The 72,089-nt window shown below is 35.9% G+C and overlaps 6 protein-coding genes across 8 annotated transcripts in view; 5 read left to right on the forward strand and 1 right to left on the reverse strand.

Moving 5' to 3' along the window:
* Window positions 1-10,361, forward strand: part of LOC110115450 — a 27,377-nt gene extending 17,016 nt beyond the window's left edge. For both annotated transcript variants that reach the window (XM_020848680.2, XM_020848681.2), the window contains 13 exons: window positions 692-1,048; window positions 1,148-1,319; window positions 1,983-2,174; window positions 2,260-2,469; window positions 2,538-2,630; window positions 2,734-2,933; window positions 3,521-4,075; window positions 4,210-4,290; window positions 4,690-4,775; window positions 7,502-8,161; window positions 8,240-8,347; window positions 9,719-9,872; window positions 9,959-10,361. In XM_020848680.2, the coding sequence (XP_020704339.1) occupies window positions 692-1,048; window positions 1,148-1,319; window positions 1,983-2,174; window positions 2,260-2,469; window positions 2,538-2,630; window positions 2,734-2,933; window positions 3,521-4,075; window positions 4,210-4,290; window positions 4,690-4,775; window positions 7,502-8,161; window positions 8,240-8,347; window positions 9,719-9,872; window positions 9,959-10,034 (2,944 nt within the window). In that variant the 3' untranslated portion in view covers window positions 10,035-10,361. The remainder of the gene's footprint in view (window positions 1-691; window positions 1,049-1,147; window positions 1,320-1,982; window positions 2,175-2,259; window positions 2,470-2,537; window positions 2,631-2,733; window positions 2,934-3,520; window positions 4,076-4,209; window positions 4,291-4,689; window positions 4,776-7,501; window positions 8,162-8,239; window positions 8,348-9,718; window positions 9,873-9,958) is intronic.
* Window positions 10,362-16,385: 6,024 nt separating this feature from the next.
* LOC114581028 (ribosome-associated molecular chaperone SSB1-like) lies at window positions 16,386-16,895 on the forward strand. The gene has a single exon (XM_028700318.1). The coding sequence runs from the start codon at window positions 16,386-16,388 to the stop codon at window positions 16,893-16,895; it is 510 nt and encodes a 169-aa protein (XP_028556151.1).
* A 6,191-nt stretch (window positions 16,896-23,086) lies between these two features.
* Window positions 23,087-23,689, forward strand: LOC114581029. Its single transcript, XM_028700319.1, has one exon. The coding sequence runs from the start codon at window positions 23,087-23,089 to the stop codon at window positions 23,687-23,689; it is 603 nt and encodes a 200-aa protein (XP_028556152.1).
* Window positions 23,690-34,040: 10,351 nt separating this feature from the next.
* LOC110115461 (autophagy-related protein 8i) lies at window positions 34,041-42,158 on the forward strand. The gene is made up of 5 exons (XM_020848704.2): window positions 34,041-34,228; window positions 34,342-34,397; window positions 39,474-39,526; window positions 41,702-41,820; window positions 41,918-42,158. Exons 1-5 carry the CDS (start codon window positions 34,189-34,191, stop codon window positions 42,004-42,006), a joined length of 357 nt encoding a protein of 118 aa, XP_020704363.1. The 5' UTR covers window positions 34,041-34,188; the 3' UTR covers window positions 42,007-42,158.
* A 1,696-nt stretch (window positions 42,159-43,854) lies between these two features.
* On the forward strand, window positions 43,855-59,164 carry LOC110115499 (membrane magnesium transporter). Of its 2 annotated transcripts, XR_002305348.2 has the most exons (5): window positions 43,855-44,074; window positions 44,167-44,216; window positions 44,337-44,437; window positions 58,833-59,016; window positions 59,056-59,164. XR_002305348.2 is itself a non-coding variant. In XM_020848753.2 (4 exons), exons 1-4 carry the CDS (start codon window positions 44,002-44,004, stop codon window positions 58,924-58,926), a joined length of 318 nt encoding a protein of 105 aa, XP_020704412.2. In that variant the 5' UTR covers window positions 43,855-44,001; the 3' UTR covers window positions 58,927-59,145. The 2 variants fall into 2 exon arrangements, 1 of the variants encoding a protein (XP_020704412.2); XM_020848753.2 differs by having other exon boundaries at window positions 58,833-59,145.
* Window positions 59,165-67,029: 7,865 nt separating this feature from the next.
* On the reverse strand, window positions 67,030-71,613 carry LOC110115426 (subtilisin-like protease SBT1.2). The gene is made up of 5 exons (XM_020848643.2): window positions 71,363-71,613; window positions 70,259-71,073; window positions 69,491-70,107; window positions 69,029-69,394; window positions 67,030-67,167 (listed from the first exon to the last, which is right to left on the reverse strand). Exons 1-5 carry the CDS (start codon window positions 71,611-71,613, stop codon window positions 67,030-67,032), a joined length of 2,187 nt encoding a protein of 728 aa, XP_020704302.2.
* Between the last annotated feature and the right edge of the window lie 476 nt (window positions 71,614-72,089).

Consider the following 72,089-nt stretch of genomic DNA (forward strand, 5'->3'; position numbering starts at 1 on the left):
AGCTATCCTATTTTTATGCACTTAAACTTCCAATATTTAGCGGGATTCTTCTTTTCACAGGCCAGGTACCTTTATTGGAACTTTTCTAGGCTATGGCCATGCAATAATTAATAGATTTTCTAATGAACAAGAAACATACAAGCAACAAAAAATCAAGGATTTATATGTATAAAGGTGTCCAATTGAGTTTTGATTAATTCATAGGTTCTTCACAGGCAAAGTTTTCAATCTTCATATTTTGTAGAAATGTAGACCCTTGTTTGGAAGATGGTGGCTGGTCAGCGAGCATGCAGTAGACAGCAAACGCTTGTTGTCATAACTCTGATTTCCATTCAATTGGAGGTTGAGGTTGATTGGAAATTGTACATGATGGTGCAAAATTTGGAAGCGGTCTGGAGCAATTGTTAGGGGCTGTCCTGGGAGTGGACAATTTTGTTCATTATTTTTTTAGCGTGCTCAATCCTTCTTATTGTTGATGACTTCTTGGTATTTTTAATTTTTAATTTTTCTCTTTCAGATGTAAATACCTGCCATATATAAATTCATTATGATAATATATATTTTTTGTTTATATAAACAGTATGCATCATTCCATTTTCAATTATGAAGTAGTTGATTTTTTTCTGATATATTTTATTGGTCCTTGTGGTCTCTCATTAGCATATACATATATTTCTTCTTTATGCTGCAGCAAAAGTGAATATGTACGTTGCTTGTGTTTTGCTCAAGAAAATGTCCTCTATGTTGCCACTAATAATGGTATTTTATATCATGTTGAGATTTGTAATCCCGGTGCTGTAAGATGGATTCAACTTGCACAAGTCAGTAAAGAATCACCAGTTATTTGCATGGATTTAATATCTATCAGATCATATAAAACTTCGTTTATGGAGTATGCCATTGCTATTGGTGATGGCATGGGAAAAGCTACTGTCATGAAGCTGATTGGTGGGAAATCAACTTCTATGGTGGTTTTCTCTCTTACTTGGACTGCTGAAAAGAAAAGGCAACTGTTAGGAATCTATTGGTGCAAATCTCTAGGTTGTAGGCAAGTACTAGGTTATTCAGTTTTTGTATATTTATTTTTTCTTGTTAGAGTGCAAACTTTCAAAAGGATGATCATTTGTGCTTTTCATCAATTATGCAGACACCTTTTTACAGTTGACCCTAGAGGAGTGTTAAAACTTTGGAAAATAAACATTCCTTTAGACTCTGACACTGATGAAAACAATTTGAAACCCAAGGTCTCTTTTGTTGCGGAGTTCACATCACATTTTGGGGCGCGTATCATGTGTATGGATGCATCAACTAGAGAGCAGGTGATTCCTATGAAGTGCATTTGCAATGTGATAGTATTCAATTTGTACATTTTTTGTGGGTGATATACTGAAACACCTAAACAGACTAACATTAAAGGATGCTGAGAGCACACACATTTGATCCAATCCTTTATATTCATAGGCACATCTGTTATCGTTTATTTTTCCAGTTATCTTTATTCTTTTGTATCTGACAAGTACAACTACGATCTGTTATTATTTAATTTGTAGCTAGCTTTTTTATTTTGTTAATGCTACAGTAACTTTCACTTCCAATAAAGAACAATTTGTCTAAGTTACATGCTTAAGAGCGAGCTTATGAGGTTTTGATGTAATGGGGCTAGTACTATAAAAGAAGATTAATATTCTTGAATTGTTATTGAATATTGGCATTTTGGTATATTCTTATAAATATGAAGCATGCAATTATATTCTCTCGACTGAGATTTACCTTTTAATTAGAGTGTTGAAATTATGTTTTCAGCCAAAATTTGTGAGTACCTTATAGCCTTTTCACCTAACGTTGTAGACTAATGAGAGCTATGAGAATATTTACTTAAACTAAATTGCTTGGCTGGTAATGACAACATGCCAACACTTACGGCAATATAGTTTTAGAATGTACAATTGATTACTTATCTAACATAATATTTACCTTTGTAGGTTTTAGTATGTGGTGATCAACGTGGAAATCTTACTTTATATCCCTTGTCAGAAGACATAATGAACGCTGATTCTATTGAAATTGTGGAAAAGGTTTCCATAATAAATCAGTTTAAAGGAGCACATGGAATTTCTACTGTAACCAGCATCATGATTACTATGTTGGGTTTTAATCAATTGGAAATACGCACAGTAAGATGTAGAACCTGAAAATTTTATCTGACATAAAAAAGGGCAGATTGAACTCGAGCCAATATATATATTTTTTGTTTTCTAGACAGGAGGTGATGGTTGCATTTGCTATTTCAAATATGATAAGAACTGCCAAATACTGGAATTTGTTGGAATGAAGCAGGTGAAAGAGTTAAGTACAATTCAATCTGTCCACACAAGTTCCATCTCTGTTATAGAGTCTCAAATGGGTAAATATGCAATAGGCTTTACATCTGCGGACTTCATCATGTGGAACCTAGCAAATGAAACAAAGGTATTGCAAATGCTTATTTGTTTTTAAAAATTCGAACTTCAGACTAATGATTTTTTTGCTTTAAACAGATGTTAGAAATTCCTTGTGGTGGATGGCGGCGCCCATATTCTTATCATCTGGGAGCTGTTCCTGAGTATCAGTTCTGCTTTGCATTTGTTAAGGTCCGTAGAATTTATTCCAAAATTGTTATCAATCAAAAACTAATCATAACATCATGAAATTTTTTATTATATCTTGGATGGGTTCATGCATGAATGTTTCCAGGATCATAACATCCATATACATAGGCAGTGGGTGCCCGTCTATGAAAGACAGCAACACACACAAGTTTTGCACCTGCAATACCATGGAAGAGAGATTCATGCTGTGTGTTTCATATCATTTATGTTGCAATCAAATCCAGAAAAACATTTTGATTCGTTGATTGCAACAGGTTGTGAAGATGGAACAGTGAGAATAACAAGGTTAGAAAGAGCAGTGAGAATAAGCATGGAAGTTATTTTTTTAGTTATTGCATTAGCTTTTCGTTATTTTTAATTCAGTTGATTACCCTTAGCAGCTTCCTTGGAAGTTGTTGCTAGGATTTTTAAATTGAATGCTGCCTACATCAAATTTAATATGTATAATGGTTGTTTATCATTTGTGCTGCCATTTTTAGTTTCTACATTTGAAGAAAAAAAGAAAGTGGGTGTCAGCTAGTTTAGTTGGTAAAGATCTTGAAAGTTGTTCCTGAGATTTTGAGATTGAATGCTGCCTACATCAAATTTATGCTTTGGCATTGAAAATTCTAAAAGCAAGAAAAACTTTCATTGCAGAATTTTTCAAATGGTACCTATCTTGAGATTGAATGCCGCCTACATCAAATTTTTGCTTTGGCATTGAAAATTCTTAAGTTTTTCATTGCAGAAATTTTCAAATGATACTTGTTTGAGCTAGTTTTTCTGTGTATGTGAGTTTGCAATTCTCTTTTGTTAAGTCAATGGTGAATACCTTTTTTTTATTGCTTGAGATATCCCAAGGCTGTTGAGAATCTGATCACTGAACTCATCAGGTGCACACCTTTGAGCTTAGAAAGTTGGCGTGAGTCAAAGCTACTTGGCGAGCATATTGGTGGATCAGCAGTGAGATCTATATGCTTCACATCAAAGATATATTCAATTGGGGCTGGTCAAACATTCTGTTCTTTGAATGATGTTTTAGATTGCAGCAAAATTGAGCCTCTCCTACTTATTTCAGTCGGTGCCAAACAAGTTTTAACCTCATGGATTTTGCGTTATCAGACAGCAGATCTTACTGAGGAGCATCTTGATACGAGAGTATCAGAAACTGCTTACTGTTCTTCCAATGGTAAACATTCTCCTATTTCTTTTCAGTGGCTTGCCACTCATACCCCATCTAACAATGCCTGCGCACGGAGAAGATTGAAAAAATTGCCAGAAACCACTGAACATAGAAATGCCTCTCCAATTGTCTCTGATGCGAAACCAGAAGCATCTATAGTTGAAAACATAGAACAAAATTCCATTTCTGCATCTTTAGATATAAACGAAAATGATTGGAGATACCTTGCAGTCACTGCATTTTTGGTGAAACATGTTGATAGCAGGTATTAAATCTTTTCTCGTTGATATTGGATTTGAGGATTTGATGCACTGTCTTGTTTCCTGGCTTTTCAGCTTTGTGATACAAATAAAAGGGCAAATTAAAAAGAATATCATAATCCTTTTATTTGTGAATCAGGTTTACAACTTGTTTCATTGTTGTTGCTTGTTCGGATGCAACATTATCACTGAGGGCTCTTCTTTTGCCTTACCGCCTTTGGTAAGTAGCATGCAAAACGAACAATAATTTATTTTTGAAGTAGACTATTCTATTTGAGGAAAAATTATTACGGGTGGGTCCGGATTTGTCCGGAGACAGATAAAAATGCGTCACGTCGCCCCAAAATTATACCGAGCGCGGAACTGGACGATTCTCCCGTCCGGTGTCCGCACAGAATAATCGCTCCTATTTGAGGGCTCTTCTTTTGCCTTACCGCAGTTTGTTAAGTAGCATGCAAAACGAACAACTAGTTATTTTTGAAGTAGACTACTCTATTAGTCTAATGCGTGTTTTCATTAAGACCTGATAATCCACACAGACGCTGGTGTTCCCAACTCTACACCGCCTATTTTTAAACAATGATTTTGATATTGTTATTTGTAAACATCCATTTGACAGGTTTGATGTTGCTTTATTGATGCCACAACCATCTCCCGTTCTTGCGCTGAAACATGTTGCTGTTCCTCTTTGTATCAGTGCTTATGGTATGTCTCTCTACATTTGAATTTGCCTAAATTTGTGTATTAACTCAATTGTTAATCTGTTCTATCTGTTCGATAAATATTAGTAAGCTGACATGGTATAAGTATGAATAATGGTATTATTATTAGTAGAGTATTCTAAACTATATCTATTTTTGTTCTACTCTACAGTTTGGCTACTAATATTTTAAAAATGATGAAAAATTATCATCCTTTATATTTTGATGGTGATTTGATCATTTTTCATGGAAAATATCTGGTATGTGATTATAAAATGTATCGTGTTAAATATTGCAAAAAATTAAATGATAACATGCTCATTAAAATAATACAACTATTATATCTTTTCAAAATAACATGTCATGTGACTTGCAAATTGTTGACATTCACATACATGCCAAATCAGTGGGAACGAAGATGACGAAAGTGATGATCTACGAGTGCAACTTTTGGAGAGCACGACGCGTCACCTAAGTTCTCATATGCCTTCCAATCGCCGTACAGATCGTGCCAATGCAATCAGAGCATCGAATTTATCTATGGGAGGGCCCCCTCGCGGTTGAATTGAACGAAGGTGGTCGAAATAAAAAATCGACAAACATTACATTGCACTACATTGTCTAAACGGCGTCCGTCCGCAAAACGGACTTCATCTTTGCGTTCAGAACGTCGACAATACCCAAAAATGACTGTAATATTGCACGAGTGCTTGCACAAGCCAAAATGTGAATTTTACATATATATCACTAGGATTCATTCTCAAACTATCTCTTGCCAATAAGGACGTGACACGTGTCCTCGAACCGGTGGTCCTATCGTCAAATGGTACCACAGGTAAACGATTATGATCGGGGCCCTCTGATCGGGTGGTTTTGCCCCCAAATGATTCCACTAAATTACGCTCACTACTAGAGCATGTATGTTCCCCAATGTCTCTAAATCATTGAATAATGAATCAATAGAATATAATTGATAAGGCAAAAAGTCATTTGTTTGCTAAGGTGGATTCAAATCTGTTCCTTTAGGAAAACATTCATCCCAAATCTACAAGGTAACCTTGGACGAAGCAACCCATGGCTGTCGACAAGGATCACTCGGCATGTTGGGTTGACTGCCTCCTCTAACTAAGTAGATTAGGGACCATGATGGCCCGGGTTGACGGAACAATGTGATCTTGATCGAGTTCATCATCGTTCCCTCCATCTGCTTTAAGTGTACGGTGATAAAATTTCAATTTTCAATATCAAATTCTGCTGCCACTATACGCTGGGTACTAAGTGCCTATTTCAATGACTAACCTTAATCGAAAGTTCTCTCATTATCGAGAGGAGTAATTAACTATAGGGGCTTACGCCTATAGAAAATCTGAACTCATATCATAAAGTCCGAAAAAAATGAGGGCTAAATCTTTGGGTAATGTCTTATCTAAAACCCAATAAGTCTTCTGAAAATTTACCCCGGAAAAACTCATTAAAACTCTCCTCGCCTACATAAAAACGAAAGGGATCGTGGAAAGACCGGGGTGCAAATTTTTGGAGCCCACACAAACTACTGTGGAACATTAATTTATTAGTTTAATGACTACATTATCATTTAATTTATCACTTGCATTTAACGTGACTTATTTTATCACCATTCAGTTCATATTTTTTCAAAGTTATGAAAACTGGACCGGACAACGAATCGGAAGAGGGAGGTTCACGGTTTGACCGGTTGAATCGGGGTCGAACTGGATGACGTAATAAATAATAATATTATTAAAAATTAATAAAATAAGAATCATATTAATATAAGTATATGAGCATTTAATAATATTTATAAATTTTAAAATATATAAGACAAAGGCACAGATATATATATATATATATACACACACACAATTCATCCCAAGAGCAGCATATTTGACTCTTTTGTGATGCTCAATTTACAAATGAGTGCTAGTTTATTATGAACGAAGTGAACATAATGAAAGAGAGCCCAAGTAGAAACGAGTCCTGGCTGGCCTGAATATAGGTTATTCTTTCAGATTAGCATACCTACTAGAAACTTCGAAGTATCTGGACGAACTAGGATGTCTAAATATTAAATATATTTAAATATTCCTATAAAAGTAAGATAGGAAATTTTAATTTCTGTTTAGGTGAAACGGTTCCGTCATTGTTCATATTCTATTGCTTATGGTGCTGAGGATTTTTTGTATGTTATGACTTTGAGGTGGTTGGTGCCTCTTATCAATCATTTGGAGGAGATCAAGCTTACAATACCTTATGTGACGGAAGAATAATTCTAGGTTGCTTGGAATCAAATGCCCTAGTTGGGTCCTAATTTATAGGTTAATCTAGGCCCGGCCTTTAACAAAAAATGAAATTATAAATAAGGGAGATCATTTAAATTTATGGTACCCTTGCTTAAAGAAATGACGGGGAGAGATATTACTAATGGAAGTTCAGCCTAATTAAATATCCTCAAGTGAATTCCATAATTCTTGCATATCTTTCATAATCTTTGGATTCTATCTCATGTTCTCCTAGTAGATTGAAGTATAAGAAAGTTAGCTCGAGGATAATATAAGATTCTGTACTATGACCTTTTTTATTCCACTTATTTGTGATCTCTTCATCTGAGTTGTTGATGTTTCTAGAAACATATTAGTTGATTCAGCTCGCCTCCCAATTTTATTATTTATCCCATCAGCTTTATTTTACTAACTATAATTTTCATCTTTGTAGGTATTATTTCAACTCGTGTAATGCATATTATTATTAGTGGATCTACAGATGGTAGCATCTCTTTCTGGGATCTTACTGAAGTAGTGGAGAATTTTATGCAGCTTGTTTTAGATTATCAGCCTCAATTGCTTATTGATTGCCAAAGAAGGCCTAGAACAGGGAGAGGAAGTCAAGGTGGACGATTTTGGAGATACTTGATTAATCAACCTAGTGAGAAGAAAATGAGAGATTCTATGAGCGAAAATGAACTTAGAAATGGCTCATATTCCATAAGTTCTGAACCTATTGCTCCTGAATCCTCATGTGGGCAAGAAAGCTACCTTGTGAGTGATCAAATAGGTGGTCACCATACCAGAAGTTCCGATTCCTCCTTTTCCCCTGTTTCTCATTCCATGACCTCTTTCACAAGACGAGAACTTCTGCCTTTACTTGTTCTCAGTTCTGTTCACCAGTCGGGTGTCAATTGCCTTCATGTGTCAGAAGTGAAGGATTCTAATGACAAATTAGGACGAGTTTATTGTGTTGTAAGTGGTGGGGATGACCAAGCAGTGCACTACCTTTCCTTTAAGGTTGATGGGCCAATGGCAAACTCAGCTTCAAGCTGTGGTAAAACTAGTGATGCAAAACATATGCAGAATATTAATCTTTCTCAACCATCAGGTATTTTTATGTATTTGATGTTTTGATCATTATGCAGAACTTCGTATTTCACTGAAGAGAAAAGATAATCTCTTGTAGGATCAAGCTTCGTAGAAAGGTGTTCTTATAGCCTTATGAAGAATGATCATCACATTAGAATACTTCAAAGGCAAAGTGTCAACTCGGCTCACAGCTCATCAGTGAAAGGTATCCAAGACCTACCTCATTTGATTAATTTTGAAGTTGGGATTGCTATTTTCTAATAGCACGTTACTAATGTAATGAGTAAGACAAATAGTGCCAACTGTAACTTGTGGAGATTTTTGATGAGAAGAGTATGCTTTGTACTATTTCTGCATGTCATGGAATCTGGCATTGATAAACTCTTCATCAAATTTCCTATTATAAAAAAGAAAATCCTATTGTGATTGATGGAGGTAACTTAGTTTTATATAATATTATCATATCTAAATTATTGCTTATGCTAACTATTTATAATAGGAATGTATGCTATTATTATTATTATTATTATTATTAGTGTTATTTCTCATTCTAAACGGCAGCCTTCCGATGACCCGGTTAGGAGAATAGATGTATTAGATTTGACTTATGTTAAGAAAGGTGGAGGTAGACTTAAGAAGACTTGGATAGAAAATATTAGAAATGACCTTTCTTTTTTAGATTTAAATGAAAATTTGACTCTTGACAATGCACAATGGAGAAAAAGATTCATGTATCAGACTCCATATAGTGAGATAAAGGCTTGATGTTGATGTTGATGTTGTCCTCTTCTCTCGCTTAAATATAGACACATGTAAGTTTGCAGTTCACGAAAATTTAATATAAATGTAGTTCTTGTCAATTCTCTTTTCTAACATGGTATATGTGCCAAAATCTAGAATCCTCCTGTTATTCTCTAAACAATTTCTATCAATGTTGCATTTCTCAGTGTTTTGATTTCTATTAGCCTACGCTTGAATTTCTTTATGAATGTGTCCCCTTTACTATTTATTTCCTTCTACCTTTATGATATTATCAGGTCTATTGTTTAGAGTGATGATTAATTAGATGGGGATATTATTAGTAGAATTTAAGTTGGATGGTTGAAGTTGAGGAATGCATTGGATTTGTTGTGTGATTAAAAAGTTACCCTCAAACTTAAGGGAAAATTTTATAAGATGGTGGTGAGACCTGCAATGCTTTATGGTGCAGAATGTTGGCCATTAAAAGATAAGCATAATTGATGAGGACATTCGACCATTGAAAGTTTATCAGAGAAGGGGTCGAAGATCTGCAACCATGATTGAACCACTTTATTTTTGAACTTTTAGTTGTATTGATTTATTTATGTATCTTTTATGTTTTTACTCTCACTTGAGGGAGTAGGCTTATGTGAACCCGGGGTGTACTTTTGTCATTAGACAATATTTGTAGAAGATATTGATTTTTTAAATACACAATTCATATTGAAGACCATATTCCTATCCATTTATCTTATTTCATACAGAATCTTGCTTAGTAAGGACCTGCCTTTTATTTGTCTTCCATGTTATTCCAACTCAATTGTTCTCAATGTAGGTATTTGGACAAATGGCATTTGGGTTATTTCTACGGGTCTGGATCAAAGGATTCGATGCTGGCAGATTGGACTCTGCGGAAAGCTCATTGAACGTGCTCATTTAATCATCAGTGTACCTGAGCCAGAATCTCTTGATGTAATTACCTCTGACAGGTCGGCAATTTCCCTAATATCATTATCGCTTTTATATTTTCTTCATATTATAAATGATTCTAATGTGCCATTGTCTTCTTGATCAGAAAAAGGTACCAAATTGCTGTAGCTGGAAGGGGCATTCAGATTATTGATTTCTTCCCACCATGTGATGAAGACTGAAATCCTTGTTCTGCATTCTGCAGTGCATAAATGAGTTTCTGTTTGAGTAGGAAATCCGCCATGTAGTTTTTGGTTTGGTTCCTACTCCCCACTTTCAATTATTTGAGAAATATATGTAATTTAAAACTATCTGATAGGTGCCTTGGTAGTATCAATTGAGCAAAATAATGGCTATGCATAGTTTGGAATCATAATCCAATTGAAACGAATTGGATCTCTGATTTTTTTTTTCAATCCTGTTCTAGGAGAGGGCTGTAATGGTAAGAAACTATAACAGTATAAGATCTAATGTTTTATTAGATAGTTAAAAATATGTTAATGTGCAAATGTGAAGTGTTTGGCCTTTTCTCAATGTTTTAAGTTTTTGGATTATAATTAATTGGCCAAAATTTTATTCTTTTTTTTTTCTTCATTATCTAGCAAGTGATATCAAAGAACATTGCTTGTGAAATTGAGGGTTTTATGTGGTCTGAGATCATCTCCAACCGAATTGTATATCATTGTATGCTGTTTGCAAATCATTGCATTCAAACTCCAAACCTCAAGCAAAAAATGGGCAGGTGAACAATGCGATGCCAATATTGGTGTCGGATTGTTCATCTACGTCAAAAAAAAAAAAAAAAAAAAAAAAAAAAAAAAAAAAAAAAAAAAAAAAAAAAAAAAAAAACCTTTGCATTCCGCTTAGCTTCGTAGGAAGCATGCGAAACAAGAGAGAGATGATTATCTTTGCAAAGAAGCGCATGAAAAAAGAAAAATGGAGTTCCTTTGGAGATGAACTATTGCATTTTGAAGTTTTATGATATTTTAGAGTGGAAAATGCCCTAATAGATCTTTGGCATCTTCTTTTAGTTTAGCAATGTTTTTATGTAAAAGACTCTTATCATAGCTCATTTTGATTTAGAGCAGAGAGAATGAGAATATCCTTTGATATAAGTACAACATTTCCCATTTTTTTTTCTTACAAGTCTTCTTAAAATGTTAACTAAATTCCCACTTCAATGCTATATAGAAGAGAAAATTCTTGAAATACCTCACAATAGAGAGCACAAGAGAAGGATAAAGACAGAGAGACAAAGCCAGGGAGATTGATTTTGAGAGATAAAAAGAAGTGGTGGAGAGATGAAGGGTCATAAGTTCTCTAGTTTGTGAGTGGGTGGGTATAAGGGATGGATTCAACTTGCCATATTATGCTTGAATGGTTAATATATCAGGCCAGAGACTTCTAACTCAATATAATTTGTGGATTGAGTGAAGGTTTTTCCATCTCTTTTTTTTTTTTTTTCTTTTTTTAAGGTTCTTCCATCTCTTTGTTTTGAAGAAATTCCAGCAATATGGATTAAAAAAGTTCCAGGTGCATGAAAAAGAAGACTTTATGATCCTAAGGTTTCATTTGGGATGACTTTTTTACTTAAAGCTCATGAACGAGCTAATATCATATAACTGTAATCAAAGAATATCAACTCTATATTCAATATTAAAAGGGATATGAGAAATATCTTCTAAACATTTTGATGATTCTATTATGATTAGGGAAATAATCCAAAATGATTGAATAGTTTGCCAGGCTTTGATGTCACCATTGATTATCATAATGAGTCCTCTAATATGATGGTTAGTTTGGTTGTGATGACATTAATATGTTATGGTTATGATATTTCTTGATAACGTGCATTCGAGCTTTTGGTATTGCTTAATGTATTGAACATGGCCTAAATTCTTATGTTTAGTCTAAGGCTTCGTTTGGGATAATTTTCTTACTGCTTCTTAAAGCAGTTTTTCAGTACAAAAATTTAAATTTAAAATTTTAGTGCTAAAATTAAAAAGTGGTAAGAAAGCCGTCCCAAATGAAGCCTAAGTCGATTTGAAATTAGTCACAGTCACCTTCCAATATATGCCTTATAAAAAACAATCGTCCCTCCTCATAGAATCAATTAGGGTGACACTTGTCAAGTTGTCATCACCCATAGTGAGCATGCTTAACATTATAGCTTTTTTTAATCAAATTCTAAATATTTCACTGAAAGTTACCTCAGTACCTAAGAGTTCAATATCATTTTAATTAGGGGAAGTTTATAGTGCTTGAAATATTATGTAAACTATTGGGGATGTTTGGGTCAATCCTAACCATCTTGATAGAGGAAGCATGGGACACCATCAGATTCAGTATTCAGTTTAACCTATAGTTTATATAAAAATAACATGTGAATGAAAAGTCTTCTGTGGAGAATGAAAAGTGACACACAACAGTCGTATTTGTGGAAGGAAGTGTAATAGTTGTAATGAACATGGCGATGTATCCAAGAATGAAGTATGAAGAATATGTGATGAATTTATAATGGATGCAACGAATTCCCTATAAACATTAATAAAAAAAAGGGGTGACACATGTAGCCTATCGCCTACGAGCAATAAAGTTCCATGCAAGAAATGCAGCAGTTCATTGATCAACATGCATAAGGAACTTGATGATAGATCAACAATGAATGCAACTCATCCCACGAGCAATGTTAATCTACAGATAGACAACTACATTCACTTGTGGACAATAATACTGACAATTATCTTATGAATACACTCAAAGTGATTGAATAAAAAGCATTTAGTGAATAAAGCAACTGCTTTGCATCACTGTCTTGTGAATAACAAAGAGGAAGTTGATAATAATCAGCACAACAATCATGCAAGAAGATGCGACAACCTCTACTTCATCTACATAAGAGCACTAATAAAGGGATATATATGGTAGAAGATACTAAAACTTATCCACGAGTGGCACTAGAAGATCTACATTCAGCGTAGTTTGCTCACGCATAATGGAAGAAAGCTTGTGATGTATAAAGAGAACCTATCTCCATGCAATAATAGTGAATGCATAACTGATATTGGTGGATTCTCTACAAGCATGAGGTAGAAGAGCGTGGCAAGCACATATGCTCGCTAGCACGGACAGAAGATTCGCCATATGTATAAAGACATAACTTATGGATGATGATCAGTAGCACACAATAGATAATGCAAGCACCCACATGCAAATGCAAGGATTTTGTTATGCACACAATAGTTGATCTATAAGTTAAAGATCTGCAATACATACGAACCATCTACGAATACAGATGTATATGCAACATATCACTCATGGGTAGATACATAAAGACTTCATTAAATACAATATCATGTAGTCAACCTCAATCTACATTGATGCAACCACCTTGACACTGGGATTGGTAGCATCGTGACATTCTGGCGGAGGATTGGAGTGTGTGTTGTGGCATTGAGAGATGCCTCTATAATGCCAAGTGTTTGATGGAGAGATTCTAGGAGAAGCTGAAAGGTTCTCTTGGAGTGCAGTGGTGCTAGATAGTTGAGCGCTACCACATTATATCAAATTAGTGATTTTTATATAATTAAAAGATTTAAATTCATTTATGTAAACCCTCACCTAGCCAACTTGTCGGATAAGAGAAGAGGAGAAAAGTGGGAAAACATAAGAGAGAGAAAGAAGAAAAGAAAATTTGGTGGCTAAAGTTTGAATTTTGTATGTCAGGCCAGTTAAGGATTTCATAGAGCACGAGGTAGACTTTTAAACTCATATCTATGATTTTAATTCCAATTATAAAAAGTACGACTATAAATTTATTTTTCTTGGGCTTTATGAATTTTTTAGGGCCTGAAGTTATAAAGTTAAAATGCAGATAGAGTTTGATTATATAAAATCTATGTTTTAATATGTTGTTTTGTCCTTTATTTTGAGCATTTTGACTATATAAAATCAAAATTTCACAAGTTAGTTTTTCCTAATAAATTTTCTAAGTATATGAATTGATATTTTTCAAGTAAATATGGCAGTTATATAACAATCTTAAAATATTCAGCTAAATAATTCCCTAAAGTTATAAATTTAAAGATTAATCTATAGTGAGTATATTGTTATACATATAATTTAGCTTTTACTGATAATTCTGGCAATTCATACATTATTTAAATACGACATTGAGATCATAAATTAGCTACTCTTGAATTCATGATTCCATGGCATAATATTAAACTTGTTTTGATATGTGAAAAAGTGCACTCTTTGATATATAACAAAGGCCCCATATGTTATGTTCTGGTCCTATTTGTATAATGTGGATGTGAGAGGGATTATGTACCCACTTATTGAAGGGATTCTGGACCCACTTATTGAAAGTAAGTATCGGAGGTTATATGAAAATATTTTGTTATAATTCTTGCTACACTTGAAATATGAGCATACATCAAAACATGTTTATTATATTCATTGTATTACATAGTTTGGTATTTTTAATGAATTAAGCACAAATGATGTTTATAACCAAATATTAAAAATTTTAATTTCTTCAAAACTCAAACGAAATGAACAAGTCATGTAAAAGTGCAAATCAAATGATCTTCGATAACATGTGCTCTGTGAAATATTGAAAACCTCTATGAAAATGGTAATTTAAGTATAAGTAAGGATTATGAAAGCATGTATGTATTGAACTCTAGAATTTTTTTTTTTTTTTGTGAATTTATCATTTATTTCTTTAGTTATTACAATTTCATTAAACTATTATTTAATATTTTGAACTAGATAATGATATCTATGATGGATAAGGAAAGAAGTATATATGTTGGGTTGATTATGCTCATTTTGTTCATTTTAAAATTTTAGCAAAACGCAACGACTCAATGTAGCAGATTTAGTGTTAGAGAAAAATATTCTAAGTCTGAGAATCTAAGGTATTATTTTGTAATTCAGTTTTAAATATTCTGACATATAGATGATTAAAAGCCATCTAGATTATTGCATTTATGTTTTGATGAAATGAATAATGTAGCTTTGCTTTTGTATTTTAGATTTTGTAGTAGCTATAGTTGTCTGGTTGTGTTTGATTAATGGATGAGTTAATTATTTATAGGTTTAAGTAATTGAATCCTTCCATTAGATTTTAGAGTGTCAGAAGATTCATCGGTATTAGTTCTTGGGTGGAACTCTAGGATTTTTTTTTTCACTTCAAGGCTCTCTTGAATCTTTAGCCGCAAGTCCAAACCCCATCCAAAAGTCTCCCCCCATATAGAGAACAGAGGTTTATTTAAAATTTTTGAATTTGTCGTGCGCCTTGAATATGGAGAATATCCGAAGAAAATTTGTAGTACTACATCAGACTGCTCATATTGATTTCATCAATCATAGAGCTTTTTTTTAGAATTTAAGTGACTTGATGATGTTGGAATTAAGTGATCTTGGGCTTGTTGGATCGACTCGTTGAGCTGCTTGATTCAACTATAAGCATGCTATATTTGAATATCATTTGGTGACCTAATTAATATTTTGAAGCTTTCAAATATACTTTAAGTCATTGATTTGAGTACATTTAAGCTTAGATTTGACCGATTTTGATGTTGTCTTTTTTTTTTTTTTTGATGTCATTATATTTACCTCGTCGAGATGTTCAGTTTGACCATGAGTTTGTTAAAATTGGAGTTTATGTTCCCTAATTTAATTTTTAAAATTTCTAATTCAAATATGTCTGGAGACTCATGCCGGATCAAGATGATTTTTAGTGGCTTATCAATAATATTTTTTTATAGAGTTAGATAAATAAATATCAAAGCTAAATATTAGATATATAAAGAGATAAAATATTAGTGGCAATAATATAAATCTCTCTTTTATCTAATAAACTTAGTAAAGACACCAAAGAGTTATTTTAAAAATGGAGCTTGATTATAAAGTAATTAAAAAAACAAGCATGATTATTGAAAATTTAAAAAAAAAAAAAACAAAAATGTAAAATGATTTTAAGAAAATGCTAATCTTTTTGACGTATTAAGAAAACGCCAAATAGATCATCATTTTCTTAAGAAAATCTTAAAAAATTATTAAAAAAATATTAAATAAGTTAAATTCTTAAATAGATCTTATTCATCTTTGTAAGATTAGATTAAGTGGCGAAATCCTGGTTATTAGAAGAAGTGATCAAGTTTGAATCTTTAGACAAAATTTGAATTTTTTTTTATAAAATTTGCTTATATGGAAATTAATATATATATAATATTAGAAAAAAAATATTATTAATTTTATAATAAGGACAACGAATCCAAAACATTGTCGTATTAATCCCCGCCAGCAGCAACCCCAGCCAGTATCAATCACAACTCTCCGCCGCCGCCGCCGCCGCAGGAGTTCGCATTGACCATTTTATCCAAAGGTCGGTTCTTGCCGCATCCTTTTACAGATCTCTCAATACGCCCGGACGCAGAACCGTCCTCGTATTCGAACTCGGAGGTCAATTCCTTGAAATCTCTCTGCTCAGCGCTGAAGATCAAGATCAGGATCTAAATATAATGGCCGCTGTTTCCGACTTGGGCTGCCCACTCTTCAACTACATGGTTTCAGTGCTTCATTCGAGTTTCGGCAACGACTTAGACGCCGTCTTTCTCCATAACATCCGAACGGAATGCGAGCGCGCCAAGGACGCCCTATGTTTGGGCTCGGCTATGGGGGAGTTTAAGATTGAGCGACTAGGCATGGAGATGAGACAATTGGTCGATCGGGGATGGGTAGTGGAGATAAATCTCAAGCTACTTCGCACCGGAATCATGAGGTGCTTGAGGGACGCCGGACTCGAGAAAGAAGAAGTGGATGAGGTCGTGCTCGCCGGTGCTTCCTGTAACATACCGGCGGTCCGAAGAGTTCTTCTAGAGTTCTTTCAAGAGCAGAAGTTCAGATGTAGCATCGACCCTGCAAACCTTATGTCCTTCAGTTCCCAGCGATACATAAATAATTTCTCCAGTGTATTTGATAACCCTGTGGCAATTCTTGAGGGTTTAAATTTGGGGCTGTACGCTCTTTGAGGTTTCTTCTCCATTATTCTTTCAACTTCTTGTGAATAATGCAGCAGTCTACAATAATAACAAGAACTTGCTACGGAATTTCTTTGATGACGGGCTATCTCCTTCTAGTGGTCCAATATTTTAGTTTCACTTACATGATTTTGGATTTGAAGCCTAACGAATATTAATGTGCATGAATTTTCAATTAAATTTGCTCAAAAGTCCTTCAACAAAATCTTTGAAAGGCAGAATTTGAATTTCCAATACATTTACATTTAAGTTTTGTTGGTTAAATTTGCGCACATTTTTCATGAAAGATGTGTATTTTTAGGAATTTCTTTGATGACGGGCTATCTCCTTCTAGTGGTCCAATATTTTAGTTTCACTTACATGATTTTGGATTTGAAGCCTAACGAATATTAATGTGCATGAATTTTCAATTAAATTTGCTCAAAAGTCCCTCAACAAAATCTTTGAAAGGCAGAATTTGAATTTCCAATACATTTACATTAAGTTTTGTTGGTTAAATTTGCGCACATTTTTCATGAAAGATGGTGTATTTTTATCTTTTGTAGATTTGTTTTTGTATTTATTTTAATTTTTAAATTTTGAGAGTTACAGAATGATTAATGAACTAATTATTAAAAGAGAAGAAGATTTTTTTTTTCAAGATTATAAATTTAAAAATCAAAGTCTTCTAGTTTTCGCAGAAAAATTTCAATTGAATTAGATCTTGTGATTTTTTCTTTTTTTTGACATTTTAAAATAAAAATGTTTTGTCTTAGGATTATTTTCAACTTATTTACGTTATGTCAAATTAAAGATTAATGTTAGGATGAGAAACTCTTTACATATTGTCATGATTATTTTAGCAAAAGAAAAATTAATCTAAGGGATTGGAGGGCTGGGTAGACAAATGTTAATAAATAAGAAGAGCGGTTGAGGGTTTGAGGGGAGAGATGTTGCACCCAGACAATGGACCTAAAAGGAAAATAACAATAACTAAAAGGAATATGTGAGCTAAAAGTTTAAGAATAATTCTAAAAGCAAACAAAAATGTTATTTCAATAATACGTATTATTATTATTAAAATCATCTGAGCATCTAAACTCAAAATACAAGCTAAATATGTACAATAGTTTAAATGAAATCAAATTATAATATTAAATTAATTAAATAATTCTAATCATAATTGGACCAGAAGCATGAACCTATAAATTCCTTTATAAAAATTACAACTAGTAATCTAAAATCACAAAGTAATAGCATGAGCGTACAAGAATGAACTCTGCAGGTGAAATTCCACTGAGTAAAATATAACATGCATCAATGCACTTAGTAAAATATAAATATCAATGAATGAGGCATAAATATAAGCAAATAAAGATATATTAGTTAAAAATAAGCATTATATTACAATAGTTATAACCAATATATAACAGATGAGATTATTTATTTATTTATTTAGAAATCAATTAGTAATCCTTTTTGTACCATAAAATTTATAGGAATCATCTATGTCAACTAATAATATCTATGTTCAAATGTGAAAACATTCACTTACCAGTCAGTATGCTTATTTATACATCCACCAATTATATCAAAATTTACACATTTATAGTTGCTTGACTACAATACCTCACTAAGAAAGCCATGCACCAATCTTAAGAAAAAATCCAATAACTATTAATAGTATCATCACTTTATTGACTTGTCAATCCACTTAGCCAATGTTAAAAAAGAGTTTATCATCTACATTATATGCATCATACACATAAGTATGTATTATACATTTTTTTATTTGCAATAATAGCTCTTAAGGAAGGTTATGACATGTAATATAGCTACATATTAGTAAAATTGATTAAAAAAAAAAGATATTAATAAAATTGATGACTCATATGGGCAATAATTATTCTCAACAAATCAAAAGAATGCATATTAAACTTATATGAATTTGTGCAGCAAAATAACATGATAGGCTATTTAGCAATCATATCAAAATGATCACTTGAATTATTGTCATTAAATAAACATGTTTTATCATATATTATTGACAACAAAAACATAGAAGCAAGTAGCAAGGAAAACACCCATAAAAAGGAAGCATATGTTTATTTCTTACCCTATAAAAAAGTCACCTATTAGGTCGAGACCATAATTAGTTGAACTAACATTTTGATCATGATTCCAATCTTTATTGCTTAAACATACATTGTTCCAAAATCCTAGATTCAAAAGAATCTAAATCACTCATATATTTAATATATCACACAATAAATATTATCAACCAAAGTAATTAAGTTAATCATATCCAACAAATTAAATATTTTCATAGGATTTGTCTTTAATGCTTTAGGTATTCATCATACTAAAAATACCCCCAAAAATAAAGTAACCCATCATTTTTAAGCCTTTGGTTTTAATAAACCACAATATTCCTCAACTTATATAAAACATGTTATTATTTTTAATAATAACAATGCAATTATAATCTCTCTATAAACTCCTTATTAATTTCATAATTAATAATCACTTTCATGACTTAATCATATACTCAATATGCATTCATTATATATTAATACATCAATCATGAATTTATATGTTTTCTAAGAAAAAGAAAACTCAATTTATGAATAAATCAATGTGGGAGCCACCTGATTAGCCATCCATATAATGTTGGTTTAATGATAGACATTGGATAATCTTATCATACATCTATGGTTTAAAGTGGCTCAAGACTACATGATTTAATCTGAGCTATTGATCAAAATGAAAGGCTCTGATTACGTTTTCAACCTCCTTCACGTCTTTATTGCCATGAAACTTTTCTAGCATGATCCGAGAGATTCCACCAGTGAAATCCCACCAAATTTTGCAAAGACAATCCAGATGAAGGAAACCTATAATCCAATGATGGAGATTTGTTGGCATGATGGTTTCACACTTGACCAGACTACTTAGCTAGGGAATTCAAGTTTTGGTTTATACCACAAGAAAACTCCAACTGGTAAGATTTTGCATCAAGAAGCTTGAGATGATGTCTAGGAACACTTTTTCTTTAAGCGTCATGGCCGTAGGAGCATCAAAGTATGGTTCGAGTGGAGGGTAAATAATGTTTGTTAGAGTTTGCTCGAACTTACTCTCAAAAGGATTAGGAAGATGGGGGAAGGAACAAAAATGCTTGGAAAGCTCTAGAGATGAATATTGATACCTAAATTCAAATGAGACAGATTTAATTGAGATACCCTATTCAAGTCATGGTCGCATCTTTAGATGGTCAATATTGATCAAATGAGCCAATAGATGCTTGCCAAATAGAAGGGGACATCCTAGGTAAGGTTTCTGAGTTTGAAGGAGGTAAACTCAGGCTATGGGGAAGACTTTGTCTTGAGATCATAATGTGAACTCAATTGGGCATGATAAGGCCCAATTGATCAAAGTGGCTCGAGTTGACCCATGCATGGATAGTTCAAGTCAATTTGGGTGCAACCAAGGTTATGCTAGGTGCTGGGTTTGATATGGAAGATACATTGGGTCAAGGGACACCTAATGCAATAGGCAATAGGAATTGATCTAACCAATGCTAAAAATTGGCTAAAGTCAAAGTGATTTTGACCACTTTGAACTAGCCTAAGCCTTGACCCAAGTCAAACCAAGGGTTGAGATGACTAGGGTAGATGCATTGGACCTATAATGGCCCAATGCAAGTTTTAGCTTTGCTTGATGGAGCCTTGGTTGGGAGTGGGCTCAATTGAAGTTGGTTATGACTACTTTGGGTTAGCCAAATTCCTAGACTAGGTTAACCAAGGGCTGGGCCAGCTAGGGTAGGCGTGTTTGGTCATGGGGAACCCAATGCAAGTGGTTACTTGGTCAGAGGTGACCTGGATTGAGTTTTGGCTCCTAAAGAACCTTCTTTGGACACTTGGGTGAAGCCTTATGGCTAACCCAAATGGGCCAAAGGCTTGGGACTTGAAGGAGACTCTCTTAGGGACCTGGTAGATAACCCTAAGGGTTTGGGTTAATGCAAGTTTTAGCTTTGCTTGATGGAGCCTTGGTTGGGAGTGGGCTCAGTTAAAGTTGGTTATGACTACTTTGGGTTAGCCAAATTCCTAGACTAGGTTAACCAAGGGCTGGGCCAGCTAGGGTAGGTGTGTTTGGTCATGGGGAACCCAATGCAAGTGGTTGCTTGGTCAGAGGTGACCTGGATTGAGTTTTGGCTTCTAAAGAACCTTCTTTGGACACTTGGGTGAATCATTTTGGCTAACCCAAATGGGCCAAAGGCTTGGGCCTTGAAGGAGACTCTCTTAGTGTAATATCAGTTTTTGCTCCAGGTTCGTCCGGACGAAGTCGGATCGTCCGGGACGATCGGTACAGGTTGTGCTGAGAAAATCATGTTTGGCTGTTTGGTTCGTCTGGACGAAATCAGGATCGTCTGGACGAAAATAAGTCAGTGAATCCTTCGCCGGGGACGATATGCAATTTTCGTCTGGACGAAATAACTCTCTTCATGGATCGTCCGGTACGAAGCTTGATCGTCCAGGACGATCAGTCTGGATATATATAGAAATGAGATATTTTGAAGAGAGAGAAAAAGTTGAGGAGAGAGAAAAACGAAGGAAAAAGTGGAAAAGTGGATTTTCGGACGACGCGGAGCCGTTTTCGCCCGAAGTGGCTGTTGAGGAAATTGCTGTGCTCGAGGTAAGGCACATTCCGCCTTTCTCAATTTTCAGAACCGTCGTGTTTGGCGGTATATTCTGTCCGGATTTCGTTTTCGTTAATGATTTTTGTCCGTATCTGTTGATTGGCTCAGTTTTTACCGCGTAACTTTCTGTATATTGTTGACGTGCCTAGTGTGCATATTTTGGTTATTTTTTAAAGATTTTTGTCCGGGTATTTTTGATTTGACTGTGTTTTTAGTCGACCAGATTTTTCTGTGAAATTGGAATTTATCTGTGCAGTAGAATAAATGTTCTAAAATGTTGATATCTATATTCTGTGCGAATTTGGTGAATTTTGATTTTCAGGAAAATTGTGTAAATTCTGTATACTGCCGTTGTGCTGCCCGATTTTTGAGTAATTTCTGTTTTGTCCGGAAATCTTCTGAATTCATATGCTATCTGTATATGCTATATAAAGGGAGTTATAAGGGGCCTGGATCCTATGAGATTCAGTTAGTGTCTGGGAATTCTGAAATGAGCTCAATATGAAATCTGATATCTGTTCTGTTCCGGATCCGAGGAAACAATCTGTTTAGGTGCTATATGCACTATATATGTATTCTGGTGCTATAAGCACATCTGATCTGATCTGTTTTGGTGCCGTGAGCACAAAGGGAGGCATAAGTGGCCTGGATCCTATGAGATTCAGTCAGTGTCAGGGAATTTAGCTATTAATTAAATATCTGATATCTGCTACATGATTCTGATATGATTTGTTCTGTTCCGATATGATCTGTACGATTCTGATTCTGTTGATCTGATATGTCTGATCTGTTATGTTTCTGATTTGATACAACTTCCATTTCCGTACAGTTTTGTTGATTTGATATCTGTCCGAATCTGTTTCGATTCTGTACGGATTTGTCTGCTGTGTTGGTTTTGAGATTCTGAGGATTTTGATTGGAGGTTTGTTGCTTTACTGAGCTGTTGAGCTCACCCTTGCTTTCTGGTGGTTTTCAGGTTCGGGGAAAGGCAAGGAAGTCCAGGATTAGTTCAGAGTCTGATCAGTATAGGTACTTTTGTACTTTTGATTTTGTACAGTCATGGCTTTTCTGTTCTGTCTTTCTTTCTGTCGAAAGCCATGTACTGTTCTGTAGATGATTGTTTTGAGGAAATGAAATCGGATAGATGTTTTGTTCCGCTGCATTTGATGATACATAGTAGCTCTGTGTTTGTTAGTCTGTGTGAATTAATTATTTGGAAGATTCAGTTCCGAACCAAATTCCAAAGCTAGATCCTGGTTAGTGCAGCTCCGTCGCGATCCAGCACGGGCGGGATCCGTCTCGTCTCGGGTCGGGTCGTGACAAGCTTTTTTGGTATCAGAGCAATGGTTTTGGAATTTGAGAATTTTGTGAAACAGAGCTATAGGAAGTGATCAGTAAGTCTGTCTGGGGGGTAATTTTGATTTGTTTGGCTTTTTATTTTTGTTGTTTTTGTGATAGTTTTTCCGGATTTTCTGGATTTTTCTGTATGGATCAGCCAGACCCAGACATGACAGATGGTCAGAGTGCCGATCAGGCAGCACCAGTGGGGAGTACAGCCCCAGTGGTCGGTGCTGATACGCTTTCTCAGTTTGCTTCGCTGGTTGCTCAGATGATGAGCGAGACTCAGAGTAGAGCTTCTACTGTCAGATCTGATGACCTGGATAGACATTTGCAGTTGTTTTTGAGGTTGAAACCTCCGAGGTTTGAGGGCGCTGTTGAGCCCAGAGCTGCTGAAGAGTGGCTGAGGAGAGTGGAGAAGACCTTTGACGGGATGCAGTGTCCGTCAGACAGGAAGGTACCGTTAGCAGTTTTTCTGTTAGACGGAGAGGCTGAGCACTGGTGGGACGGCCAGCAGGCAGCCAGATTTCAGGGCAGACTGAACTCTTTGATTACTTGGGAAGAGTTCACTGAGGTATTCCGAGATTGGTTTGTTCCCCCTTCTGCACGACAGCAGATGCAGGAGAACTTTCTGAGGCTTGTTCAGGGGAGCAAGACGGTGATGCAGTACGAGGCTGAGTTTACTGCATTAGCCAGGTACGCTCCGCAGCTGGTTAGCACTTCTGCTGAGAGATGTTACAGATTTCTGAGGGGATTGCGAATCTCTATATAAACTCCTTATTAATTTCATAATTAATATTCACTTTCATGACTTAATCATATGCTCAATATGCATTAATTATATATTAATAAATCAATTATGAATTTATATGTTTTATAAGAAAAAGAAAACTCAATTTATGAATAAATCAATGTGGGAGCCACCTGATTAGCCATCCATATAATGTTGGTTTAATGATAGCCATTGGATAATCTTATCATACATCTATGGTTTAAAGTGGCTCAAGACTATAGGATTTAATCTGAGCTATTGATAGAAATAAAAGGCTCTGATTACGTTTTCAACCTCCTTCACGTCTTCATACACGTGAAACTTTTCCAGCATGATCCGAGAGATTTCACTAGTGAAACCCCACCAAATCTTGCAAAGTCCATCAAGATGAAGGAAACCTATAATCCAATGATGGAAATTTGTTGGCATGATGGTTTCACACTTGACCATACTACCTAGGGAATTCAAGTTTTGGTTTATACCACAAGAAAACTCTAACTAGTAAGATTTTGCATCAAGAAGCTTGAAATGATGTCTAGGAACACTTTTTCTTCAAGCGTCATGGCCGTAGGAGCATCAAAAGTATGATTCGAGTGGAGGGCAAAGAACATTTGTCAGAGTTTGCTCGAACATACTCTCAAAAGGATTAGGAAGCTGGGGGAAGGGACAAAAATGCTTGGAAAGCTCTAGAGATGAATATTGATACTTAAATTCAAATGAGGCTGATTTAATTGAGACACCCTATTCAAGTCATGGTCGCATCTTTAGATGGTCAATATTGATCAAATGAGCCAACAGATGCTTGCCAAATAGAAGGGGACAGCCTAGGGAAGCTTTCTGAGTTTGAAGGAGGTAAACTCATGCCATGGGGAAGACTATGTCTTAAGATCATAATGTGAACTCAATTGGGCATGATAAGGCCCAATTGATCAAAGTGGCTCGGGTTGACCCATGCATGGATAGTTCCAAGTCAAGTTGGGTGTAACCCAGATTAAGCTAGGTGCTGGGTTTGATATGGAAGATGCATTGGATCAAGGGACACCTAATGCAATAGGCAATAGGAGTTGATCTAACCAGTGCTAAAAATTGGCTAAAGTCAAAGTGATTTTGACCACTTCAAACTAGCATAAGCCTTGAACCAAATCAAACCAAGGGCTGAGATGACTAGGGTAGATGCAATGGACCTATAACCACCCAATGCAAGTTTTAGCTTTGCTTGATGGAGCCTTGGTTGGGAGTGGGATCAGTTGAAGTTGGTTATGACTACTTTGGGTTAGCCAAATTCCTAGACTAGGTTAACCAAGGGCTAGGCCAGCTAGGGTAGGTGTGTTTGGTCATGGGGAACCCAATGCAAGTGGTTTTGTTTGTCAGAGGTGACCTTGATTGAGTTTTGGCTCCTAAAGAACCTTCTTTGGACACTTGGGTGAAGCCTTATGGCTACCCGAAATGGGCCAAAGGCTTGGGCCTTGAAGGAGACTCTCTTAGGGACCTGGTAGATCACCCTAAGGGTTTGGATTGGCTTAGAAAAGCATTGGTCAAAGGATTTGAGCTAGAATCAAGTGTTTGTGTATTTGGTTAAACCTGATTGACTTGGTCAACCAAGTTGACCAAGGGTTAATAGTTGGGTCCATTGAGTTTGGATTAATAGTATGAACTCATTGGGAGTGGTCTCAAGTGATGGGAAGGTTGCGAGTTAGATTTCAAGATTAAGTTTTATATAACATGTTTTTTGATGATACCAAAATATTATTGTTATGATTTATCCTATCATACTTGGATATATTTTCTTTTTGATATTTGTGTGTACTAACATTTCAGAGAAATTATATTCCAAACAGTTGAAGATTTCAAGAAATAGTAGATTAGGATTTCATGTAATGAATTCTATAAATTTAATATTTTTTAGAGTATGATAGAGTGTGAATCTAATTGGGTAATCATGCACACACATATTGGGAGAGTTAGTCAAAACTTAAAATTTTAAAACTAATCGTACTGTATGATTTTAAATCATACTATATGCTTTGTTATGGTAGTTTCATTAAAATGAAGATAAGTGAACGAGGTGGATGGAATTATAAATGGATTCTTGTATCAAAGGAAAGGGGGATATGACGAAATTGATAGATCAAACAATTCACCTACCAAATTTTGATATGCAATTTAACATTTGAATGAAGCTGATAGTATATGGCATACCAACAATTGCAGTTCAATTGGAAATGATGTTATTACAATGATTATTTTGATAATTTTAATTTTTGAAATTATCTTAATGTTTTTTGCATGCCCGATAATTACTAAGCCTTCGTCTGGGATAACTTTCTTACTGTCTTCTTACTATTTTTTAGTATAAAAAATTCTAAAGTACAAAATAGGTGCATTTCATACTGTATGATCATGGTTCATATATATGACTTTTAGAGTACAAAATAGATGCATACCAGTTCATCCCACATGATCTCATCAATTTTAGAGCTGTTTTTATTGTACGAAGTGGAGTTTATATATATGACTTCTAGAGTACAAAATGGGTTCATCCATGTTCGTACCAAATAAAGCATGATTTGTTTAAACTGTGTAAAACCCTTCAAAAGCTATTTTTTTAAGTGATTTTAGTCCCGAACGAATTGGCCTTAGTCCCGGACGAACTGAAGAAAATTGTGAAGAATCTGTCAATTTTGTCTGTACGAACCGGGAAGGGTCGGGACGAACTGAACCCGAGAGTTTCGTCCAGGGACGAAATAAAATTGAATTAATTTCTTCTGGATGATTTGAGTCCAGAGAAGATCGTCCCAGGACGATCGGGACATCGTCTGGGACGATCCTGCTTAATAAATATCTGAATAGTGCCGATTTTGAAGAGAGAGAAAGCCCAGGAGAGAGAAAAACGAAGGGAAAAGAAGAAAAGTGGATTTTTGGGAGACTTCCGTCCGTTTTTGTCCGTCGCCATAGTTGAAAAAGTTGATCAACTCGAGGTAAGACACATTCCGCCTTTCTCAATTTTCAGAAACGAGAATTTTGACGACTTTTCTGTTCAGGATTTTGTTTCCGTTAGCAAATTTCTAGTATTATTTTCTTCTAACAAAGGTTTTACCGCGTAACTTTTGGTATGTTGTTGAGATGATAATTGTGCACATTTTGAGTATATTCTGGAAGATTTTTACCGGGTATTTCGAATTCTGCTGAGTTTTATTCGAATAACAATTTATTTGGATGTATGATATTATTACTTCAGTACAGTAAAAGTCTTATAATGTTGTTGTGGATATTCTGTGATAATTTGATAAATTTTTGAATATGTGAATTTTGTATAAATTCTGTATACTGCCGTTATGCCACTGATTTTTCGTACGAATTCTAATTTTTCTGAATTGATACATTGAATGAATTGAAGTGTTTGTAAGCTATCAGAAGGGAGTTATAAGGGGTTAGGATCCTTTGAGATTCTGTAAGTGTTAGTGAAATCTGAAATGAATTCTGAAATCTGAAAATAAGTTATGTTCCGAAGTTTCGAATATCTGTTCTGTTCTGTTCTGGTGCTATAAGCACAAAGGGAGGCATAAGGGGCTAGAATCTGTTGAGATTCTGTCAGTGTATGGGAAGGGGGGCATAAGGGGCCAGAATCCGTTGAGATTCTTTCAGGGTCAGGGAATATAATGTTTGATATGTAATAATCTGTTCTATGACTTATCTGGTCTGTTTTATGAATTATCTGATATCTGATTTCTGATTTCTGTACGGTTCTGTCTGCTTTGTGACTTGAAAGCTTTTTGATATCTGTTCTGAACTCTGATTTGAAATGACTTCAGTTTTTTTGTATCCGTAAGCTAATTTCTGATTGATCAAGTATCTGTTATATCTGTTCTACGATTTTCGTATGGCTATTTTCTGATGTGAATTTCTAATAATTTTGATTGGTGAGTGATGTCTTACTGAGCTATTAGCTCATTCTTGTTTCCTGCGTGGTTTTCAAGTTCTGGGAAAGTGAATGAGGTCTTGGACTAGAAGTTCTGTGTCTGATCTGATATTAGGTATTTTATACTTTTGATTTTTGTACAATCATGACTTTTCTGTTTTGTTCTATTATTTCTGTCTGAAGCCGTGGATTGTATTGTAGATGATTATTTTGAAAAGATAGATGATCTGTTCTATATTTGGATGTTTATAGTAGCTATGTGTTTTTCTGTCTATTTAATATTTGGAAGAAAGTCTAAAGCAAATTCCAAAACTAGATCCTAGATTTCCAAGTTTAAGTTCCGTCGCGGCCTGATGCGAGCGGGATCCGTCCCGGTCGGGTTGGGTCGTGACAAACTGTTCATGTCGTATGAAGTGGGGTTTGTATAGATAATTCATAATGTATGAAATAAGGTTCATACAGGAGCATATCAGATGAATTGGTTTAGTTTTGAACTGTTAATACAATATTTTATAAGTTCGTATAGATGACTAATAAAGTATGAAATCAGGTTCTTACAATATCAAACAGGGCTTTTCAAAATGTTAGTACATATAAAATGCGATTATACTGTAAAATTAGAGTATATTCAAGTTGAAAATTTTAATTTTCTAGATGGTTTTTTTTAATCTTTCATATATAAGTGTCCTAAAAAACTTACACTCATGATCTTGCTATGAATTTCTCTTAAGAGTGGATAAGGAGAGTGTTTGGGAGAGTGATTTAGGAGTGAATATTAAGAGATCTTATGAGAGAAAATTGTGAGGGGATTTACAAGGTTGCCCAAATCTAAGGATCACTTATATTTTCTTCAAAATACTTCCCTACTTTCTTGAAGTCTCTTGAATAAAGATTTTTAAAGAAGATTACGATACTCTGTCATCACCAGGAGAGTGAGAAAGGATGTTGGTATTCTAACATCATTAGGAGGGTGAGAAAAGATGTTGGTACTCTACTGTCACTTGAAGAGTGAGAAAAGATGTTGGTACTATGTCATCACTTGGAAGGTGATAAAGGATGTTGGTACTCTGCCATCACCAGGAGGGTGTAAAAGGACGTCAGTACTCTGCCACCACAGGTTAAAGGAATAGAGATTTTGTAAGGGCTTCTCCACCTTACTATAGGAGAAAAAGGAAAGTCACTTTCGATTTAGTGTAATACCCAAACAAGGAATCTTTAGGGAGTGGACATAGGTATAGTTGGATCGAACCACTATAAAATTTGATGTTCTTTTGTTCTTTAACTGTTTACTATATTTTTATTTTCTGCACTTTAAATTATTATGATTGAGAAATCTTTTATGAAGATCTATCATTGTATCAAATATCTTAAATCAATTTTTAAAATCTAAGAGAATTTTTAAATTACCAATTCATCCCCACTTAATTTGTCTTGGGATAATTTTATTAGGTTTAACAACATTTTTGAACTTTCAAGTGGTATTAGAGCCTATTACAAAAATTAAGCTTTAGATAAATTTGTGAAAATTGACCATGGCTACTTTTCGAAACCATAACACTACTTAAGGATATTCGATCACTAGACCCCTACTATTTGATAACATTCCTTTCAACTTTTAAAAAACTTGTATGTCTATATTTATGCAATCACTTGACTACCGTATGTGGATTTTAGTACATGAAGGTTAAACTAGACCCACTAGACTTGTTGATGACATTAGGACATGAAATATTATTTATTGATTGGACATTAGAGGAAGAAGAACCAGCTCACTTAAACGCAAAATGTTTAACTTAGGCATTTTTATGCCCATGCCCTAAATCTGAAGATTATATGCGTGTTTCAACCTGTAAAACTAGGAAAAAAATTTGAGATAGACTGTACATAACATATAAAGGAACTAATGAGGTAAAATAATCCAGATTGAATATTCTATTACACGACTATAATTTTTATTTTACATGAAATCGAATGAATCAATCACTGACATGTTTACACATTTTATACATATATTTACCTTATTGCATGCTTTAAGTAGGGAACTAATAAATTCTAAAATATTTAAAAAAAATCCTACGTTGTTTACCTATTACTTATAATGTAAAGATAACTGTCATAACTGAGTTAAAAGACCTAACTATTTATTCTATCATCAATATGCTTGGATTACTGATTACTTACAAGCAAGGAGTGACACAAAGACTGATAACTTACGCCTCTATTCTATTCTCTCACATTTCATCCCAACATTTCGTACAGACAAAAATTGAATTTTCTAAGTGTTCGTCCTGGACGAACCTAGTAAGTATAGGACGATGATCTCGTACGAAATGATTTCGTATTGATTCATAAAAGGTTCGTACACAATAGTGTTTAAACTATTTATACGTACAAACATGCGATCATACAGTACGATCGTATACGCTCAAAATTGAAAAATTCAATTTTCTGAATAGTTTTTCGTGTCTTTTGTATAAAAGGTCCACTAAAAAATGACATGCAATCTTTTCAAGTATTGTCTTCGTGATTTGTAAAGGGCAATTGAAGGAGAGAGTGTGAGAGAGTATTTGAGTGAGATTTCTTGCTAATGGAATGTGAAGGGTTCACAAGGTTAATCAAAGGTAAGGATCTCTGTGTATGATTTATATTTTTCACTCTTCCACTCATCTTTCTAGATTGCTCATAAGAAGAACTTTGAAGAAGATCTGGTTCTCTGCCGACACTTGGTCAGTGTGAACATCCAACAGTTCTCTGTCGACATTTGGAGAGTGTGAACAGCCAAGGGTTCTCTGCCGACACTTGAAGAGTGTGAACAACCAATAGTTTTCTGTCGACACTTGGAGGGTATGAAAGGGCTAAGGTTCTCTGCTTACACTTGGAGAGTGTGAACAGCCGAAGGTACTCTACCTACACTTGGAATGTGTGAAAGGATCACAATTTTCTATTGATATTGGAGAGTGTGAACAGCCGAATGTACTTTTCTTACACTTAGAGGGTGTGAAAGGATGACGGTTCTTTGTCGACAATTGGAGAGTGTGAACACCCGAAGGTACTGTACGTACACTTGGAAGGTGTGAAAGGATGAAGGTACTCTACCTACATTTTGAGGGTGTGAAAGGATGAAGGTTCTCTATCTATACTTGGAGGGTGTGAAAGGACGACGGTTCTCTACCGCACCGGGAATTGATGGAAGAGAGTTTTATAAAGGCTTCTGATCTGTCTTGCTGTGGGGGAAAAAGAAGAGTCACTTTTTTTAATAATGCAATACCTGAAGTGGGAGGCTTCAGAGAGTAGATGTAGATTGTGTTTGACCGAACCACTCTAAATCTTTGTGTCTTTTATTTTTCCCTGCTTACTTACTGCAAGTTATTTTGTTTCATGCTTTCAAAATTTTAAATCTAAGAGAAGTAATTTTTAGAATTATGAATTCATCCTTCTTTTGGTTATCCTTGGAACATTAGTTTAGGTTTAACAACCTAATCGAGATTCAACAAGTGACATCAGAGCCAAGTTTCAAAGCCATAAGTTGAGACTACTTTTTGAAAAATGTGCATGACTACTTTTAGAAACCGGAACACACCTGAAGGGTATTTGATCAATAGACCTCCTTTGTTTGATAATATTCCTTTCAAATTTTAGAAAACACAGATGTCTACATTTTTACAGTCCTTGATTATCATATGTGGATCCTAGTTCAAGAAGGGTATACAAAACCAACTAGAATAGTTGATGACATTAGAATTGAAACACTCTTTGCAAATTGGACTATAGAAGAATATAAGTTAGCACAACTCAATGCAAAATATTTAAACAATTTCTTTTGTGCACTTAAGTTAGAAGACTACATGTGGGTTTCCACTTGCAAAAGTGAAAAGGATATATGAGATATACTTTGTATTACCTACGAAGGGACTAATGAAGTAAAGCAATCTAGACTAAATATCTTGTTATATGATTATGAGTTTTTTCGTATGAAATCCAATGAATCTATTTTTGACATGTACATAAGATTCGCTCAGATAGTCACTTCTTTGTATGCTCCAGGTAGGGAATTAACGAATGCTAAAATGGTTAATAAGATTATCCGTTTTTTGCCTACTGCTTATGAAAAAAATAACTGCTATAACAGAGTCTAAAGATTTAAATGTTTACTCTATTGACAATATTCTTGGATCACTAATTGCTTACGAACAAGGACTAAGTCAAAGAAAGATTGATGTAGGAGAACCACGAAAGGAGGAGAATATTGCATTGAAAGTGGAGGAGTCGGAGAGTGATCTATCATAACATGAGGATGAGGATGACATTGCCTTAATGACTAGGCAATTTGGAAGCTTTCTAAAGAGAAAGTAGAAGAAACACAAAAAGCGGAACAGAGGTAAATTTCATAAGAATGTCAAAATTTTAAATGATGTGATTTGCTATGAATATAGAAAACTCGGACATGTAAAATCAGACTGCCCAAAACTTAAAGTCACTCCTAGCAAGAAGAAGGTATATGAGAAACCAGATGTGAAGAAGGGCAAGAAGAGATTCCAAAGAGCTTTTTGGGCGGATTCGGCTTTAGATTCGTTAGAAATTGAAAAGGAGGAGGAAGTCACCAACTTGTGTTTAATGGCCGATAATCTTGACCAGTCAGATCAAGAAGAAGTATGCGACTTGACATATAATGAATTATTAGTAGTTATTGAAAGAATACATGATGCATACAGAAAGCTAAAGCAAATGCATGCTAATCTAATTTGGAATTACTCTGCATAAAATATATGTATAATATTTTTAGCCTTGGTTTAGTCTGTCCAACCTCTCTTATCTAAGGGTGTTCCAGGCAACCGATAGTGTAATGACTGTGGTTCTCTATCAAGAATCATTGTTGATGATATCATTGAAAGACAAGTAAATTATTTTATTTTGTAGATGCTTATAACTCTAAAGCACGATGATTGAGGTGGTGATTGTAATAGCTTGTATTTTGATCCAAATAAATAATTTTTTTAGGAGTCGTTATAAGTTCAAATCATAAACCTTTGTCACCATAAGATATATATTATTATATTTTAACTATTATATATTTTTTTTTTCATAATTTTTGGGCACTTGTGTAAATTATTAATAAATTAATACATAGTACAAGTGAAAATTTTGGAACTGTCAGGTGTCTGTTTTGCAAACCAGTTTCAATAAAAAAATTTAAATAAATTGTTATTTATTTGATATTCTTTTATAATTTTTTAAGCCCTAGAAGAATTTTATATGAATTTTATAATGAAAATTGATTAAATTATAATATTATAATATTATTTTAGTCATAAATATCTAATTCTATTAACTGAAAATCATTAAATCTCATTTTCCCTATTCAATTTGGCTAACATAGAAGGTTTATTGATGATTGATAGTGACTAGAATGAAACTTACATAATGATTATTTTGTCTTTCATTGAAAATAGTGATAGAATTTTGGTTACTTGTTAGGCTTTTATGATAATTATGTAAAATTTTTAGATTTCAGGTCAGAAAAGATGTCAGTACCTATTGAAATGAGATTAACATAGATTGTTAGTTGTTTTACAATTTTGTTTAACTTTTCCTTTTCTTTTTTGTAGTCAGAAGTTTGTAATTGAGTAGTAATTATATTGATCTCTTGCTATTGTATATTGATTTTGAAAATATATTGAAATATTTTGAGATAAATGATTGTTAGTTGCTTTTACTAGATATAGATTTATTACTGTGATGATTTATAAAAGCTCTGCTTGATTAATTAAGAAGATAAAATAGGCAATTATTCAAAATTTAATTTTGGGGCACTAAAATGACTTTATTTTCATCACCCTTTACATGTGTCCATTCCCTCTTTCCGTGTCCAACCTGATTGACTTGGCCAATTCGACAAGTCGAGCTGACTAACTTTGGTTCTTTCTGTTAATGCCCCTCCGGTTGCTCGAGTTAGATTATTTTGGTGTCGACATATTCGACTTCACAAATTATTTATTTTTATAGTAAATTTGTATCATAGGTAGTTCATTTAATTTCTAAAATAATTTTAAAGTCAAAATTTTATGTTGGTTCATTTTCTTTTGAGTATTTCAAGATATATCAAATATCATATATGATCAGCAATCTAACAACAACTAGAATGATTGTCATCATCAAAACAACATGATTAATTATTTTACTATAAAGCCTTGGTCCAATAGTATCATGGATTTAGATATGATAAATAGGAAAGAAATTAGGTCAATTAATTTGGTTAGAAAATATTTTTTTGTCACATATTTGTATTAATTTATGGAATTTAATTATTAATTAAATATTTATGTATTATATTCATCTCAAAATAAATTAAATGAGTAAATTATCAATTATCGTGAAAAGCATTCTTTCTTCATTATAATAATTTTAAAAAATATATATTTCATTTCGTTCTTCTACAGATCTACAGATTTATGCCTTGCATCATCTTCTCTCCTTGGTTTCCTAATTTTCACTCAGCATTCGACCAACGCAACCCCCTGCCCCAAATTCCACCCCCTTTCCTTCTCATCTTCATCACCCGAGATCTCTTTGGCGGTTGAAAATGAAGAAGATGAAACTCTTCAAGGAAGAATACTCATTCGGTTGGCCATCTCTTGTTATATTAGTATTTTATGTGTTTTTAATTCACAATTTCCAGTCTTGGGATCTTTTTCGGGATAAAGTTCAATTTTTTGAGAGGCTAATCTTGTTGCAGAGGATAGATGTGAGGAATCCAAGGAGATCATTGCCAAATATCCTGAGCGGGTACCGGTGAGTTTCCTGTTGGTATTCAATCGATTAAGTTTTTTTTTTTTTTTTAAATTTCCCTTTTCTGTAGGGCATCACTGGAAATTCTATCAATCTTCTAAAGTAATTCCTGCTTCTTTCCGTCCTTAGCATACGAAAAAAAAAAATTATTTCAATGGATAAGTTTAAACTCAGATAACTTTTTATTGCTTCTTTTTGTAAACCCTAAACAACAGTAAGCATACTTGACTTGCCAATAGCAGTAATTGGTGAACTTTGTATTGTAAAAATGCCTTGTGTGCAAACTTATGCCATTTTACAAGCTTGAGCTAATTGACTTGCTCTGTAGACATTTTACTGGATGACCACAACAGTATATTCGCCACACTTTTCATTTTTTAAGAAAGAAATTGGTGTGGATATGGGTTGAACTCAAGGCCTACTTCAAGACTGGCAAAGATTGGTAACCATTTAACCTTGCAGCTTAATCTCATAGGTTACTATTGTGGAATAAATGGATTTTCCAGTAATACTTGGAAAGATTTATGTGCACAAAGTGCATGTATCTTTGGTCAGTTGTAACACTTGGGTTGATTTCTAGCTAAAATCATGTCCATTACTAGTTTGTCATAATATTTGGGTATGCACTAAATGTTTAGGTTGTTGCATTGAAATTGTAATTGAGATGATTGGATATGAAAAGTAATAAACCTTATCATCCATAATCTTAATTATTTCTCAGTCGATGGATCTTCCATCTGCTTAGCATTTTAATGCAGAATGTAGTACAACAATGGAATAAGCAACTTGATGATGAAAACCTTGGAATTTTTGCAGATAAGTTCAAGAGTTGTATGTAAGCTAATAAGATTTAGGTGTTTTAATTTTAAATATAATGAGAAAATCAATTAAAAAAAGGATTTAGCCACAAGGACAATTGACTACAGTTTCCAAATCTTTAAAATATGCAGTAAGTAATTAACATTTTGTTCACATACAGATAGATAAGATTGCTTTAATGGAAACTTTTTGTTAATATGAATTAGATTGTCCCAGCGGCAAACTTAGGTAGCAGTCTTCTTGTTTTTGTCCTTTATTGTTGGAAAAATTATTCTTTGCGGACCCCGAATGAGGTCCGAAGACCAATAAAAATGCACCATGTCACTCTTTTACCGTACCGCAGCTCGGTACTGTTCGGTACCACGGCTCGATATTGTTCGGTACTGCGGCATCTGGACGTAGAGCTGCATCTGGCGTCCGCACAGAATAATCTCTCATGTTGCTGGCCATTGCTATGATTATCAGGTATGCTCGATTGGCATAAAGTGATTTTAAAGCCCTTAAGCCCCTGAAAACTAGAGAATCATGGTTTAAGTGATTGGAAAAGGAGAACATGCCTGCGGTGTTGCTATTGTTTGGCAACTTTGGAGGACAAAATTGTAGATGTTGGAGTTGGACTAATCAGCACAATGGTATATGAAGCATGAAAAAAAAAAAAAAAAAATCAAACGCATATATTGCAATAAGAGTGCAAGAGCCAACATACGCCATGAATGATTTGTGTGATTATTTAGCCAATTTGATTTATAGTCCAGCTTAAACCAAATGCATGTTCTTCTCTCACTTCTAATATGTCTTTAATGCATATCATCAACAGACAAACCATGTGATCCATACTTAAGAACTTGCATTATACAATTAATTAGGGTTTTAAGCATGAAGCTATAAATTTACCTTCTGAAAGCAATTAATTTTGTAGCACCGCTACAAAGGTCAACTAGAAGACTTCTCCCATTTATAGCCTTGCCATTCCTGCACACAAGAGTCAGCAACATCATTCCATAAATTTAAAATACCATATGGTCTACCTAATTATTTCAACTTATCTATAGATCTCTGACGAAGGACTTTATCTCCTCATCCTTCTCACAATCGCACTATTCTATTTCCATCCCCATTTTTGCATTCACTGAGTTTCTTGCTTGTGGTAATGCACGCTGTGGTTTCTCTACTCTTCAAGTTTGCGTGCATTAAGATGACTATGAATAGAATGGAATAACATCAATGCATAAACATTAAGTAAAATGGCTGACATTTTATAAAGAAAAAAGTGAATCAGATGTTGGTTAAGAACATTACATGTACTGATATATATTTGGAGTAACACAAAAGAAGGGAAAGAAAAACATAACTTCTATAATGTGGATATAAAAAAAGATTCTTACAAAAATTCTTTATTTTGCTTGATCTTCTCTACTCCCTTGTCATCCCTCTTTTTCCTAGCTCTCTATTGCTTTGATACAAAAAGCAAACTGTCAGAAATTTGGAAAAAGCACAATTTCTTTTGAACTAGGAAAATTATTTGTCTCACGAATAGGAACATTCAAAATCACAGGAAAGGCCAAGTATGTGCCCATTCCTTTGTTCTTCTTGTCATTATTGAAGGATTCAATAAAGCAACACTAAGTAAGCCATCAAAATGTAATATTTTAAACACCCAAGATAGAAAGGTGCACCTTTGACAACTAAAAATGCTATTGCAAAAAACATCTAAAACTACAGGACAGTATGACACTTGTAATGTCTTTTTGCTTTGACAGGAGATGCATGAAGGACAAGATTAAAGGGTGTCAAGCTCCCATCTCATCACAAAAGTTTGTGGGCGTTTAATGCTTTAGTTTGAGTGTAATATAACCTGATCCCAAGCCAGGAAAAGTTAGAAAGTTTCCTCTTCATTTAGAAAGAGTTGGCCATCCTCATAAGCAAAACAACAATGCTACAAGCAAGCACATTTTGCAATTAAATACCATAAGCTATGGAGGGAAATAGTTTTAGAAATATTTATATATCTAAAGTGCAGATGATCATTAGGAATCAAAAAGAAAAACTTTACCATACTTCGCCTTAGATTGTTCAAATCATTCAATAACCATCAGACCAACTTAGTAAACTGAAGCATAAGACTTTTAAGGAGGAAATCTATGTGTGTAAATGGGCAGAACCTAACATGATTGGCCACTTCTGTGAAAGAGTAAATGATACATGTGTTAAGCCTGGTTACAACATCTTCAGAGTGTCAAAACTCTGATGAAGCTGAGGCTAGAGGATGGTCACCCTAAAAGATGGAGGACAAAATCCTGATGCAGTGTTGCTCCAACGCAATGGTCAGAGACATGTTTATTCTTTTGGGTTTGGGCTTCTAATTGGATTTGTATGTTTTGGTAGGAGGTGGGATTTATGTTATGGTTATTCGATAAATTTTATGCTGGTTGTCGACTACCTAAAACAATCATCTATTTTTCTTATTCATGGAGTGAAATTTTAGTTATAATTGATCTAGTGGAGGAAATGTGAATTTGGGCTATCAAGTCATTAATAAGAGTGCACGTTTTAGATATCTCAGATCTATTGTTCAAAGTGATGATGAAATAGATTATATATTATTAATAGAATTCAAGTTACATGGTTAAAGTGGAGAAAGGCATTGGGTCTGTTGTGTGACAAAAAAGTTCCCCCTCAAACTTAAGGGAAAAGTGTAAAACTCTATAAGATGTTGGTGAGACCTGCAATGCTTTTTGGTGCAGAATGTTGACCATTAAAAGAGAAGCATAAAATTAAATTAAGTGTTGTAGAGATGAGGATGCTTAGGTGGATGAGTGTCTTCACTCTTAGAGACAGAATGCAAAATGAGTATATACGTGAAAAGGTTGAAGTAGCTCCAGTGACAAATAAGATTAGAGAGAGTTGCCTTAAATGGTTTGGACATCTAAGATGTCGGCCTTCTGATGACCTAGTTAGGAGAGTAGATGTATTAGATTTCGCTCATGTTAAACAAGGTAGAGGAAGACCTAAAAAAATTTGGTTTAAAAATATTATAATTATTTTTTTTTACTAGATTTAAATGAAAATTTTACTCTTAATAGGATAGAATGGAGAAAAAAGATTCTTGTAGTGGACCCCATGTAGTGGGATAAAGGCTTGATGTTGTTGTGGTTGGAGGGAGGGAATGGTAAGAAGGGATCATTTTTTAGGACAAAAAGGGCATTGAGAGAGATATGAAAAACAATTAATAGTTTTGATTACTATTAAAAAAGAATCTCTGAGATATGCTAGAGGAAGTTTAAGCATCCTTTTAATTGTTGCACAGATGCATTGTTCGAGTCTAAGAACTTAGCCGCATTATTTTATATGATTACATCATAATGATACTTTTTTTATATTTTATTTGGTACATTATTTTGCTGATTTTGCTTTGTTTAAAGAAAAAGAATAATACCATGCATATTTTATAGCCTTGGAATTTTGGCATTATATTTGGTTATATTCTGTTCGACAATTTGAATGTTCTTGAGCGTGAGAGGAGAATCTCTCTCTTTTGCAGATATGCCTAGCATTTGCATATCATTTTTAAATGCACGCACGAGTGCTAAAAAAAAATCATGTACCAGGAAAGATAAGAGTTTGTTTGTTGCATTAGCTGGTTATATTTTTTAGGCTTTGTTTGGGATGACTTTCTTATTGCTTCTTAAAGCAGCTTTCTAGTACAAAAATTTTATTTAAAATTTTTGTACTAGAAAGGTGCTTTAAGAAACAGTAAGAAAGTCGTCCCAAATGAAGCATTAGTTTTATATTAGTTTGCTTATTTGTATCTACTACATAGTTATATTATCATCTTCCTTTATGTCTCTTCCAATTCTTAATTTTTGTTCCATTTAAAAAACTAAAAGGTCATTTAGGTATGTTTATTTTAGTTCATGGTGCATTTCAAAACATGATTTCTTTTGAATTTAGAAAGAACCTCTTATTAAAAAAATAATTATGAAATACACATTTAAATTTTTTTAAGTGGGTTGACGTTTTGTTTTTAAGTTTACATACAATTTGTGTTTGTGTGCTGCTTCCAGCCCTAGGTCTTTTAAAACGAAGGATTTTAGAAGGAAACAGAATGTTTGCGGTCAATATAATAATATTACATATAATATTGCTAAGAACAAAGTGAGCTTTGTGGTCGTTATCATATTTATTTGATTAGCTTAAGAATTATATAAGACACTATATTGCTACTAGCGACTGATTTTTTTTTACTTCTGCATCTGTAAGGTTATTGCTGAGAGATTTGCTAGGAGTGATCTGCCTGGCATGGAGAAGAGAAAGTAAGTAGCCTAGTTTATTGAATTTATTCTAACCCTTACAACTAGATGAGTGACTAGATCTATTCTGATGTTCCTGTATTATTGACTTTATCAAGGTTTTAATGAACATTTCGTGCTCTTCGAGTTTATATTTGTTCAGTAAAAAACATGAAAAATATCCTTAATTATGCTAATAAAATTCTGAAACGAAACATGCTGATAGGAAACACTCGAAGATTCCAAAAAAATCCTATCAAGAGAGCAAAAACAACGAGAAATGTCGACAAATATCCACAACAAACCACGAAAGCAGTAGATAATATGTATTATTTGATAAAAGAGAAATGGAAAATAACAATATACAATTGATCCTCTATTCGAGAGGAGGATCTATCTCTCCCAAATCTCTTGACTCCGCTAGAGCCCAAAAGAAAACCTAAATCTAAGAGATCTCAAATTTCAGCCCAATTCAAGATGTCCTAATCCTAGGATAACAAACTATTTAATGCATAAAATCAAAAATGAAATCTCTAAATAGTTCCTACATTCAAATTTCCCTCTCAACTCTCTCAAAAAACATTCCAAATCTGCTCAGCTGGCTTTTGCAGCTGGATCGGCGTACAGGAGAGGCGGAGAAATCCTGCCTCTGTCTGCATGAACTGGTCCGTATGGGACTGACTGGACCGATCCAATGGACTGGTCTGACTCGTGCTTTTGGTTTGACTTCATGTCTTACTACCACATATGCAGCATTTTAAAATCATTTTTTCTGATGAATTTGTGTGATCTTCCGTTGCAAGATATTTGTCGGTGAGTGTCCACCCTAGCTTTTATTACATACACGGGAATTTGTTGTTAGTTTTTATCTGCACAAGGATTATGCACATTACCATTCCTGGTTATCGAGAAAATGCAAGTAATTCCACAAGATTTTAAGCTCTATGGAAGCCAGCAGCGACTTGGCGTATACTTGCTATTCTTACCATCACCAATTTCAGCCTTATCTTAACTTTTTTATCCTATTGTGATAATAATATAAATAGTTCCATCATGACATTAATTGTGCTTAAACATTTAAGTCTTCATAAAGAATTTTTAGAGCAGTTAAGTGTTAAGCTTCAATGTAAGTCTTAAAAACTATTTGGGTCACAAACATTGTGAGTATTGTATATCGGATTTCAGAAGTTTGGTCGGCTTTCTGAATTCTACTTTTTCTTTTGTTCATGTTAAGCGCTTTATAGCGTTGAATCTGTTCTATGCAAATGTTTTTGAATCACATGTATGCATGTTATCTTAGATATACCTTTTTTCCGAATCGTTGAATACTAATTTTATCCACCCATCTAATTGATGCATTTTCTATCCTTAATTATATGTATTCAAACCACCTAATATTATAATTCTTCAATTTATTCTTTCTAATTTTGTCGCATATTCATCTTAGCATTTTCATTTTCATTTTGATCATATTCAACTTGGCTATTAACTTTTCCATTGCCCTCCCTTAAGTCTCATAAAACATAGCCTGCTTAATTGTATAGTATTCTGATAGACCGGTTCCTACTGAACCGGTCCAGCCGGCCCCTTGCCAAGGGCCGGCTCGGGTGTATAGGAGGCGGGCGGCAAGGGAGAGGGAGATGGGGCCCACTATTTCAAATTCAAATCCTTTGGAGCCAAAGGAGGGGGCGGCAAGGACAAACCTGTAATTTGGCATTAAATATTAATTGCATGCTTTAAGTAGGAAGGAGGGATTAGGGTGCGTGGGATGCTTTGATTGGGTGGCTGATTTGGTGTCCATTGTTCTTGGTGTCTTGGGCTCTAGATTCATCTAGAGATTGAGAGAGATCGATCCTCCTCTCGAATTAAGGATCAATTTTATCTTGTTGTTTCTTCCGTTAGTTATTTTTTCTCAATAAAACTTGCCATTTTTCTCTGATTTTCCTCAAACTTGTGGAGTTTTCTCATTGTTTTTGTCTCTTTTGTTAGGGTTCACTTGAGATCTTCAAGGGTTTCCTAACATATTCCTTAGGTATTAAGCATAGAAGTTATATCCACTTATATATGTATATATCCTTCTTCTTCTTTTGCATATTGAGTTTGGATATTTTAAATCTATCATATCTAGATATCTCTGCCTTTTAAATCATAGAATTTCCTCTCTTTTTTTTTAATCATAGAATTTCCTTAATTCATCAGGTACCTGGTTCCTAGAGACATGTCCATTGGACAATTCATTCACATTTTGAGCTGCAGGCTTCATCTGGCACCAGGAAAAGCACTCTTTGTGTTTGTCAATAACACTTTACCTCAAACATGTAAACTTTTTTTATCTCTACTTCCCCTTTACATGGATTCAATGTCTTCAACATTTTATTTAAAAATCTCACACTGCCTGTAATTGTTTCTAAGCAGCTAGCCTTGTGGAATCAATTTATGAATTTTACAAAGATGAAGATGGGTTCCTGTACATGTACTACAGCAGCGAGAAGACATTCGGATGAAAAAAGAAAAAAGTTCATAAGCTTCCTTCCTCAAAGCTGTTCATTTGTGTCCATTTAGGCAATTTCATATGATATGTGTTATAATAAACTGAACCTGGACCTTTGTGTACCTTTGTATAATAGTATATATCTGTTTTAATGTGATCTTGTATTCTTGGCATACAATCCTGAATCCTGAATCATCAGATATAGGAAGCTTCCTTCCTAAAAATTTTTGTATTAGGAAGCTGCTTTTAAAAGTAGTGAGAAAGCTATTCCTTTGTTTGGGATAGTTTTTTATTGCTTTTTAAAACAGTTTTTTAATTAGAAAAAAATTGAACTATCATTTTTTTATTAAAACACTGTCTTAAAAAGCATTAAAAAAGTCGTCCCAAATTAATTTTTTTTATAACAAATTGCACGCATAACTAGGAGGGTATGCTTTTGCCCTTCATATGTAGAATGAGGTTGCAAACTGCATTTGGTACCCATACCCACACCCACCCACGTACCCACCCATACCCAATGGGCATGGGTGGGTATGGGTACGCCCATAGCCTCGTGGGTGGGTACTCAACATCAAGGGACAAATCAATTTACATTACTAATCATCATATGCATGTAGTATATTATAATAATCCTTACTACGCAGTGCGCAGCACTGAACCGCATCACGATCACGATAAATTTTGATATGTGGCTTAAAAGTTTGCAGTCAGAGAAAAAGGCAAAAAATCTCAATGTCATTAATCCGTGACAGACTGCATTCAAGAAGCATGGAAAGTGGGTGGGTGTGGGTGGGTATGACATCCCGAAATTCATCATAAGTGGGCATGGGTGGGCAAAGCCTGCCAGCGCAGAGCGTGGGTACCCAATGGGTACCCAACCAGAACCTCATGTAAGGCTCTGGTTGCAAATGACCAACATTATGTAGTTGACAAAAGTTTATTGGTGATGATTTGGGTTTCATTTGGGATAATTTTTTATCATTATTTGTTTTTGTTGTTTCTAAAAATAATTTGTGTTAGAAAATAAGAAAATTATCTCAAACAAAGTCATGATCTCATTTGGTTTCAGCTGGCTTCTGTGCTTTTTTCTTTGGTAAGTGGGCAATCTCCTATGTTTAAATCTTGATACGAGGAATGGACAATATACCCGATAGGGTCTAACCTGCTTATAATGAAGATCAAATCCAGGATACAAAAATATTGGAAACAATTAGCAAACAAATAAAGAAAAAATGAATTCACTGATTATTTGATTTTTTTGAAAAAGAAATGCAGAGTAAAATGGAAGATAATGTAAATGATATGTTTGAAATGTTTAGTGTTTTTTAGATGAGTCTAAAATAAATGCATGTGATTATTTTGTTTTTAATTTTGATTTGAAGTAAAATGAATACATGCAAAGGAGGGTGGGAAATGACTTCAAACATGATTGACAACAAGCAATGTTGGCTGACAACTAATTATGATAGTAATAACATATAGTGTTTGGCGATGAAGACTGTGGCTGGCGTCAGTATATGCTAATTTGCATCGACTATGACAAAGAATTTACAATATATTGAAAGTAGATCAGATTTAATGACTTTCAAATATAAGAAAATTGAGCCAGATGATGAATTTTAAATTCACCATTGAAATATTTCATTTAAAATTCATCAAGCCAAATGTTCCCTATGTCAAAATTAATATAAATTTCATAAAACATGTACTTTATTTTATTTTTTTAATATTATAAATAGGTCAACTAAGCATTTTTTTTTGCTTTAAGTGGAAGTAAAAACTAAAATAAAATCAAAGATATACCAAATTTAAACATGAAATTATAAATTCAGATCTTCCATCCTAAATATTTTAAGCGATTAGGTAATTTTTAAGCCCATGAAAATAGCCGGCGATGCGCTTTTTGTAGTTTTCTAGTTCAGACTCGTCATTAGTGAGTTTTCACCGGAGATCGGAAAGTCTGCGAAACCCTTGGTACCTCGCTACCAATCTCTACGTAGAGAGAAAGATGGGCGTCGGATTCATTGCTGGTGTTATCGGGGGTCTCCTCTTCGCCCATGCCGCTTACGCAACAATTCAGTGTACGCTCAGATCTTTCCTTCGCACAATATCTCGAATTTAAAAATAGGGTTTTGATTCTCCTGCTAATCCTTGCGTTCGATCCGAGTTGCAGATAGAGGGATGCTCAAGATTATGGAGGAGTTTTCCGGTCCTCCCACCAATGTAATCACATGCCCATTGCTTAAAATTTCTTATTTTTTATTGTTTGCCGCTGCTTTGGATCCAAGACCTTTTGCTGTTTAATCTGTGATTTTAATGCTATGCTAATACCCACTTGTTTAGGTCGTGATTGAACTGCTTCTGGGATTGGTTCTTTGTATGGTTGCCGGGCTTGCGGTTCCTGGGAAGTTCCACTCAATACTGCCCGACTCGGAAGAGAACAGGTGCGAGTTGTCGACCACTGCATAAAAATTTTTCGTTGCCTTAGTTGGATTTTCCATGCCTTGTTTTGAATACATGATTTCATTTTGTTTCTTATATGTTGACTTGTGTTCAGTTTTTGGGTGGGTAAAACATTACACTTGATTTGCTTTATGCAAGAAAATTCTAAAATGTAGTAATTTTTATTCTAAGGATATTAATTCAAATATATGGAGAAGCAACTTTATAGGGTCTTTATTAATTTTGAAATGTCATAGAAGTGCCATGGGAATTAATGTGGTGGACTTTAGATTGATTAAATGTGTGTAAAAGTTATTATCAAGTTCTTAAAGTTTTTATGGTAAAGTTTGGCTAAAATAGAGATTATATTAGTTGACCAAAGAATTTCCAACCATAATGTTTTGAGATTACACAAAGGATGAAAGCCTATAACGTTTTTGTATTGATTATGAAGATGTTTTAAAAAATATTTAAAATGAGGTCATTGATGTTACTATTTGCAAATGACATTTTTGGTTAGTGAGGCTTTTTTTGAATTGAAAAGTTAGAAATATTGAAGAAAAGTTTAGAAGGTGAGGGTCTTAGGATTAGGGGAACAAAGATTGAGTGTATGATATGGAATTGGTAAGCATTAGTCTATAGTAATGGAAGATAAGTTGATAGCTTAGGGTGATTGATTTAAGCACATTAGATATACCATACCAAATAATAGATATATGGAGGGGACATAATTTCTAGATTTAAAAGTTGGATGGTTAAAATGTAGAAATGACTTGAAAGTACTATATGATAAACGAAAAGTATAAATATGTAAATGCAAAATTTTTAATACTATAATTAGATTTGTTATGAAATAGGATTTTGAGTCTTGGGTAAAATTAGTTTAGATATGGTGAGAAATTGTTAGATGAGAGAGAATTTGAGATCAGGGATCACTATAGGTTTATTTTGAAAAAGTTAGTTTGGTGGTTTAGATTTTATCATCAAGCAAAAAAGTATACCAAAAAATATTAGCAAATAGATTTAAGTGAAAGCAATGTTCCGGATGAGAATAAAACAACCCAGAGAAATAAACAAGAAAGTAAAAGCTGTGGAAAATAGAGGACACCAGGATTTAACATGGAAAAAATCAAAATAGGGAAAAAAACTCACAGAGCCACGCCACACCAAGAAATCCACTGTGAAAATTAGGAGAAATAAGTACAGATCTCTCTTCTATCTCGCTCTCATTGCTTCTCTTCTCATATGCAACTTTTTCACTCTTGCCCTTATGAAACAATACAAGAGAAAGCCAGTTATATCCACCAAGGGACGCAACCTTTGAGAAAAAAAGAGAAAGAAAATTGGCCAGTCTGCCTCGCTGCGTTGCGGTGCCCGTTTGGGGCATTGTGATGGTGAAGCCTCTGTCTTGCTCTGCTGCAGCGCCATATTTCGGCCGCTGTGGTGTTCTACTCTTTGTCGTTTAGTGTTGGGGCGCTTGGGAACACAATGTCATAGCGCTCGGGAACACAGTATCGAAGCACTCGGGTACATAGCACTGCGAAATTGTACGAAAATTTTTGTTGTTGTGAAATCACATGAACCCAAGCAGGGGATAACCCCCCCTTACCCTCTAACGAACACGACGAGCTCTGAGGTCCGAGACAACAAAATCACCCAATTAATTAACACAATCATATTCTACGCATAACAATATCTCACTTGAAACTGATTGCAATTAATCTTTCTCCCGATCTGTAACACCAATCATCGTACATGTAGTGTGGCTCACCCCTGCTTTCATCCTCCATGAAGACCAATTGAAGCTAAACAGCTTCAGTTTTTTAACTGTCACCATCTTCGTTAGCATGTCAGCAAGATTCTCGATTATGTGTATCTTTTTCAAAGATAACTTACCATCTTCTAGAAGCGACCTGATGAAATGATACTAAAGCTAGATGTGCTTCGTCTTGGCATGGAATGCAGGATTCTTGGCTAGATGAATAACACTCATGTTGTCACTATGCAACATCCCATTCCTTTTCCATTTGGCAAGTTCTGTCAAGAAATTTTGCAACCAAATCATCTCCTTGGTAGCTCCAATGATAGTATATACTGCGCTTATGTGGTTGAAAGTGCAACAATTTTCTATAACTTGAAAACCCAACTCACTGCAGTCTTTTCCAAAATGAAGATATATCATGTTATGCTCCTCCCATCTAGATCTTCAGCAAGATCAGAATCTACATATCCCTATAGATTAATCCCTGCACCACCAAAATAAAAAGGTTTGTCAACTGATCCTCTCAAGTACCTAATAATTGACATAATCACCTCCCAATGAAGTTTGCCTGAGTTACTCATAAATCTGCTGACAACTCCTACTGTATCTGCTATATTAGATCTCATATAGATCATAGCATAAATCAAACTTTCAATTGCTTAAGCATATATATTATTCTTCAGCAGTTCTTCCTTTGCTTCAGATTTAGGTGATTGTTCCTTAGATAGCTAAAAGTGGCTACCTAAGGGAGTGCAAATTGGCTTTGCCTCACTCATGTTGAATATCTGAAGCACCCTTTCAACATAATTAGCCTAAGACAATTTTAGTATACTTGCATCTCTATCACTACTGATTCTCATACTAAGAATTTTCTTCATTGGACCTAGATCTTTCATTTCAAACTCTTTTGATAACTGTTCATTTAGACATTTTTTCTTCTCTATGTCTGACCTTGCAACTAGCATGCATCCACATACAAAAGCAGAATAATATAACAATTATCAAAATGTTTGAAAAAATAACAGTGGTATACTGGTATGTTTGGCTCTTTGCATACCCATTATTTGACATAAACTTGTCAAATCTACTGTTTCATTATCTTAGTGCTTGCTTTAGTGCATATAAGCTTCTCCTAAGCCTACACACCAACTCTTTATTGTTCATGACCACATATCCCTAAGATTGCACCATGTACAACTCTTCATCAAGGCCATCATGAAGAAATGTTATTTGTACACCCATCTGCTCTAGATGTAAATTCTTCACTGCTATACAACTTTGATTGTAGTCATCTTTATTACTGGAGAGAAAATTTCAGTGAAGTCTAGTCCTTCCTTCTGCTAAAAACCTTTAATTACAAGTCTAGTCTTATAGATCTTGCTACCATCAAGCTCTTGTTTTAGCCTGTAAACCCACTTATTTTGTAGTATTATCTTTCAATCTGGTAGCTCTGTCAACTCCTAAGTTTGATTCAACTCAAGTGAATGCATCTTATCATCCATGACTTAGCTCCCACTTCTTTGAATCATCAACTTGAATAACTTCCTCATAGCACTCTGGTTCACCATTATCTGCCAGAAAAAGATAGTAAAAGGTAGGAGAATATCTTTGTATTGGTCTTGAGATTATGGTGGATCTCCTAATTTCAATAGCAGGAGTTTGAGGTACTCTCTATGCTTCATCAATTTTTCCTTCTTGATCATCATCATTCTCTATCTCAATATATTTTGAATAATCTTTAGGAGTTTCATTTCTATCCTTATATATTTCCTTTTATTGAATTTGACATCGCTGCTCCTGATGAACTTTTGATTCTGATAACCCTAGAATTTGTAGCCAAATTCATCTGAGCCATATCCGATGGATGTACATTTGATAGATTTTGGATCAAGCTAACTCCTAAATCCTGCATCAATATGAATATAGGATGAACAACAAAAAACTTTGAGGTGAGATAAACTAACATTTTTTCCACTCCAGGTTTCCTCAGGTAACTTCTTATTCAGAGGAACTGAAGGATCACGATTGATCAAATAAGCTGTAGTATTTATTGCCTTTGCCCAGAACTGCTTGAGTAGACCAGCATGTAATCTCATGCTCCTGGCATGCTCAGTGATAGTTCTATTCATCCGCTATGCAACACCATTCTACTGTGGTGTTCTTAGAACAGTGAACTCATGCATGATCACATTCAAAGCACAATACTCTTTGAACTTCTTATTACAATACTCGCCACCATTATCTGATCTGCGACACTTGAGTTTCAAACTTGTCTCAAGCTCAACCATGACATTCGACTTAAAAATATCAAACATATCTGACTTGTGTTTTAAGAAGTACACCCATACTTTTCTATTGTGATCATCAATAAAAATGACAAAATACAAAGATCCTCCTATAAAAGTAACTGGAGCAAGATCCCATACATCAATATGCACTAACTCCAACTTCTTTGACTTGATCTTTGAACCAGTATTTACAAAACTCACCCTATGTTGCTTGCCATATAAACAATCTTCACAAAAATCTAAATCTATAGATTTTAAACCATGAAATTTTCTCTAGTAAGAAGTGAATGTATATCTTTCTTACTCATATGATCAAGCCTTTGATGCCAAAGTCCTCCATCAACATCTGAATCTGCTACTCTAATAGAATCTGATCTTCTATTGATAACATATAGGGTGCCTTCAATACTTCTACGAGTAATAACCATAGCCTTTTTTGTCACATTCTACGAATCTCCTGTGAATGATATCACATGGCCTAAGTTTGCAAGTTGACTTAAAGAAATTAAACTCCTCTTTATATAATAAACATGCCTAACATTCTTGAGTCTCAAAATTGACCCATCCGACATTCTGATATCAACTTCTATCTGTCCAACAATGCTACTGGGCTTGTTGTCTCCCAGAAACAATTTACCCAAATCACATTGAGTATAGTTCTTAAATACCTCCTTATTAGGACTTGCATTAAAAGAAACACTTGAATCTATAACCTAAGATTTAGAATTATCTAGAGATAAAATCAGAAAATATGACTGAACTTCTTTTGCAAATATATTTGCAGAATGATTTTTGTCTTAATTCCTACCACTGCCCTTCTTTGGAACTATACAGTCCTTCAAGTAACTATTCTTTCCATAGATCCAGCATACAACTTTCCCTCTACTTGAAGTAGAATTTCCTCTCTTGGATTTAAATCTTCCTTTACTTGGATTTATCTCTAAACCCCTTTCTCTTGTTTCAACATTTAAAGCATAATTTGAAGATTAACCATTCGCCCTTCTGCGAACCTCTTCATTAAGCACTAACCCCACAATGTCCTCAAAGTTTAGCTTTGAACTTCCCGAAGGATTACTCACAGCGGTAACAAGCCCATCCCGACTTTCTGGCAATGAAGATAATAACAGTAATGTCCTCACTTCATCATCAAAATTGATGCCAACTGATCATAACTGATTCATCACAGTGTTCAGGTTATTTAGGTGTTCCTCCATTGGGGCGTTGTACAACATCTTCATATTGAATAACTTCTTCATCAAGAACACTTTGTTTGAGGCCGATGACTTCTTATACACCTTAGTCAGTGCGACCATAAGATCGACTGTAGTTTTCGCATTTACAATATTGAATGCAACTGATGAGGAAAATGAAAGTTGTATCAAACCTAGTGCAGTCCGGTCAAGAACCTCTCATTCCTTCATACTCATAGAAACCAATTTCTTGATGATTCCTTCCAATGGTAAATACAACTTATGATACAACAAATCTTCAATTTGCATCCTCTAAAATGCAAAGTTCAAACCATTAAACTTCTCAATTTTATACCTTGCTTTGTCCGTCATTAATCCCACTTGATCTGAACAATATTACTTTGATACCAGTTGTTGGGTATGAGAGTAAACCATCGCAAAGAAACAACCATGAAAGTAAAAGCATCAGAAAATACAAGACACCAGGATTTAACATGGAAAAATCCAAAATAGGGAAAAAACTACGGAGCCACTATCCACACCAATAAATCAACTATGAAAATTGAGAGAAATAAATACAGATCTTTCTTCTCTCTCGCTCTCTCCTTGCTTCTCTTCTCACATGCATTGTTTTCACTCTTGCTCTTATGAAACAATACAAGAGAAAGCCAGCTATATCCACCAACGGACACAACCCTTGAGAAAAAAGAGAAAGAAAACTGTCCAGTCCGCCTCGTCTTGCTCCGCTACGGCGCCATATCTCGACTGCTGTGGTGCTCTGCTCTATGTCGTTCATCGCTAGGACGTTCGAGAGCACAATGCCTGGGTGCTTCGGTACACAGCGTTGCGGCGTTGTACGAATTTTCATTAATTAACACAATCAGATTCCACACATAACAAACACTAGGAAAGAAAATAGATAGATGAAAGTTAACATGGGCAGAAGCTGTACAAAATGACCATTGAAAAATTAATTTAGAAGTTAATGTAACACACAACTAGATCATGAATCCGATCAGTGGATGAGATAAAACCAATAATGATAATGATTATGATGAACTCTTGTTGCCATACCAAGTTTTTTGCGGTGTTTTGACAATGTATTAATTTTTTGTGTTCATCTTTGTCTTACTTGATAACTTTGTTCCCTCAATATGCAATTCTTTTAGTTATGGTGGCTGGATGGAGCTTGGGTATTTGGGAAGTGTCATTTACTCATGAAATTCTTATTGTATTTTCAAGTGGCTAAGCTATGCTTTCTGGAAACTTAGGATTCCAGCATTAGTTACATACGTTTTGTTTTCCTGATAGAATTTGAATTGTGTAAGGAAGTCATGCTTAGTATGATAGATGCACATATATATTTTAGTTAAGTTAGCAAGTTAATGGCTGTGTAGGTACTTTTTAGCATATTAACTTTTGAATGGAATATGGAGGTGTTAGTTTCTGTTTTTTTAATCGGTTGCTTGAGAGTTTGAGTAATCGAATTACCATACTTCAATTGGAGTTGGTTTAAAGGATTATGTGTATGGATTTAATCAAAATTGAATGAAGCAGTTCTATGATGCGCCATCTTTTTTGAGTGAAAAATGTTGCATGGATGTTCATCTACTAGATTAATGGAGTGATGGATGTTCTTTTCTGGTGGATATTTGATGAAGGTTATGATATACTGATAAAAAACACTTGTAGATCTCAAGTTTTTCCTATCTATCTTTGGAAAACAATGAGAATTCTCCACAAAAAGTTCGTACAAAACCACGAAAACCGTAGATAATTTGTATTATTTGATGAAAGGGAAACATAAAATAGCAAGATACAATTGATCCTCTATTTGAGAGGAGGATATATCTCTCCCAAATCTCTAGATGCCACTAGAGCCCAAAGAAAACCTAAATCTAAGAGATCTCAAATTTCAGCCAAATTCAAGATGCCCTAACTCTAAGAAAACAAACTATTTAATGCATACAATTCAAAAGGAAATCTCTAAACAGTCCATACATTCAAATTTCCCTTCCAAATCCCTAAAAAAACTTTCCTAAATCTCTCCACTTGGGCATTCAGATCGCCTGATCTTCGCATGAGGCGGAGATCCAGCCTCTGTTTCGCAAGCTGGTCCCATATGGACCGGCTGAATCGGTCCAGTGGACTGGTCTAACAATAATCCCCTTCCAAAAATCCACCTTGTCCTCAAGATGGAAGGATGGGATGTTATTGATATCTTTCTTTGTTAGTGGCCATACTATCGTCCATTGAAACCAAGCTAAAGCTTTCCCTTCCAGACATAGGGCCGCTGTCACCAGTCTCTCCTCCTCCGTCACCCCATTCATCATGAGATACATCTCCACCCAGTACACCCACCCATAAGCATCCTCCCTTTCCAATACCGGCATCCCCGACTTCCTCACCCTAGGAACACTACCACCCCAATAGCTTCTTCCTCCTCCAGTGTAGCGATTGTCATGATCTCTCCATATTTCCCCCATGTATCGAGGGTGGGAATCCCCCTTCTTTCCCTTCGCCTCATATGACCCGATCCCCATGGTTTGGCCCGTTTCCCTCCTTCGGTCGTCCACTTCCCTTGTCCAAAAGACCTCCCATAGTGGTCGACCACCCCACCACCTTCACCATGAAATGCCCTTCATGTTGTCCTCCCATCCGCTAACCCTATTCCGCTCCTTATTGAACCCCTAGGAGGTGGCTCTTGACCCCCTCCTCCTCCGATGAGTGGCTCCCCTTGCCCAAAATGTCTCTCATAGTGGTCGGCAACCTTACCGCTTCCACCAAAAGATTTCATCTTTGTTGTCCCCTCATCCAGAAACCCTGATCCACTTCTTATCGGAGCCACATGAGGTGACTCTTGATGAAAGAAACTACCCTCATCAAACTCCTCTTGTTCGATATCCTTTCCCTTTGATTCGGCCAAGGGAATCCCGATCAATTCTTGGTTAAGGTTAGCCATCAGAACCACCAGTGAAGTGTTTGTTTGCATCTCCTAGAGTCTTCTTAACATCTCCTCCACCCTTCTAACAGTTTTCCATATATGAAAATCTTTCTTCCCAGGTAGAGAACTTCTCCAAGTCGGTTTTGAATTGCTCCATCTTACCTTCCAACGCCTCCATCTTCTTTTTTGTCATTAATTGGATCTAGGCTCCAATTGCAAAAAAAAAAATCAAGATATCTTATTTTTCTATCCAAGAAAGCGCTCTGATACCAATTTGATAGGAAACACTTGTAGATCTCAAGTTTTTCCTATCAATCTTCGGAAAACAACGAGAATTCTCCACAAAAAAGCCGCACAAAACCACGAAAACAGTAGATAATTTGTATTATTTGATGAAAGGGAAACAGAAAATAGCAAGATATAATTGATCTTTTATTTGAGAGGAAGACCTCTCTCTCTCCCAAATTTCTAGACACCGCTAGAGCCCAAAGAAAACCTAAATCTAAGAGATATCAAATTTCAGCCAAATTCAAGATGCTCTAACCCTAGGAAAACAAACTATTTAATACATACAATTCAAAATGAAATCTCTAAACAGTCCCTACATTCAAATTTCTCTCCCAATTCCCTCAAAAAACTTTCCTACATCTCTACACTTGGGCATTCGGATCGCCCGATCTCCGCCTCCTCTGTTTCACAAGCCGGTCTCTTATGGACAGGCTGGACCGGTCCTCTAGTGGACCGGTCTAACATATACACTTTAGGTGGTCACTCACAAATGCGAAGCAGGATTGTGGTAGGGAAGATTTTGTAAAAAGGGCATACATGTGTAGAACATGTGGATTATTCCATGAAGAATTATATATTATAGCTGAGAGTAAAAGCGTTTGTTTAAATTATTAAAAAAAGTTGTAGTTCTTTATGTTGAGGTTTAAAAATGACCACTATGTATGCATGGTATGAGATTTTACAATTTGCATGTCTAAGATGATATTCAAATTTTTTTTTGAACTTCTTTTTTGGCCAGAAGACTAGAAGAGAATGGTACCAGCACAAAGATATGATAAACCCTTTACCCCAACCCTTTTAATTTTTTTATAAAGAAATAATTTGATTTTGTAGCCTTAGAAATTAGGTATCTTTAAAAATGTTAGAATAGTTTATGGCAAAAGACTCTCAAAACATGTGGTATTTGTATCTTTATTCCCTACATTTTAAAGGATTCTTGTATACTCTTATGCAGTGCATTTCTAATACCAATATGGACTATGGTGTTTGGTGATATGGAAAGTCAACTTAGGGCAAAACATTTAACTATTTACTCATATGGATTTTGGTGTGATATGCCATTCATTTTATGGTTTCTTTTTTGTTGACTGTACTAAATTTGATCTATATCTTTGGGGCATACATATAGAAACTGAGAATAGCATGCTTGAGTTACCAATATGTCTTAGATATTGGGTGATCAAGTCATAAAAAATAGTGCACTTTTTAGATATCTCGGGTCCATTGTTCAAAGCGATGGTGAAATAGATGGGGAGATTATTAGTAGAATTTAGGTTGGATGGTTGAAGTGGACGAATGCATCAGGTCTATTGTGTGGTAGAAAAATATGATGTAAAACTAAATGCAAGGAGCTGCGTGGGAAATTAAAATTGAGTTGGCAAAGAAATTACAATTAATAACTCATGGCGATAGCAAGAAAATCATTAAACTTTCGTAGTTGTCAACTAGCTTAGGCGAAGAAGCATGTAGATTAACCAAAACCTTCGGACAACCAACAATAAAAGCAACACTAAAAGCTAGTACAAAAATCCGTCATTTAATAACGAGAAGTTCACCTTGGGGAAATACTCACTCAACTAGACTAGGCTTTGCGGGAGAAGAATTTCAGCACACCAAACGATGCCATGAAGAAGGTTGCGATGCCAAGAGTCTTGAGCCACGGAGGAGTCGACGATGACGAGAAGGGCGTGAATGCCGGACTTTCAAGACTCCAAGTGTGCTTTGCAAATTTCCGGTCGTAGATGCTTGCAAGGATTGGCACGACTCTATCCAAGTATTCCTCCACAGTGGTTTCGTCTTCGAATCCGACGTCAAAGCAAGGTGATCGTAGGACGTCGACGCTTCCGTCGGCTTGGAAAACTATACCCCACTCAAACTCCGGATCCGCCATACATGCTTGGCGTGGAGATTTCTTCAAGGAGAGGAGGGGTAGGCGGCGGGATCTCCAAGGAGAGGGAGAGTCTCGGCCAAGAGGAGGAAGGAGGCGGGTGGAGAAAATTAGGAGGGCTAGGTTAGTGAGGTGGCAAGTGATTTTATCAAAATCTGAAATTAATTTCAGATTCTAATAATTAGGAGGGAACAATTTGAAATTATTTTCAAATTTGCAAAGAGGATTAATGAGGATTAATGCACCATTAATAGGATCCATCAAGGAGGGGGGCCGGCGGTTTCTAAAGGAGGAGGGGAGTGAATTAAAACTGATTTTATTTCAGTTTTAATTGTATGAGGAGGGAAATTTTGAATTCCAATTAAGGTTCCCAAAATTGCCAAGGCATTGATTGCATTCAATGAGGTGAATCCTCCATGGGGCCGACGGCATGCATGAGGGAGGGATTTGAATTCTCTTGAGAGAGGATTATTACTAGGGATGATGATGTGGCAAAGGTTTAGTAACTCCAATCTCACTTAATAGGTATTGAATTCCGCCATAAAAACTTTCTAAATTTGGCTTTCCAAATTAGGAAAGTTTTCGAAATTTGAAATTCAACTTTCAAATTCGAGGCAAACGAATGGAGTGCTTGGCCGGGGGTTGGCTACGCCGGAAGGAGGCCGGTCGGATCCCTGATGGTGGCCGGCGGCGGGCTCAAGGGTGGCCAGTGGTGTGATCAAGGGTGGCGGCACCTAATTGGGGAGATTTTGAGTTGAGGTGGGGAAAAGTCTTAGTAGGGAAGAACAAAGAAAAATGGAAAACTACGAAATATGCGAATCAACCACGAATCGCGGACTATTCCAACGATTGGTGGGTATTGCCGATTGCTCCTCTTGAGCTCTCTCCTCTCTCAAGCACTCATGCAAGAAAAAGTAGAATTACACATAGATTTCATTCAATAATTCATTAACCTCATACAATGATACATGACCCCTATATATAGGTCATGAGATACAAGTAAATAAAAAGCATAACAAATGACTAAATCGCCCTCGGGGCCCCAACATAACTCACTCACACACAAGGGTAAAACAGGAATACTGAAAACTGAAAATGCATGAATAACTAAAAATATAAGCTCTGAATCGTGGCCATCGATCGGCGATGCTTCCGGCGATACACGTGTCTGAACCGTTGATCGATGACCTCATCAAAAATACCTCTCAAACTTAAGGAAAAATTTTATAAACCTGCAATGCTTTATGGTGTAGAATGTTGACCATTTAGAGAATCATAAAATTAAGTTAAGTGTTGTAGAGATGAGAATGCTCAGGTAGATGAATGGCTTTACACTTAAAGATAGAATGTGAAACGAATATATATGTGAAAAGGTTGGAGTAGCTCTAATGGTAGACAGGGTTAGAGAGAGTCACCTTAGATGGTTTGAACACATAAAATGTGCAGCCTTCCGATGACTCTATTAGGAGAGTAGATGTAGAGGTAGACTTGAAAAGAATTGGTTAGGAAGTATTAAAAATGACATTTCTTTATTATATTTAAATGAGAATTTAATTCTTAATAAGACACAATGGAGAAAAAGGATTCATGTTGCTGGCCCGATAGAATGGGATGAAGACTCATTGTTGTTGTATTGGACTTACCACATGTATTTTTTTCAGTTACTAATATAGGAAAAATTTTGACATCATATAAATCGACTGTAAAGTTCAGTAAAAATCTAATTGCCATTTCATTATTTTCTTGTAGTGGTATTTTTTTTAATTAGCTCATGATGGAATTGAAGTGTTTTTTTGGTAGCATCATGTTCTAATTGCATTGTTTAAGTTAGTTTATAAGTGAGTAAAGTGTGTATAATGCGTGTTGATTTTAATTTCTTGGCCGTTAACATTATTATTAAGAGACTCAGTTTGATGTGATGAATCATCAAGTTCTTTTAATTATTTTTTTTCAAGAGCCATGATGTAAAAAGGATGTTAGAGAATGATGCTTTAAGAAAGATAAGTGTATGTATGAAAAATTTGGCTAACCACAATTTTATGAATAAAACTTGCATGCTAAAATTTATTGAAGTGAAGCAATTGTACGCAAAAAGCGTTCTATTCAGAGAATTTGACTGCAAAATTCACTAAATTTGATTAAAGTCTGCGTATTTAGGTTGATTTGTAATAGTTTTAATAAAGACAGACGGAAATTCAAGAAAAAGCTTAAAAACTCATGAAATTATGATCAGTAGTCGGAAGAGCACTTAGGTTGGGTTGGGGGGGGGGGGTTCAAATAACAAATAAAAATTAGATCATATAAATTTTAATTTAGCTTCAAGAAAATAAAGCATTCTATGTTATTCAACTTTAGATATACACCAGAAAGTAGAGCACAATTGAACTAATATGGCATGGCCTCAAGTACTGCAAGTGAGAGGGCCACTCTTTTACCCACATTGTTTCTCCTCTGCACTTTATTTGAAGATGTGATTGTTCTCGTGATTGAAGTGGAATATTTTGTCCAATAATGATTCGTAGGTGGGTCAAATACAGAATACTTTTTATAGGTGAATAATGAATCACACCGTGCAAACTAGATTTTGGAATAAATCACCTAAACCTTTAGTTTTGAAGAAAAAACTGTGAGCAATGTCTGTTAAATCAAAATTTTGGAGTCAAAGATTTATAAGAGGAATGTGTGGCACTGAAATTTTTTATTTCATAGCAGGATGTGAGCGAACAAAATGAATTGCAGGTTTGCGTGGGATGTGGTAAAAGGATTTGCATGTGCCTATTAATGTACGCCATATGTTAGTGTTTTGCATATCAACATTTTGTGTTGTAAATTTTACATATCAACATTTTGTGTTGTAAATTATGTCAAATTGTGGGAGACTAGTGGGATTGGCCTTTAGCACGACATCTGTGAATTTGTGGGATGCAGAAGATGATGTGCAGATTTATTTAGTCGAATATTAAAGAATTTTATGATGGAATTATTTAATCCAATAAATAAAACTTGTCGTGAGGGTTGGTTTAAAGCATAATGTAATATGGAATTCTTTAATATGGAGTTATGAATGCAGATTATTGTGGGCTGCGGGAGGCTTGCTGGATTGTCATAATTTGTTGGTGCATTCCATTTGCTGCATGTTAGTGTTTGTAGAGATGTGATTTGTAGTTCGTGCTATGAAAACAACGAGGGGTAAGAGAGATCCAACAAGCTAAATTGTTATAGAGTGTAGAGTGTATGACAGATGGTGCATTGCATGCACAAATTGTGCGATGGCATTCTTTGCCGAAGCACTTGTATTTCAACTTAAGTCATTTCTTCGTACAAGTTCCTCATTAATAGAATGAAACGAGAGTATTCTTGAAGAAGTTTCTAGCCCAAGGCTTCTTATGCTAAGTTAAATTACATCCAAATTAGAATGAACTGCATGAAATTCAACTACTAAAAAAATAGTAATACATATGGAAAAAAAAATGACATCCACAAATAAGAATGAATCTGCATCTGGGAGCAGAGTGAACCAATTTGCATATTCTGCATCAATGTGTGAAAGTGATTTACAATGAAATCAGAAAATTAACGAGCTTTCTGTAACATTGGACAATTGCTTCTTCTAAATTTAGGTCAAGCTTATAAAGCCTGTAATTAAGATTTTCATGGGCAAGCACAACTCATAAACCAGTTTTCTTCATGCTTTGGGCTAATCCTACTTCCAATTTACATCTCGATTCATTTGAGAAGCTACAGAGCAAGTTGCTTTCTAACCATGTTACTTGGAAAGGCGACGCATCAAAAGCAAAACCCGCAGATTACTTACCCGTCCCGGTTGGATTATTAAATTTGATGAAAGTAATCAGATAAATTTACTTTTTTTTTGTGCAGTGTATTATATCATTCTCAAATATTTCATTGCAAAATGCTGGTTTTGTTTTGGGAATCGTTGGGACTATTGATGAGGAAACCATAAAACTTCTCTTTTAGTTAACCTGGATATACATAAAATCCAAATGCATTGCTTAATTTTGTTCTGCAAAATACAGGGTTGTCTCATTACCGTCAAATTTGGACTTCATGATCTTCAATCATCGTGGCAGTTTGTCGCCTTTTGATCCCGAACTCAAGTTGAAAACTTAGACTTTCTTTGATCTTGAGAGGGTATTTCTTGCTATTGTGATCACTTCAGACTCGTAGGATTTTAAGAGAGATTTAATAATATTTTCTTATTTGGTGTTACAAAAACTGCTAAGAGTTAGTACAGTAGTCTGTATTGTCTTTTTGCATCTCAATAAACATTTTTGTCAATCTGAGAAATGATTTTTCGATGGATTGGTTTACTTATGATTGTTTGAAGTATACATCTACCTCTTGGTTACTTTGTGAAAGCTTTTGCATCACTCGGTTGAGCTCTGTATGTAAAAGCGTCCTCCACATGTGTTGAGCAGCAGCCTGACCACAGCAAACAAGTGGAGCAGCATTCTGACGCATCTCAACCTTGAACCGTTAGATGATAACCAACCCACTCAATCACTGCCCTACCCCTACATGTGTAAAGCACCACAGCACATTCACACTTATCCTAAAGTTACTGTACTGAAGGTTGTATATACAGGAAACCTTTTACATTGAAATGCATAGTAAAACTTTACAGCCTTTCATCTCTGTACATTTCCTAACTCTCTTTGTCCTTTAGTTTCCTGTGCTAAGATCAGACATCAGGTGTCTGTTTACATGGTATCAGAGCAGCTCGGCTAATTGCCCTGATCCTCCTCAAAATGGCAGCAGCTTATTCAACCCACAGCGAAGAACTCTCCTCATATAGGTTCTCAGAAAACCTCACTATTCCATCCTTGAAATTCTTCATCTTTAACATCCAAACCATTGTACCCAATCAACTCTCCAATGACAACTACCCTACATGGAGATCACGAATTTTGAAGCTCATCTGAACCAACAGCTACGTCACCTTCCTCTACCGCACCGCAACCTAGCCCACTCGCCTCATTGTTGACTCCGATGGCATCTCCAGCCTGAACCAAGCCTATAACAGATGGGCACTCCTCGACCAAAATCTTGCAGTTGCTATATGTTCCACTCTCTCACCAAGCATTCTCTCCCATTTCCTCAACTTAGAAACATGTGGAGTCATCTGGACCATGTTGGAGCATCACCTACAAGCCACCAACTGTTTTAGAGTCATACAATTGAAGAATGAGCTTCACAACATCTCAATTGGTCAACTCACAATGCTTCAGTACCTCACAAACATCAAAACTCTAGTCGACAACATCGCCGTTGCTGACTCAATCATCGACAATAAAGACATTATGCTGTACACACTCAACGACCTTCCACTGTAGTACCAGGTTTTCAAAACCTCCATCGGAACCAAACTAATGCCAATCAGTCTAGAGGACCTTTACTTCCTCCTCATAAGAGAATAAATCAACCTCTCTACCGAATCAGCCCATGCATCTGCTGCACTAAATACTCACTATGCACTATACTCCAATAGAGGCCGTGAACGCGGATGCGGTCGATTGAACGCATTCAACACTCATGGTCGCTCCTTCCAGCAAACCAATTCCCGACAGCCCATCAACACTACTCTACCCTTTGCACTGGGTACCATCTTCCAAATTTGCTGCAAATGAGGACACATGGCGAACACCGTCTCAACACTAATTATATCACACCTACCTCACCCACCGCATTGGTCGCCTCGAACTAGCATCTTGCAAACGACTGGATAATGGACTCTGGCGCATCCTCACACTGGACCAACCACATTAACAACATCTCCCGTCCGAAAGAATATTGTGGCCCAAACAATGTTACTATCAGAGACGGTCGATCAATTCCCATAGCCCACGTCGGCCCTGATATCCTTTTAACACCTACTTGTAAGCTCTTACTCCACAATATTTTTCATCTCCCTCAATTATCTTACAATCTTCTCTCAGTTTCTACTCTAACCAAGGACAATTGCTTATCCATTTTGTTTGATTCCTCTGGCTTCCACATTAAGGACCCGAAGACCAACTCCACTCTTCTCTTGGGACCATGTTGTGAAGGACTCTACTCCATTCCCTCATCCTCTCTCACCAATCGTAGCAAACATGCTCTCACGGTAGCAACCTCTCTATCTCTTCACTGGTATCACCGGCTCAGTCATCCACGCCACCAAGTTATCTCTACAATATCAAAACAAAATAGAAATTTAGCTATGCCTATTTCCAAGTTTTCTTGTTTAGCTTGTAAGGCCTCAAAAGATCATAAACTATCATTCCTAAGTCCATTAATCACAACTACAAACCCTTAGAACTAATCCACACCGATGTATGAGGTCCCTCCCTAATTGTGTTCGCTCAATGATTCAAATATTACATATTATTTGTGGATGATTGTTCACATTTTTCTTGGATTTTCCTCTTATGTACAAATCCGATGTTCCATCTATATTCATCAAATTTCACACAATTGTTGAAAAATAATTCTCACTCAAAATTAAACACCTCCGTAGTGATGGTGGAACAAAATTTGTAATTCATACTCTTCAATCCTACCAACAACTTTATGGCATATCACACCAAATTAGCCGCCCATACACTCCAGAACAAAATGGATTGGCAGGACGAAAGCATCACCATATAGCTGAAACCACCAGAACGTTACTACACACAACTAACCTTCTATATCCTCTCTGGCTCGATACACTCCTAACACTTGTATATCTAATTAATATCATGTCCTCTTCCAATACCTCCAACAAATCACCCCATAAACTCCTCTACAAGTGCTTACCAACATGATCACTTACGTTTCTTTGGTTGCACTTGCTTTCCCCTTTTGCCATCAACGATCCATCCAATGTTTAAAATTGCGCAGTTGGGTATTGAGGCGTTTTTTGTTCATGAGGCGAGGCGTAAGCCTCAAGGCGTTTTGTGGCGTAAGCCTCAAAATAAAAAAAATTGCGTAATGTGATAATAAATGTCAAGATTGATTTTTTATATAATTCCTAAATAATATGTTAAATGATGATATATTAACTTTCTACTGAATTATGAATTAACAAATTGAAATACAAATGAAACAAAAAATTACACAAGATTTAAAGTGACAAGTAATAAATCGCATGAAATATAATTTAAATTCAAATATTATAAAAGTAAAACAATATTGAATATAAAAATTGCATAAAAGTATCATATAACATCAAGTTCAACTCCAAATTTTTTTTTTTATTAATTCTCTACTCATTTACATTTATATCTTAAAAAAAGCTGAAATAGTTGGCAACAACTTAGGAATTATCTACACTGTCATCACTGAGGTTGTCTTTATCCGAGTTGTTGCATAACAAATTGGTCTATCTGCTACCTCATTTAGTAGAGTTGAATGCCTCCTAATATGCTTCTTTTTAATTTATATAAATTATATTCTTCTTTTAGAAATATTTTCATCAACAATAATATGAGATTAATGCTCCAAAATTTTTAGAGTGGTTGTGTGCAACTTTCAAGTGTTTGTCGGTGACGACTATGATAGTGGTGGCTACGGCGAAAGCCACGGGATGGAGGTAGAGGCAATCAAGAGAAAGTTGTTGCGCTCGAATGTGTATGAAGGCGTGATTTATGTTAGTTTTAATACAAAAAATATACAAAGAGGGTGAGGCGTAAGCCTCACGCTAGCGAGGCGAGGCGTGCCTGAAGGCGGGCCTCAGCCAAGTTGAGGCGCAAGCCTCATAAAAAAGCTAGAGGTGTAAGCCTCGAGGTGTTTTTCGCTAGAGCTGCGTTGAGGCGGGTCTCAAAGTGAGCCTCATATTGCGCAATTTTAAACAATGGGCCCATAAAAAACTCTCCATCACATCCCCACCATTTGTATTCATCGGCTATGCTTCCTCCTACAAAGGCTACGAAGGCCTCGAACCTACCTTTAGTCACATTTACATTTCCCGCCATGTTACCTTTGACGAATCTACCTTCCCTTACTCCACCGTCATACCCACATTACATTCCCCAAACACATCTACCCAGTCAAATCCCCATCTACTACTTCCAACATCCCTTCAAACTTTCCCCATACATCAAGTAGCAAACACAACTGCCCCTCCTACATCACTGACATCTCAACCCTTGCCTGATACCTCCTCTTCAACATTGGCCCACCAATCTCCTCCGCCTCACATACTCTGTGCCTAGCAACCCACTCACCAAACTCATCCAATGCTGACCCACTTTAAGACAAGATCACTTAAACCTCGTTAAATACTCAATCTCCACCACCACGTCTCAACCACCCTAGCCGATCCTACAACATATGGTGAAGCCTCCAAACACCCCCACTGGCGCTCTGCCATGTCCACCGAAATCCTAGCATTACAAAATAGGGCACATGGACTCTAATGCCCCCTCCATCCAACCGACCAATATTAGGATGTTGTTGGACCTACAAAACTCAATTCCATGCTGATAGGTCCATTGCCCTCCACAAAGTTAGGCTTGTGGTCCAAGGTCACCAGCAAGAATATGGCCTCAACTACACCAAAACATTTATACCCGTAGCTAAATTACCTTCCATCTGTGTCTTTCTCACCATCTCATTCACCAACAACTAACATATCCACCAACTTGATGTCACTAATGCCTTTCTCCACGGATCCATCATGAAACTATTCATATGAAACCAACCTCACGGATTCAAATACCAACATCATCCCCACCATGTTTGCCTTCTTAAAAAATCCTTATATGGCCTCAAACAAGCTCCTCGCCAGTGGTTTCACACCACCTCCAAACACCTTCTATCCATTGGGTTCCAAAATACTAAAGCCGATCCCTCTCTCTTTATCTTCCACCAAAACACAATTCAAGACTATCTTCTCATCTACGTCGACGACATTCTCCTATCAGTCAATCGCTCTTCTACTCTACTCTACATAATCTCCTCTCTAAGCCACCACTTCTTTATTAAACATATCGGATCCCCCAACAACTTTCTTGGCATTCATATCTCACATCATCACAATCAACTTCTGATGAGGATCAACATGAGATTTCGATGCGTCTATCATCAGAGGAATCGTAGATTGACAGCTATGATTCAGAGTCTCTATTTATGATGTATTTATGTATTTTATTTATATTTATGTTCTGGTTTATCATTGTACCCCCCCCGGGAAGGATTAGTTTATGTTGTAGCCCCGAGGGCATTTGAGCTTTGTATTTTTTTTTTATTTTAAGGCCTATATATGAGGGGCTTTACTATTGTATTGGATGATGACTGATTAATGAAAAAAATTCAGCATTCTTGTTCTCATGAACATGGTGAGTTCTAGAGAGAGGAGAAGTCCCTAGGTAAGGGCAAAAGCAATACCCACCAACTGCAGGAAGAGTCCGGGTTTGTGGTCCGCCATCTCCACCAAGCTCATTCCTCCTAGCCGCCGGCCTCCCTTCCCAAAGACCTTCCAACCGCCGTCCAATAAATCCCCCCCACCACCTTCAAGCCGACATCCATCATTCCCCTCCACCCAACCGCTGGCCTAATCCCCACCACCCGCCTGCCAAATTCCACCCAGAAGCCGCCGGCCAAGCATCCTTCCCCTCCTCCTCCACCCCTAACCGCCGGTCCTAAGCCCTCTCTCCTAAAGCCCTAGCCGTCGGCCCCCATGTTCCTCTACATTCATTAGTTTCCTAAATTAGCACGCTATTGATTTGGAAAGTATTCTAATTTGAATTCAAAGTAATTTGAATTTTAAAACCTTTCCCAAATTAAGAAAACCTATTTTAGGAATTCTCCCCAATCACCTCAAATCTGAATAAATTTGGAATTAATTCTAATTTCAACATTCATTGCACCTAGACACATTCATTGAATGTGGACACCCCCCTTCTCCTTCTCTTGGCCAGCCCCCTCTCTCTCTCTCCCTTTCCCTAATTATTTCCTTCCTCATTAAGAATTCCAATTAAGGTAATAATTAGCCACCTCTCTCCCCTCTTTTCCTTTGTGTTTTCAACAATCAATCCCTCTAATCAATCACTCAAGATTGATTTCAGAAATATGAAATTAATATAGCCTTTTCCTAGTTTTGGCCGACCACCCCAAAGCTCTCCCTACTCATCTACGCTCCCCACTCATGCTTGTTTCACCTTCAAAGGAAGAAGACACCCAATCTCCACTGGCCTCCGTATTCATGAATGGCTAATCCCGAGCACGATCATGGATTCATGTATGATCTTCAAGGACGAGTAGATATTCTTCGGTCTCCCTTCTTTAACATCAAATTGGAGATCGACCAATCTGTCGAAGGCTACCTTGATCGGATCATCTTCTCCTTGATGACCACCATTGATGAGCAACTACTTCCTGTTCAGTGGCAAATCCTCTAACATCCTCTTGCTTCTTCCTCTTTGAAATTACTTTCCATTGTACGATACTATAAGCATTTACTGTACTTTGGTGGCATTATTAATATTGCTTAGATTATTCTTCCGCCAACCGTCCTCAAGAGTGAAGAGTGAGGGAAATTGAAGTTGACTTTTCTAATTGTTAGCTGGTGAATTTTTGTTATGTGCACATTTAGTTTTATTATAATTTTGTTGTTATTTTAATTGCCATGCTAATCTATTTTTTAACCGCCTGCCAAAGCAAAACAATAACTACGAAATCCTGAAATCTAATTTAGTGAAACATTAAGTTATAATTGCAAAGTTTTGCAACTTTTTATTAAATTCCTGCAATTTCTGTATGTTTCACATCAACTTCACCTCTCCTAGTCATCCTATGCCGAATCCATCCTCCACCAAGCTGCAATGTCCAACTGCAATTCCCTATACAATGCATCATTCACAAAACCTCCCACAACCATCCCAACCGACTCTCTCAATTTCGACCCTAACATCTACCACCATCTTGCCGACTCTCTAATATCTTACCATAACTCGACCTGACCTTTCCTTCGTTGTCAACAGCCTATGCCAACATATGCATAATCCAACTCCTCCACACTTCTATATGCTCAAACGACTACTTCGATGTCTCAAAGGTACTCTCCACATGGACATTCCAATCTTCTGCTCATCTCTACAGCTCACATGCTACTCGGATGCTGACTGGGCCAATGACACCTCTACTCGCCGCTCCACCTTTGGATGTTGTTCTTTCCAAATGTACCTGTATTGAGCATTATATAATGCTGAGGAAAGAACTTTTTTACAGTATGTAATGCCGAGGAAAGAACATCCCTGCTAATCAATTATGTAATGCCGCTACACCATTTTCTCCTGGACGGTCAAGAAACAACAGACAGTTGCTAGATCCTTCACAGAGGCCGAGTACCGTGCGCTAGCTACTGCAACAACTAACATTATATGGCTCCGTCGCCTCCTAGCTGACTTCAACATACCCCAGATTCAACCAACTACCATCCACTGTGACAACACCTCTGTAATTGCACTGGCAAACAACCTTGACTTCCATGAGAGGACCAAACATATCGAAGTCGACTTCCACTTCATACGCGATCACATTTAGTCACAAGAAATCAGCATCATACCTGTTAGCACTAAAGCCCTTATCCACACCAAGGTTTCACCTTCTTCGCTCCAAACTTACTGTTTGCAACTTACCATCAGTTTACAAGGGCGTAAAAGCGTCCTCCACATGTGTTGAGCAGCAGCTTGACCACAACGAACAAGTGGAGCAGCATTCTGACACATCTCAACCTTGAACCGTTAGATGATAACCAACACGCTCAATCACTGGAACTTTTATTCGGTCCGGTGAACGTACGCTCCTCTACGTTCGGCCACCAATATTTTAGCGCCATGTAGCATGAAGAAAAGACGCCGACCCGACCCGCTGTTTTTTGGGTTCTCGCACGTGCGTTTTTTAAAATCCTTGACGAGCCGAACAACATCCCATCACCTTTTGGATATATTTCAAATACCTAGCAATACCGAGCAAATACCGAGTTGTACCTAGTTTTTTCTTGCAATACCCAGCAATACCGAGCAAATCCCTAGCAATACCGAGCAAATCACGGTCACCGTCGCTGTCGGAAGGACCGCGGAGAACGATGACAGGGTTGAAAGGCGAGCGGTCTCCGGTTCCATTGCGCCTGTGGCGACGCATTCTGATGGGCTCAGGCTGGCTTTCTGGGAAATCCCCACGGCAGCCAAGAAGATACCGGCGCGCGACGCTCGGCGAATTGTCAAGCTCCTCTAGAAGCCACCATCGCAGTCAGGACAGACGATCGCGTCCTACGGCCAGACCCTCACAAAGAGACTGCAGCGGTAACACCAGTAGGAAGATGCAGTCGCCATCGCCGGAGAAGGAATAAAAAACAGAACCGATCTGAGATTCTGAGCAAAGCAATACCTAGCAAATACCGAGCAATTACCGAGCAATACCGAGAAAATCGCGAACATAGCATTCGTGGGTTCCGCTACGGGTCAAGTCATCGAGCCGCGTGGTAAAGAGTAAGAGCACGTGGCGATATGTTATTGGCGGCCGAACGTAGCTCTACGTCAGGTTAGAGGACGTAATAATTGTTCCAATCACTGTCCTACATGTGTAAAGCACCACAGCGCATACACCCTTATATATACTCCTAAAGCTACTGTAATGAAGGTTGTATATACAGGAAACCTTTTACATTGAAAATGCATAGTAAAATTTTACAGCCTTTCATCTCTGTACATTTCCTCACTCTCTTTCTCCTACCTGTATTGAGCATTATATGATGGGCTAGTTCTTTAATGCATAGAAACATTACAAGGACTATACATGGATCTAGGGGTGTAAATGTCAAATCAAGTATCTACTTAATTGAGATGAGCTCCTTTAATTCTAACTGAGTTCAAGCTTTACTCAAGTTTATTTACTGAGCTCCAACTCATCTTGTTAAAAAAATTTTAGGCTGGAGCTCAATGAGATTCGATTGCTCAATCTTGTTTAGAAAGCTCAAACTTAACTCGATTGTTAAGCTTAATTCCTTAATTTTAAATTAAACTTTTTAAAATTTCGAAGTTTTTTTAATATACAAAATAAAATAATAATAGTATATAAGAATAATTTAAAAAAGTTAAAATATTATATATATATATATATATATATATATATATATATATAAGGAAAAAAATTCGAATTTTACTAATAAATTATTTAATGATAAATTAAATGAACAAGATAGCTTCATTAAAAGTTCTTAGGAATAAGCAAGAGAAGCTCTCTCTCTCTCTCAATCAAGCAAAGATAATTTTTTTATTTGTTAAGCACAAGTATTAATTAATTATTAACTAGATATGATGGAGCAAATTTCTACTGACTTTTTAGTTTTTTATCATATTTTTATTTGATTATTATTATTTTTATTTATCAATTTTTTTTTTTATAATTAGATTTAACAGTGCGATGATGGCCGTAAAAAAATATACAATTAAAAAAAAATTTAAGATATTCTCATTAACTTAATTTTTTTTTAATTTTATAATTTCATTTATAAAATGATATAGTTGAGCCAAATAGTCGCCCCAATAAGAACATCTCTAACAAAATATAAATTTATTTTAATAAGCTTTAATATTATAGTCAACATAGAAGCCCTTATGAGTTTATTTTAATAGCCCTAAAAATTGATTGTGGTTCTGATTGGTGAATGTTGTATTCTATAAATTAAAAAAATTATAAAAAATATATAAATACTTTGTATTTTAAGTCATGTAGAGCTTAATAAAACCTTAAAGTGAGTTAATTTATGCTTCATTTGAGATGGCTTTTTAATTATTTTGTTTTGTTTTGTTTTTTTTTTTTTTGAAAAAAAAATAATAAAATAATATTAGCACCAATGATGCAGATAATAAAAGATTGAGAAATTTAAATTATATTTATGATGCGGAATTTAAATTATATTTATGGACCATTTATTAATTGATTTATTTTAGTTGCTCGAAGCTCGAGTGCAGGATTTGTTCATTAATCACATGAGAAATTTTCAGAAAGATAATGACCATCTCCAAAGAAAAGTATTATCAATATCATATCAGACCCGACAGTAGATAAATATTAGAGAGACAGTAAGCATATTTGCTGAGGCCAATTAATAAATTAAAATATCAACAAATAGACATTTTGTAGTTCGATCTATGTATATATATTTGTTAGGAACATTTGTTGATTACACTCTAACATTTATTATATTTAGCATTATGCAAGAACCGATAAATTATGTGAAACTAACAGCAATCGGTGTGGTCACCACATGCTTCCCTGAATCCCATACAATTTTCCCTCTTCTTATCATGTCACTCCCTTGGCTCGGATAAGCACCATTCAAGGCAAAGTTGACGCTGCAGCTCACCTCCTGATTCAACCTCTTAAATTGAAGCTTATAAGTTGAGAGATAAATTTCTACCCCGACGGGCTCGGTAATCTTAGCTGAGTAGTCCTCTCTCACGTCCCCCACATTCTTCACTGTCCTGTTCACTATTTGACTACTCGTTGACCTAGTCAAAGTGATCGCGATTGACGGGTAATTAAGTTCTGACGCGGTTAGATACTTAACCCCATTGCAACTTGTTTGTTTTCCGATTGTAATTGTAACCTCCTGGTCATTATACCCAAGGACACACAGATATCAAATATAGTCATTTAAGGTGAGCCCAAAACCAAGGCCTGGGTCCATCGCCCTGATCGGGTTCACATGACCAGCTCCGGTGGCATATATCTCTGCAGTTATGTATGAGTTATCGTCAGCAATGAGATCGCCGACATCCGTCCATGAGTCATTCGAGGTTGCTACGATCGCTGATAGGATCTCCGCTGGGGTCCACTCAAGGTGCTTGCTCCTCACCAATGCCACAATCCCGGCTACGTGTGGTGCGGCCATGGAGGTTCCACTGTCAAAGTTGAAGGTGTGGGTTGCCAATGGATTTGGGTTAGGGCCAACATCTTTTGGCCAGGCAGCCAAAATGTTGACTCCAGGGGCGAGCACGTCGGGTTTGATGATTCCACCGTTCATGCGGCTTGGCCCGCGGGAGGAGAAGGATGTGACAGCGGGGCAGGGAGTGAATCCGAATTGGGGGCCATTGAAGTGTATGCTGGCAAATGCATTGGGTTGATTGTTATAGAAGTAGTCTAAAATTTCTAATCTTGCTGGATGGTCTATATTTGATGCTGGAAGAACGTGAGCAGGAGAATAAGTGGTGTGTCCTTGGGAAGGCTTGTTTATTATGATCATCCCCTCCGCGCCAGCTAGGTATGCCGCCTTTCCTCTCTTCTCATCCGTAGTTATGCCAATCTGGCATATTACAATTTTACCTGCGATTCAATATACATGTGTTAGCTCATATTAATTAACAAATTAATGGATTATTTAATTACCAAATATTATATAACATGTATATATTAATTCAATAATAATAGATAGTATGGATCATAATTTTGATTTCATGACAACATTATTGATTACCTGTTAAGTTAAATTTAGCCAATTCACTGGGCAGACAATAACTGGCCTTAACGTCACCATTCGTGCCGAGATATTCAAGCCCCCACTTCTTAGTAGAATTCCAATGATTTGGTTGGTACGCCGACTCTCCAAGGAACGTTCTACCATCTCCCAGCTCCACAGTGGAAGCTATTATTCGATCAGTGGTTGATGCTCCAACAGTTAACACCCATGGTGCACTATGATTGAGTGTCCCTGTCTCAGGATCATCATTTCCGGCTATAGAGACAGGAATGATTCCATGTTGTATGGATGTTATAGAAGCCCTAGAAATTGAATCTTGATAAAACGTATCATTATGGAAGCCAGTAATAGACATCGAGATAATGTCCACCCCATCTTTTATCGCATGATCCACAGCAGCATATGTGTTAGCCTCGACACACCCAACTTTTGGAAAGCAAACTTTGTAAATGGAGAGATGAGCCATAGGTGCCATGCCAGATGCTGGGTCACCCTTTGCCATTCCGAGAACATTTGCATCCTTGACAAAGTTGCTAGCTATGATGCCTGCCACATGAGTTCCATGTCCATCCGTGTCTTCAGGGGAAGAGTGTGACCCTCCATTAAATGCCTTTGCTCCGATGATCTTATTATTGCATGGGAAACCTGCATAACAGCTACCTTTCCATTTTGTAGGAGATGGCTTAGGTGGCATGTTAGTGTCATTGAATGAAGGATGTCTAGGATTTATCCCGATATCGAGTACACCAATGATAAGGCCTTGCCCCATCATAGTGGATCCCCATGCGTTATATGTGGTTAAGCTGAGATATCTATTAAAGCACATATGAGTATTAAATGTCATCCCACTTATATTGTCTAGAAAATATACTGAATGTAAAATAAAATTATACCTAATTTCTACAAAAGCCTAGTTCATCTTTCATAATTTTTATAAAAAAGGAATATGATGTTGATATTTCTCATAAATTTAAGCTTTTTATTGAAAAAATAATAACAATAATTGTTCTCTATTTTACTTCTAATTATTCCCAAAATACTCCTAATATCTCACTTTCAAATTTTACAGGACAATAATCAACGGAATAAAAAGTACCATACTTTGGTGTATAGGTTGTTGCAAGCTGATAGCTGCGGTCACATTGCGCATAGAGAAAGCCGGGTTTAGACTTGATGGTCTCCAACTCTCCCAGAGTGAGGCGGGCGGCGAAGCCGCTGAGGACATGACGATAAGAGTATACCAGTCGTGGCTCGCCGGAATCGAGAGTGGAGTTTGGTAGGAATGAGCGATGAAAGCTCTCAAGGTCACCATCGTCGAGTAGCTCGTGCTGCTCATGCATGTCTCTCCACATCGACAATGTAGACTTGTGTACCATGGTTTTCAAGTACTTCATTGACTATGGGGAGAAGCTGAGAATTACTACTTTGAAGTAGTAGTAATAGAAGAAGTTTAATGAGTAGAAACATGACAATGGGACTGCAGTGCTCCATTTGTCATAGAACCCGTGAAAGACTACGATGTAACCACATAAACATATATAGTGATGTGTAAGTATAGCATTGTGCCTGAATACATGAGGAAGGTTCCTGATCAAGAAATTATATGTGGTAATCATCAGTAATAATGAGCGGTGAAAGCTCTCGAGGTCACCATCGGTGAGGAGCTCTTGCTGCTCATGTCTCTCCACGTCAATAATGTATACTTGTGTGCCATTGTTTTCAAGTACTTCATTCACTATGGGGAGAAGCTGAGAATTACTACTTTGAAGGAGTAGTAGTAATAGAAAAAGTTTAATGAGTAGAAACAGGACAATGGGGCTGCAGTGCT

Source organism: Dendrobium catenatum, unplaced genomic scaffold, assembly GCF_001605985.2.
Source record: "Dendrobium catenatum unplaced genomic scaffold, ASM160598v2 fragScaff_scaffold_1483, whole genome shotgun sequence".
Lineage (NCBI taxonomy): Eukaryota > Viridiplantae > Streptophyta > Magnoliopsida > Asparagales > Orchidaceae > Dendrobium > Dendrobium catenatum.

What these genes read in the sequence shown, in the direction of transcription:
- LOC114581028 (XM_028700318.1), top strand. Translation starts at nt 16,386, where the DNA reads ATGGCCGCTGTTTCCGACTTGGGCTGCCCACTCTTCAACTACATGGTT.
- LOC114581029 (XM_028700319.1), top strand. Translation starts at nt 23,087, where the DNA reads ATGACAGATGGTCAGAGTGCCGATCAGGCAGCACCAGTGGGGAGTACA.
- LOC110115461 (XM_020848704.2), top strand. Translation starts at nt 34,189, where the DNA reads ATGAAGAAGATGAAACTCTTCAAGGAAGAATACTCATTCG. An exon ending in CAAGGAAGAATACTCATTCG is followed by an intron (nt 34,229 to 34,341) that starts GTTGGCCATCTC and finishes ATCTTGTTGCAG; the next exon opens with AGGATAGATGTGAGGAATCC. An exon ending in AATATCCTGAGCGGGTACCG is followed by an intron (nt 34,398 to 39,473) that starts GTGAGTTTCCTG and finishes TGCATCTGTAAG; the next exon opens with GTTATTGCTGAGAGATTTGC.
- LOC110115499 (XM_020848753.2), top strand. Translation starts at nt 44,002, where the DNA reads ATGGGCGTCGGATTCATTGCTGGTGTTATCGGGGGTCTCCTCTTCGCC. An exon ending in TTTCCGGTCCTCCCACCAAT is followed by an intron (nt 44,217 to 44,336) that starts GTAATCACATGC and finishes CCACTTGTTTAG; the next exon opens with GTCGTGATTGAACTGCTTCT. An exon ending in CCCGACTCGGAAGAGAACAG is followed by an intron (nt 44,438 to 58,832) that starts GTGCGAGTTGTC and finishes TGCAAAATACAG; the next exon opens with GGTTGTCTCATTACCGTCAA.
- LOC110115426 (XM_020848643.2), bottom strand. Translation starts at nt 71,613, where the DNA reads ATGTGGAGAGACATGCATGAGCAGCACGAGCTACTCGACGATGGTGAC. An exon ending in GCAACAACCTATACACCAAA is followed by an intron (nt 71,074 to 71,362) that starts GTATGGTACTTT and finishes GTGCTTTAATAG; the next exon opens with ATATCTCAGCTTAACCACAT. An exon ending in GGCTAAATTTAACTTAACAG is followed by an intron (nt 70,108 to 70,258) that starts GTAATCAATAAT and finishes ATTGAATCGCAG; the next exon opens with GTAAAATTGTAATATGCCAG.